The sequence below is a fragment of the Schistosoma mansoni genome (genome assembly GCF_000237925.1).
Source record: "Schistosoma mansoni, WGS project CABG00000000 data, supercontig 0150, strain Puerto Rico, whole genome shotgun sequence".
Taxonomy (NCBI): Eukaryota; Metazoa; Platyhelminthes; class Trematoda; order Strigeidida; family Schistosomatidae; genus Schistosoma; species Schistosoma mansoni.
The window spans coordinates 595,913-668,001 of record NW_017386047.1 but is presented as its reverse complement, the minus strand read 5'-3'; the positions used below and the strand labels follow the sequence as shown (position 1 = coordinate 668,001).

Here is a 72,089-nt window from a genome sequence, read left to right as displayed (position 1 = left end):
AACGGAAACAATTATTATTATTGTAACCAATTGTACCGGAGATTGTTTTACTGTATTTGTTTAACTGTATCAGTTTCACTTCTGCTTCCGCTCTCCGCCTTGTTTGGTTCGAACTTGCTCACGCACTTGATCTGGATTAATAAAGCCTCATGATTTACGAGCTATCAAAGGAACCGAGTCATTTCTGGGCGCGTAAACGAATTGTAGTGGTGATCATAGTCCGTCCTCGACTCGACATCCACTACAAACTGGTGAACCCTATTTGGAACACGCACAATATCTGGTGAACCAAAACTAGTAACGCAATTCATCGAACACAATACAAACTTGGCCATTTTTCCAACCCAGATCAATTCGGTGAATCTGTGTATCTATCCACTTCTGTTGCATATATTCGTATTGATATTTTCAATATATAATATCTTGGCAACTTACTATGGTGGATAACGATAAGAGTAGTTTAAATATAATAGACTCCGAGGTACAGGCTATTAATTTTCGACCGGTTCCTTTCATCCCTCATGATCCAGAAGTCTGGTTCGCGCCACTGGAATCTCAATTTGAGATCCGCCGCATAACCAATCAAAGGCAGAAGTACGCCTACGCTTTGGAATCATTGCCCGGGGATCACCTAACCGCTGTCCGTGAGGTTGTCCTCAATCCAAACGTTCCGAACGTTTATGACCGTCTTAAGGATGCCATCCTTCGACATTTCCTCCCATCAAGAGAGGAACGATTGAGGACACTATTAGCACGTCACCCTATGGGTGATGCTAAGTCGAGCCACCACCTCACGCGCCTGCAATCCCTTGCAGGAAACATGACAGCTGACTCTGAGATAGTCAAAGAGTTGTGGCTCGAAGCCTTACCAGCTAGTATCCAACCAACTCTTACGGCCCTGCTCGAAGACACCCCACTGAACAAGGTAGCCCTCATAGCAGACAAAATTCTAGCACGCGCTAGCGCCAAAGACAACTATATTGTTGCCTCTACTTCTCGTACAAACATGGATTTCGATGCTAGACGACCTTCGGCTCATGGGGATATGGACAGATGTATCCATACTCGTCTCAGTTTCCGAGACCGCTCTAATGTGCCAGCCCCCTACGTCCCCCGACCCAGGTCACGATCTCGAAAAGCCATAACGACTCGCCCCAAGCGGGCATCTTCCAAGCCACGCCAGAAGGCGGTTTCGGAAGCGAGTTCGAGCTGGTGCTGGTTCCACCGTGTTTTCGGGGCCGGTGCCCGTCATTGTCGAGCTCCCTGCTCATACAAGGCGGGAACTTCCCGAGCCGGTGAGTAAATACGGCCGTACTCACCGTCCCTTAACCTCAGTTTGACCGTTTATTTTACGTGAACGATTATCGCACTAACGCTAGGTACCTAGTGGATACAGGTGCCCAAGTTTCTGTCGTACCTATCAGTAACAGTAAGTCTCAAGCTACGATGCTTCGACTACGCGCTGCGGATGACTCAGTCATTCCTAACTATGGTACACGACAATTTACGGCCAATCTGAGCAAACAGCCTTACGAAGGCCCTTTTCACGTGATTTCCCGTCACGAAAAGACCTTCAAGGTTGATCGACATGGCCGCGTCAAAGTAGTCAGCATTGATCGTCTCATGCCAGCACACGTCGATGACAGTGCCCTACCTGATAAGCCAAGACCCAATGCTAAACCCATCAAAGCTTCTAGCGGGATCTCTACATCTACTTCGGATCCCACGCTAGATGCACCTGAGACCTCATTCTCACGTCCCAGTCAACAGCACGTGTCATCTGCCCCGTCTACGGACGAGACTTCCGTCTCACGTCCAGACCTGCAGACCACACCGCCCTTGACTGCGGATGAGATTGCAGGCTCACGAGGTTCGAACGAGACTACCGTCTCACGTTCCGGTCGTCGAGTACGCTTACCCGTACGCTTTCGCGACTAACCTCATAACCAACTACGGATACAGTATAGGACCCTAACCCTATACTTCACGAATGCTTCACTTTTCTCTTTTTCTCTCATTTTTTTTTGTTTACCCCGAGCCTACGCCTCCGACCATCGCTGTTACGGTATCGTCGACTTCAGTCAACTCTGGCGAAAGCTGGCCTGATCACCCACGCTCTAGTCAACGCACTCAGTCGACCTCTCTGGCTCCAAATACGTATGGTATACATTTGGTCCCGGACATGGTTTCGTCCTATTGTGAGACTTCTCATCAGTTATCATCCAACATCTTGACTCGAAAGATTCCAGCTCTCAATTTCGTGAATTAGTTGAATTTGGACATCATTACCATTGGATGCCGGCTCAGCGTTCGCGAGCGAGACCAACAGGTCCTGGGTTCGAATCTAGCGAAGCGTGATCGTGTATTCGCACTGCTCAGGAATCCCATTATAAGTCGAAACATCAATCAAGTGCTTCCATGTTTCCGTGGTGGTCTGGCTTCAATTGGCTTATGATCTAAACCACTAAAATTACAATGGTATCCACAAGACCCCTTCCGACGTGAATATGTGAAAACGAACTGATTCTGGATAACCAAAGTAATGAAATACTGTGTGTGCTACTTAAATGACATTTGAATATTTCAACAGATGTAGAAGAGGGAGAAGCTTAATTCGATTGGCGAAAGTCCTAATTTAGATAACTTGACGTTGGAAGGGTTGTTTTCAAAACATGTCTCGCTTCAATGCACACTTTGCTTTTAAACAATTTCGACATTCATCAATTGACAGCACTATTCTATGGGAGCAGAAGTTATTGTTGTCCCTTCCTTTGAAATTAATCAGATTCACTTAGTGATGCAGCCTGTCTATTCCAAACTATACTTCAAACTGAAGACAAATATTCAGAACCTAAGTTTATTCAGTATGTTCTTGGCCCATTTATGAAACTTTATTGGACACCCTTCCATATGGCCACACGAATATCGCTACTCAGGATTGTCTAGTACTGATCGACGTTTTTTATTACCCCGAAGACTTAAAGCATGTTAAATTCTGTCTTCAGTTAGGTTAGAATGTCAGACCTCAGCAAAGTATAGGGTCTTTTAGTACTATACAAGTACTAGCTCTAGCGAAGCTGATGGCAGCTCTACCGGTGTCAGTCAATGTCTCCTTCTCTTGGAAACTTTCCAATGTCACTTGAAACTATTATCATTTATTGACTTATAATCATTCTAACAAAATAATTCTGCTACATACCCAGCTACTTTTCCATATTGTCTGCATTTATGGCGAAGTGCTTAGGAAAGGACAAGACAATCCTGATGGGAGATCTAAACGCCGAAATTGGAATGGAAAACACCGGATATGGAGATATCATTGGACGACATGTACTAGGAGAAAAGAACGAAAACGGCTAGGGATTCGCGAATTTGCATGCATTGAGAAAATGCTTATGAGTGGCTCAGTATTCTCATACAAACGCATGCACAAAGCTAAATGGGTTTCACGGAATCACACTACAAAGAATTAGATCGATTATATCTGTCACTAAATAAATGGAAGGTGAATTGGAGAGTTGAGAAAAAAGGTAGAGGCCGACGTCGTTTGAAATCACCACCTTGTGGTTGCCAAGATGAACCTGAAGCTAGAGAAGCAGTGGACAACGGCAGAAGCATCATTACAAAAATTCAATGCAGTCTCCATCCGAAATACCGACAAACTCAATCATTTCTAGATAACTCTCGACCTCTGAGGGGAAGTGTCGAATATAATAGACATCTCATAATCAGTAAGACGATTTGAGCACCGCAGATGACCTAGCCCTCCTATCCCATACACACAAACAAATGCAGAGTAAGACAACCAGGGTAGCAGCAGTCTCTGCAACAATAGGTTTCAATATACACGAAGAAAAAAGCAAGATCAACACATTCAACATAGAGATGACCAACTCAATCACACTTGATGGAGAAACCTCAGAAGAGGCTGGATGCTTCACGTCCCTGGGAAGCATCGTTGATGAACAAGGAGGATTGGGTGCAGATGTAAAGGTAAGGATTGGCAAAGCAAGGGCAGCATTTCTACAAATGAAGAATATATGGAACTCAAAACAACTCTCAACTAAAGTCAAAGTGAGAATCTTCAATACGAACGTCAAGATAGTCAGTTCTACTGTACAGAGCTGAAACGTGGAGAACTACCAAAACCATCGTCAAGAAGGTACAAGTATTTATGAACAGTTGTCTACGCAAAATACTCAACATCCATTGGCCGAATAATATTAGCAACAGCCTACTGTGGAAGTGAACAAACCAACTTTCAGATGTAAAGGAAATTGAGAGAATACGTTTGAAGTGGATAGTACACATTACGGAAATCACCAAAATGTATCACGAGCATTCTCTAACTTGGAATCCTGAGGGGAAGAGGAAATAAAGAAGGCCAAGTGACACGGTGAGTAGAGAACCGGAAGCAGACATCAAAAGGATGAATAGCAACAGGAAAAAACCGGAAATGATTGCTCAGATGTGATATTTAGATGTATTTGACTTACTATGCGAACTAGGAACCGTCGATATAACTCAATTAAGACCAAATAGGACTATTATATTTGGAATTGGAAAGAAGACAGACATCAAGCACGAAAGTATCATCAGTTCATACAACCACTACAGTTGTCACAGCTAGAATGAGAATCAAAGTTTTTGCTGTCGATTTATCGTCCTCACTTTAGGTTAATTGTATATCTGTCAGACTGTGGTGTAGATACCGAATATGCGTGATCTGGGTCCCAGATTTTCGCATTATTGGCATGTCACTTGTGCGCTGAAATCACCGATACCCAGAATTTGAAACATAGATTTTCCAACACTATCCTCCTAATCTAAATAATGTTGAACCCTTACGTCACAATTTTATGACCAAGTTGACTAGCATTTATAGTTTCTACGCTTACCATCGTAGCTTTCGTTTGCAATACTTTCGATTTTTAAACAAAGAAATCGTCAGTGTTTGCAGAATACGTTGAATCATGTTTTATTTCATTGCATCCTTCTTCATTTATTCAAAACTAATATACGTAATTATTTTCAATTGTCGTCATGATCTCGAGTCTTAATAACATGGAACTAGATTGTTTGTTGATAAATTTTGTCTGAATACATTGAATACACATTATCCCCCTTGTCTGCTAGGTGAAGTTATATTGACTTGCTAAAGTAGCTTTCCACTTGAAAACGTGGATGTCATCGAATATGCTCATTAAAATACATGGAAGTCTGTCTTCCTGTCCTTCCACATTACTTACGTTTTGGTATAAATGTAAACTGATACATGCGATTGGCGGTAACATACCACGGACATTATATTACACAGCATAAAGTTGTGGTTGACGAGATCATCTTCACAACGAGGAATGCGCATGATAAATTTGCTTTTCGTTTACGAACACTTATATCAATGTATATTTGCATGCGAAAGCTTTCAGGTTATTTTCTGTCATATTACTGTTCATCGAGGCAGAATTGAACATTCTCGTTTTATTCACGTGATCAGATGTTCGCATTATGGGTTTTCATAATTTTGGTAAAATAAGTATTTCAATCGGCATGGCTTGTTGTTGTAAGGATTTATGCGAAGAGTTGCCATTAGCTAGACTGTACGAGATGGAACTGAGACTAAGTAAATGGTATATCTAGAGTTTTAGTTTCATAATTTGTAAACTCAGATGAACATCACTAAAAATCACATCAACAGAACTATGTAACTTCTGGAAATCTAATACACATACACGATTTGCTACGTGCTAACTTCTCTCCCAACTGACTCCTTTAGCGAAAACGCAAGAGTGAGAGAGAAGGTTTTATCACACCAATGAACAAAGTGCAAAAATACTTATTTATAGGCATACAACGCTAACTCTCAGAAATTCAATCCATTTATCACCCACTAAAATGCGCTTGTCTTCTAGGTCACTTCTGATTACTATCGATTGACTTTCTTATTAGGTTACTTCTGACTGGCTCACCATATCACTTCCGTCATCGCATAGTGTGTGACTGACTCATTTTTCATTTTGGTGGAGTAAATCTTGTTCAGAAATGGGTTGACGTAAGCTCATCAGTCCTGTTTTTAATAACAATGAAACATCAAAGTAAGTTAATAATATGACAAGTGATTGTAAAAACACAATGTTCTAATTTGCAAGTACAAAGATCAAAACATAATCAGTTTTATCATGAATAAACAAGTTCTTTGTCTGGTGTGAATCTGAATTTAACTAACAAATCGCAATAACTAGATTTATACTCACATGTAAAATAGCTGCAAAACGCATCAACCAATCATTGTTCTCATTCTCTTTTCCTTGACCTGGTGCGGATGCATTACCGGGCTTCTTTAGCTAGGTGATTCCATTAAAACTAATGTGGCCATCATCCATTGTCGAAGACTGACATAGCTATTGATTTTGGGGATTAATTTACGGTTACAGCATCTTGATAAGGAGATGTATTAAATTCGCTTGGTATTGTTTGTTTGAATCTTATCATTGGTATTTAGGACTGCAATTGATTGGTCTCTTATTGGCATATGTGCATACTGTTCCTATTGCCTCGATATTGTCCTAATTCGCAAGCATTGTAAGCGAAGATGGATGGTGGCTAGCAGTGGAATCCGGGACCAGTCCTGTTCGGGACTCGTCAGCTGGATGTTCCTGCATCTCAGGCTTGTTGATGTTCACGCTGGGACTCAAACCCAGTACCTTTCGCTTCAAGTGCAATCTCGTTATCCACTTAGTTACTGATTTCTGATAGCCAACCGCTTGTGCAACGGAGTGAACATCAAATCTGGGATGCAAGTACATCCATCTGACGAGTTCCTAATAGGACGAAACGCGCGTCCAGGATTCTACTGCTAATCACTACCCATCTTTACTTAAAAAGATTCATAGTTTTACAGATTTGTTGGATATAAAGTACACACTTTTGGTATTTAATATCAGTTTGTACTTTCATTATACTATTCGATGTTCATCAATGGAATGTAATCATGCATACAATATATAAAATATGAATAATGTGATCATTATATTAATCATGTATAAAATTCTCAAAACATCAGTTTTAAGAGGTTTAACTTAATCATCAGCTAAACATTTTTGATAATAATGACTGAATAAAATATCGACTATATTTTAATCAAACTGTACAGTTGGGTGAATAGACATTATCAAATGATTCTTTTCAGAATCATATTCCATCTATTATAGTCAGGTTATAAGAATACTAAAGGTTAGTTAAAATAAAGCATATTTGGTGAACATGTTAACTTTTACCTCACTTTGGGTGATAGATACAAGTGGCTTTTAGCGCCAATCAGAAACAGAAAGTCTCGAAGCAAAAGATTGAAATGAAAGGAACAGGAAGAAAATCGGAGAATAGTTGAAATAACCACAGAATTAGAGGAATAACGAATAACGCCCTACGACATCTGCATCTCAGAGTTAATGTTCATTCCAGAACTCTAAATTGGTGCCGTTCGCTTTAATTTGAGCTGGACGACCACTGAAATTTTGGAATCACTGGATGGCCGTTTTGTTCGAGTATGGGGCTCCTCATCAGTATGCAACTGCGATCTTGCACGTGGCACTCGAACCCAGCCATTTCGGTCTCAGGCGAGAACGTTCAACCTATAGAGCACTGAGCCTAACTTCAATCGATCCATGACCTTGAGAAAGATCTAGGTTTTCATTGATGGTCTAGCTTATATCGACTGGTGAATTTAACTGTTAAATAATACAATCTCCACAAATCTCCATACTAAAAATATTAAACAGTTGATTACTTGACTGTAACAATTTGGCATTGCTATGCAATGCCAGATTTTTCAGGTGCCACACATGCTTTAAATTGTGTGAGGAGATTTCGATTAATTTTATGAAAGTCTTGGAGAATACACATAATCATTATTATTAAGGTAATCATAGTTACTAAAACAATGTAATAACATCTCAGCTGTTAACATATAAATATATAGTGGTCGGGAACTCAGGTGGTGAATATCAGTTTATTATTTAGTCCATAATTACAGAAACTTTTTATAAAATGTTAAAAAAAATCAAATGTTAAATACTTCATTTACAAATCCTCAATCGTTTGTCTGAAACTTCATCATTCTTTGATTGTTATGACAATTATTTTCTATTAATATCGCCATTTTCTTCAATTCAATCTTCTCGACCGTCTTCTGCTAGACATTTCACTTCTGGATGGTGTTACATACTACTTATATCTGTCGACATAAGTAACATATAATGTGTCTATGATTTTAGCATAATTGGTGAAAATGTCACACCATCACGCCTCCGATGATGTGATATGAATTTAATGGACTTAATATGATCAAATTATTTCGGTAAATCTATTTTCACAAAGGTTACTTTTAGTATTCTTGGAAAGTGGTTGTTTATATCGCATAAACTGAAATACGATTGTGAAAAGGTTAATTTAAAAATGCATGTGTTTCAGCTGACATAAATTTGGAATGAATAGTAGCCATTTATTATTCAATTATCTCTTTGTAATCTGTCGCTTTACAAACTTCATTAACAATATGTCATCATAACTTATCTTGTAAATCTGGTCAGCTCTAATGGGTTGCTGTCCGACGAAATCTCAAAAACCTCGTTTGGCTCTTTCCAACTTACGTCACCTACGGCGAAGGCGAAATATCCGTCTATCAATAAAAGAATGAGTATACGGTGCGGCAGTTCGTTCTGTTCTACTTTATGTTTGCGAAACATGGCCATTGAGAGTGGAAGATACTCGTAAGTTACTACTGTTTTAACACTGATGTCTTAGAAATACTGTCAGCATCTGCTGAGATCACTGAGTATGTAATGATGATGTTAGACTCATTGTATTAGCGAATGATGGTAAATCAATTGATGAGGTTGTAAATATTCATCAACTGAGATGGTTGGGCTACGTGATAAGTATGCCTGAAAACCGATTACAATGAAGCGAAATGTTGACCAGTGTTAGAGACGTATGGAAAAAAAAGTAAGGGGCGACCAAACCGAAACATGGCATCACCCCTGAAAGTCACTAAATTCTAGTCTGGGCCGTGTTCGTAGATGCAGACTACTTTGTTGGGGTCCATTGGACTATCTTAACCAATGGTTGGAGACTCTGTGTGACATAGCTCAGAATTGACCACAATGGTGTAGGTGTATACACAGTCTCTATTTTCTTAAATCGTGAGATTAAAATTACTACTATTGAATTAACTACTTCTATGAATTTGGTGTTTAGTTTGTTATTCTAATGAGATGTAGTGACTTGGACCAATGCACATATGTGTATGGTCCCACATTTCAGATGGCTGAATGAATGACTTACAAGAAAAATCGTTGGATGCCAGCCGGCTTAGTGGTCTAGAGGTTAAGTGTTTGTGAGTGAGACCGGTAGGTCCTCGGTTCAGTATCCGAAAACTAACAGTTACTAAAAATAGTATAAGTAATAATTTAGTGAACGAGAACAAAAGTGGTAACAAATTACAGAACATCTCAGTAAAATCTGAAAATTATACAGTAAATACTTAGTTTGCAAAATGTAAAACGATTGTCCCAAACTTGACTATTCTTTTTATAATTATCAATTAATCGTATCACACTTCATTGTTCCTGTGTTTCCATAGCGATTACTTCCTGTTACCGTTCCTTCCTCCTCGATCTTCATGAACTTCCGTTACCAGACATTCTATTCCTGACAATAGTTATATACTACTCATGCTTATTTAAATAGCACACATCACAACAATACTAAGTCATACTAATAAGTTTTTATTAGGTACTATATTTGCATAGTTACAACTAACCTGATATACTCATACACATAAGTTTCAATCGGTCTGAATAATATTACAATGATAAAGTGTTTTCGGTGTAGTTTTTTTCTACATCTATATTTTTACAACATAATAAATCACTATGTAGATAATCAATCCTGATGATCTCGGTCAAATGGTTGGAGGCTTATTTTAATTAGAAGGAAATGGTGTGATGATGAACTAGTTAACTTTGAAGTCACTCCACCATGTTAACCTGTTCATCTAAACTGAATTAATTTCTTTGGTCATGTTTAAATTTAGATTTATCTCATTAACTTATACAGAAAAAGTGTGTGTGTGTGTGTTGGGGGGGGGTATTTGAATCATTCACCTTATGTAAATATTTCTTCATAATGAACAAATCATGGTTTCTTTTACTTGTTCATTCCTCCTTAACCAACCATAATTACGTAATAACGATATAAAAAGAGATAAATAACAAGAGAAATTCAAGAATTAAGATGTGGTATTCATCAATAGTTTATGTTATTATAATTTTTTCAATTATCCATCCATCTATAGAAGATTGTAAGTTTAAATGTATTAACAAGTAGTACAGTTTTCTATTTTTACATATTTTATCCCATTACACTTATTAAAAGATTAAGTTTGCATGTAGATGATGATTCAACTTTTGGTTAGTTTTTCAAAGATGTATATTATTTGTAAGTAATAGTGAGATTAGACGCAAGGTTGTAAATCTTCATCAACTAAGGTGGTTCAGCTACGTGTTATGTGTACCTGATTAGTGTTGAGTGATGATTGGAAGACAATTAGGTGTGACTAAACGAAAACGTGACATCACTCCTTGAAGTCACTAACGTCTAGTCTGAGCCATGTTTTTAGATGTAGACTATCGTAACCGATGGTTGGAGACTCTGTGTGACATGGCTCAGAATCGATCACAATGGCGTGGGTGTATACACCCTCTGTATTCTCTTAAACCGTGAGATAAAAATTACTACCACTGAATTAACTACTTCTATGAATTTTTTGTTTATATTGTTGTTTTAATGAGATATTGCAACTTGGGCTGATGTATATGTGTGCCTGGTCCTATGTTGTAACTGGCTGACTGACTACGAAATATTTCTTTATTAAAAATTATTTAATTTCAATAGTTGAGATCATGACTCAATAAAAGCCAGACCATTATGGAAAACCTGAAAAAACACTGGACTGCCGTTTCGTTCTAGTATAGGAATCCTCATCAGTGCGCATCCACGATCCCGCCTGGCGAGATTCGAACCTAGGACCTATAGGTTTCGCTTGCGAACGTTTAACCTTATTTAATTGTTAGCAAAATTCAAATGTAATCATTTAAGGATAGTTTGTTGTATTTAGTACATAATAAATGTGTAATATATGTGAAGTAAATAAGTAGTCCGTATATGATTTTATTCAGTAAATATACTATTTTTCCTTAATACATTTGTGAATATATGTATGTCTGGTGTTGAACGGGCGACAAACTCAAGAGAATTATTCACCTTATCTTTAAATTTATGCAGAAGTAACAGATTAGACTTATAATCTGAAATGAACTTGAACAGTCTAGTGATTTTAATCCACTTAGTATTACTTGTTTGAATCTTCCTATTGACGTTTAGGACTGAAACTGGTCAGTCTCTTATTAATATATATGTGTATACTGTGCTTATCGCCTCGATATAACCTTATTTCACAAGCACTCTAAGAAAAGATGGATAGTGGCTAGCAGTGCAATCCAGTTTGACATGCCTTTCGTCCTATTTATGACTCGTCAGCTGGATGTGCCTTCATCTCAGAGTTGATGTTCACGCTGGGACTCGAACCCAGTACTGTTCGCAGCAAATGCCATCACGTTATCCACTCACCTACTGAGTCCTGATAGCGCGATGGCGTTTGAATCCAAGGATACTGGGTTCGAGTCTCAGCGTGAACATCAACTCTGAGATGCAAGCGCATCCATCTGACGAGTCTCAAATAAGACGAAACGCTCGTCAAACTGGATTCCACTGCTAGCCACTATTCATTCTAGTGATTTGTCTGTTTCAAAACTGTCATATCAACTTCTATCTAAAGTCAGCTATATATAAATCTGTAATGAAATAGAAGTTTTGTTGTTTATTCGTATAGACACACCAGTATTCATGTAACCTCTTTGATATATATATCTATGATATATATGATATACTCAGTTGATTACTTATTTTTCAGTATATGATTGGGCAAAATTGTTGACATTGGAGTTTCACAGAGATCAAACAAAACGTAAGTACCCATTTTATAACCATTTTGAAATGATACAAAACAATTTCAAACCTGAAATGGATACCTTTAAGAGTTTTATTTCTAAGTCAAAAAGAAATGATTTAATGGTGAGACTTTAATTTATGGACGACCTTCGAGCGATGCTAAAATGAGCTCGAGAATATTCGTCTTCTTACTAGAGATAAATAAAGATTATGAAACAGTTTGAAGAATAAGGATTATCATTCCCAATTGATGGTTTTCATCACAAACTGACATCAGGTAAAATCCTAAAATCTTCTTTACCCAAATAGATGAATAAATTTCGCGCCAAATTCCAAGACCTTTTATCTCAAATGTGATTGGTTCATCTATAAATTATAGTCTCACCGATTACATTTCAAAATGTTCATTATCAATCTTCAAAATATTAAAAACAGAAGGGGTTTTATACAGATTTCAGTAATTTTAAAGTTAAAATCATCAGTTAATTGAAGTCAGACCAGCATGGAAAACCTGAAAGCAATGGACGGCCGTTCGGTTATATTGTTGGATTCCACAGCAGTGCGCATCCACTATCCCTCCTCTCGAATGGTTAAGCGCTTGCAAGCAAGACTGATATGTCCTGGGTTCAAATCTCTCGGGGCGGGATTGTGGATGCGCACTACTGTGGACTCTCATACTAGGGTGAAACGGCTGTCCAGTTCTTCCAGGTTATCCATGATGTTCTAACTTTCATTGACTCATGATTTCAACTATAATATTAAAAACACTTAATTTATGTATATTTTAATTTAGTTTTGTTTAATATCAATAAAACTATGTTTACCTCATTTAATAATCATTAATTTCTTTGTCTTGTATTTATGAACTGAGATCATTTGACCCCATTAGTACTTATAATTTCATTAAGATCATTCGGGTATACCGTATATTAGTAATGACAAAGAAATAACAAAAGAATTCAAAAGATCTTATTATTACTACTACTACTACAAAGAAGTGTTAACAAGCATGTTAGAAACAAACACTTTTAATAAGTAGTAACTGATCGATCGAAGTTAGTCATTAACACGCTTGGATGTCAACTCAGTGCTCTAAAGGTTAAGTGGTAGCATGCGAAATCGAAGTTCCTAAGTTTAAATCCTATGTACAGAATCACAGATGTATATTGCTGAAGAGTCCCATACTAAAATGAAACATTCCTTTAATGATTCTACATTCTCATTGATGATTTTGCGGAATCACAGATGCATATTGCTGAAGAGTCCCATACTAAAATGAAACATCCCTTTAATGATTCTACATTTTCATTGATGATCTATCTTAGATTGATTTGTTAATTCAATCACATTTAATGATTACAATCTTCACAAATCTTCATATTGATCATATTTTTGTTATAGGTCAATCAAATTATGCAATATTACAAATGAAGAAATCTATAAAAGAAATGAATGATATAAAATGTAAATTCATTATTCAATGGATTGAATATTTACTATCTATTTCTATAATAGAGAGAGAAGTCCTTCTTTTTCTTCAGCAGACTTCACTTAGTAATAATAATAATGATGTAGTGTTGTCTACTTATATCCATATAAGTAGTATATGGTGATGGTCAGACATAGAATATATTTTTGATAGAAGACCGATAAGGAAAGAATTGAAATGGAGCGCAGTTGGTAGGAAAATGCATGAAAATGAAATTAGAGAAGATGAACTGATATTTACAGAAGGAACAGTGAAGATTGAGACAATTGATTATTTTGCAAATTAGCTGTTTACTGTATGGTTATCAGCAACAGCGTTTTATGGGAGAGGACAAACCAGCTTCCAGCTGAAGAGGAAATTAGGAAAAGACGTTGGAAGTGGATAGGACATACATTAAAGAAATCACCAATGTGCATTACAAGGCAATCCCTAACTTGGAATCCGGAAGGGAAGCGGAAAAGAGGAAGTTAAAAGAACACATTATGCCGAGAAATAGAAGCAGATATGAAAAGGATGAATGGCAACTGAAAAGAACTGGAAAGGAAGGCTCAGGACAGAGTTGGATGGAGAATGCTAGTGAGCGGCCTACGATCCTCGACGAGGGATAACAGGCGTAAATAAGTAAGTATCGGAATTTAGTGAGATAGTCTGTGATGTTGTGCTCAAATACCTTTGATTTTCCCTACTCGTGTTCTTGTTCATTACAATGATAATAATAATAATATAGTCACCATCATTATTTATAATAATCTCTATTTCACTTAATATTCAGATCGAATAATCGAGGAATACCCAACTGAATTTGAATCACTTACCAAATGCATGTAGAAATCTCTTCTATTTATATAATTATACTACTAATAATGATAATGATAATTCTAGATGTGAGCTGTACACTTAAACGTATGAACATTGAAAGTTTATTGAAACTTATTCAAAGTTAGTTTAAAGAAAATTTTTAAATAATTTGATTTTTAAGCAAAGATGGCTAGTGGCTAACAGTGGAATCCAGTTTAACGGGCGTTTCGTCCTATTTGGGACTCGTCAGCTGGATACAACTGCATCTTAGAGTTGATGTTCACTCTGAGACTCGAACGCAGTATCATTCGCTTCCAGTGCTTCCAGGTTTCCCATGGTGGTCTAGTTTTAATTGACTAATGAATTCAACTATAAAATCACTAAAATTTCCACAAAATCCCTTTCTGATTATAAATAGCTTTATTTACTCTAAAGAAGTGGATTATATCAAGCCATTAAACATCAGGAATTTATAATTCTTCCTATTGAATATTACAAATATTTTCATAGTTGAAAACATGAGTCAACTGAAGCTAGACCACCATGGAAAACCTGGAAGTGCTGGACCGCCGTTTCGTCCTATTATGGGACTCCTCAGCGGTGCGCACCCACGATCCCGCCTTGTGAGCGAGATTCGAACCCATGACCTATCAGTCTCGAACCAGAGCCCTCAACCGATAGATCACTGAGCTGACCGGCATTCAAGGGTGTTAATGTCTGACTTCATCCAAACCAGGAGTGCAAGTGCGGGATCGTGGATGCGCATTGCTGAGGAGTCCCATGATAGGACGAAACGGCGGTCCAGCACTTCCAGGTTTTCCTTGGTGGTCTAGCTTCAATTGACTCATGATTTCAACTACGAAAATACTAAATTCTCCACAAAACCCCATCTGATCTATTACAAATATATCTTTAATTTGATTCAAATCAGTTAGTCCCTTTGTTAGTATAATAAGAAGATAAAGAGTACCCGGACTGTGTTATATAATGACGTAATACATATCAAAAAATATTCTGATCACGCACATACTTGTTAAGAATATTTGTATATAAGAACAAAAGTTCAACTAGACAAATGGAGAATAGGAGGAAATGTAGATGATACAGAAAACAAAAATATGAAAAACAATGTAAAACTCATTACTCTGGATAAGAAACTAATATTACCAGGGTAGATTTAAGATTAGAACAAACTGTTTTTGAATACATAAAAGGAATTTGAACTTTCGTATATCCAAAGGCTTCGATAAACCTAAGTATACAACACTGTCCGGTGCTTTAACCGGGTCGGTAAGACACGATGGGTCCGCTTAGGGGAGTTAGAAAACCCTGATTCTAAGTCAATGGTGCATCTAGGCTCCAGTATCCTGAAGGAACAAATGGCGTATGAATCAATCGTTGGTCACCGGATACCATGGGACTGCATCTCCTCACGATGCTCCACTGCCTTGTGGGTTAGACCATTAGGTCGATGGTTCCGGGTGTGGCCCCCCCCACCTGCTTCAGTTTGGGCACCTGGGCAGTATCACAGCCCTCACACAAATCAAATGAGATTTGTGTGGCACATATATATCCGGTGCCTCTTTGTACCAATATTTATGTGTTTAAATAAATAAGTAATAAACTGTAAAAACCGTGTTAACATCAGTGTTATGATCTCTTTCAACAATATGTTTGGCAGTAGAAGATGATGGATGTTTATCATCTAATCTTGTTAGCTTATTTGATTTGATATGTTTTTGTTACCATTTAAGTACATGTTCAGACATCCTAATTTGGTAATCATCATTACTTCTTCATATGTATGTATGACCATACTCACAATTAATGGAGCAGGCCTATTCACAAGTTCTTCCAAGAGTTCTGCTCTTCCTAAATCTTAGTGATTGATTCGCCTTTTTTGTTCTTGACTAGTCGCCTTGGTTTATTATAGTTTCTAGCTAGCTTCCTCGTTGTATCAAATAGTTGTCTCATATTTCCTTTCCTTGTCTCTACCTTTGCTGGTGTCACTAGGTCGTCTACATAATTCCACTTATCAGCTCTAATGCTTCACTACCTGTTTCGATCTGGGCGCCCGGGCAGTATCTCAGCCCTCACACAAATTGAGTTATTTTGGTGGCACATATATATGTTTAGTGCCTCCTTGTACCAATGTTTATGTGTCTAAATAGATAAATGAATAAATCCTTTCCATTAGCTTATTTGCTTTCGGCTTGTGTCTTTGCTTTCTCCGTTCCTGTTTGTCCCTCATTGTTCGCTGTCTTCGTGTTTTTCCTTTATTGAATCGTGCTCACAGTACTAACTAAAAGATGTTTTACTATACTACCTAGTAACTAATGGACTGTAAAGAATTTGGAATAAAGTGACAATAACTACTCAATCATTAGTAGTACATTACATTTACACAATTACATTTTTTGTTTGAATATTCCTTTAAACATCATAGATCTGAAGGATTTAATGAATAATACACAAACGTTATATCGTAAGTGAACTGTAATATTCCCCATACGAAGCATAATTTCACTTTCACTGTATAAGAAATACATTGCCTGATTTTACATAATCCTGTCAAATGAGAATTATTATTATTTCTGGTTAGCGTTTTTTTTAACGAATTAGTTTTTCTACTGGATAGGGTCACTAAACCCATGCCCAATCCTCCTCCTTTACCCGTTCTTGGGACCGGCAGTAACTCTAGAAGAGCTACAGACGGAGTTTGAAAGCTGAAACGTGTAGAATCACTACATCCATCGTCAAGAAGATACAAGTATTTATAAACAGTTGTTTACGCAAAATATTCAACATTCACTGGCCGCATACTATCAGTAAAAGCGTTTTATGGAAGTGGACAAATCAGCTTCCAGCTGATGAGGAAATTAGGAAAAGACATTGTAAGTGGATAGGGCATATAATAAGGAAATCACCAATGTACATTACAAGGCAAGCCCTAACTTGGAATCCAGAGAAGAATCGGAAAAAAATAAGGCCAAAGAATATGTTACGCCTGGAAATAGAAACAGATATGAAAAGGATGAATGTTAACTGGAAAGAACTGGAAAGCATTTCTCAGGACAGAGTTGGATGGAGAATGCTGGTGTGCAGTCTATGCTTCTCGAAGAGGGGTAACAGGCGTAAGTAAGTAAGTAAGTGTCAAATGAGAGCTACAAGTATGAATTATAATAAGAATTGTTGGTAAACTTTGTTATTGTTTCCTAGAGATATATCTCATGGAATCGTCAACATTGAAAACTTGTTTAAACATAGATGAATCAGTTAATCAAAGTAAGTTAAACTATTCCAATGTTTCTGTTATGACTTGATCAAGGCCGTCGCCAATTTGTTATGACTTTACAAAATAAACAAAGGACGTATGACAAATCGTTCTTGATTTTTATATCTGATTTTATTCACGTGAATTATCTACCAATGGAAATACGACTTTTCCAACCTTAACATCGTGACAAATCAATGACGTTTGATCAGTATGATTAATCTAGCGTCCTTATTGGTCCTTTGTCTGCCTAGCCTTTCCACTTGAGTCCAGAACACCAATGACTGCTCCTGCTATACGAATCTATGCCAATCATTTATTTCAAGCATACTCGGTTTATATACCAGACAGACAGACTGCATCACACCATCAAACAGAAAATAATATTTGTACAAGATCAAGCCGAATGTGGATGTGAACGTGGGAGACGTTAATCAGTAAACTGAATATAATTTGGGGACAGTAAATCGTACAGTTATAAGTCATAGGTCAAAATGAAGCTTATAATAAGGTGAATGTAGATATACACAATCTAGTTACTCAATAGTTAGACAATAGGAATATATATAGAATAATCGTCCATTAATAGGTCCTAAGAATTACCCGTACTTATGTCTTCGCTAGGATATAATAGTTTCCAAATGAATTCTTCCTTCATCTGTCACACTATATAAATACACATATTTTTAGAAAGGCATTTTGTAGATATTATAGTAATTTTATTGATTGAATTCATGAATCAATTAAAGCTCGATCACTATGGAAAACTGAAAAGAACTGGACATCCGTTTCGTCCTAGTATGGAAATCATCAGCAGTTCACATACACATATTTTCACACAGAGTATACCACTTTCCAAATTAGTGATATTTTCACTTCATTACCTTTGTAACTATGTCATCACAAAGTAGTCATTTCATCCTGTTAAAACGAAGATGAGTCTTTATAAACATGTATCTTCTTATAATCGATAAAATACAGCATACTATTCATAAACGGAAAAGTGTTATCATAGAAATTATGGATCTTGAGAATTCTAAGAATGACTGAGAGTTTCTGAAAATGTATCATTCAAGCCAATCAGCAATCAACAAACATTTCGATGTAAACCTTGTCAATCAACCAACTCATTTTCAAAAAGATCAAATAATAAACCAGCAAAAGATAAACAGGACAAAATGGTAGACTTAAACAATAAGACAAATGAACACGATGAAACGTGTAAGGATAACTAATTATAAGCAAGGTCATAAGTAAAAACTGGTTTAATATTCATAGACTAACTAAAAACCTCACTTCTACTTGAATTAACCTCTTATGATGTTGTCTAGAACAACAAAGTGTGAACCTCAGTTAAACCTTTTACCTCACAGACATCAACAACAAGATATAACTTTCATTGTGAACTCTTGTAAGTAGTATGTTATGTTGAATCAAATTCAACAACACAATTGATAGTCATATAAAGTTAGGTGGATCAATCAAACTATGTCAAATACCATTCAGATTCTCTACGAGGTATATGAAACGTTAAGGACACAAATAAGAATGATTTATGCACCATATTCAAAGGTATCATGGGAATCAATGAATCTCATTACTTATGATTTTGTAATTTTATGTAGAAACAGAAATGTCAACGGGCTATTCTGAAAGAGCTTGTCATAAATATTTTACAACCTACAAACCAGGTAAGTTGATATTTTGATAACTATATATCTATATATACGTAAACGGATGGTAACTAGCAGTGGAATCTAAAACGAGCGTTTCACCCTTATTCGGGACTCGTCAGCTATATGTACCTGCATCCCAGATTTGATATTCAGTCTGGGACATGAAATCACTACCGTTCGTTTCAAAAGCCAGAGCGTTATCAATTTAGATATTGAGTCCTGTCAATAAGAGACTGATCAATTACAGTCTTAAACATCAGTGGGAAGATTCAAACAAACAAATTGTGTTGTTAGTCTATATTGACGTCATGAAAGTACGCAGACTTCATTGGATGAAATTAATACATTTTATTATGAAAGCATTTAATCCTGTAGTATGTGCTACTGATGTCGACGACAGATATAAGTAGTATGTATCATCATTCGAAGGTGAAATGCCTGGTGGCACAAAATCAAGGAAAAGAGAATGAGAACAATAAATGGTTGATGTGGAAACGGAAGAACAACTAAGTCCGACACGATTGATTGACAGTTTTCAAATGAAGTATTTACAGTATGGTTCTCAGATTTTACTAAGATGTTTTGTAATTTCGTGTTTATATCCACTCGATTGTCCCCACTTGTGTGTTCCCGTTCACTACAAAATCAATTTAAAGTAAATCTGGTTATCATTGTTCAACATGTAGATAAATGTATTAGTAATGAGACTATAATTTATAGACTGTCATTAGGCGACGCTAAAAGACCTTAAGAATGGTGGAGAAGATTTGTAGCTCAGGTGGATGATATTGATGGAGACCTTAAGAATGTTCACCTACATACTACGGCCAAATGAGACTTATAAACCAGTGTGTGAAGTTATAATTACGATTTACAGTTGATGGTTAAGGTTACAAATTAGATTTAGGGTTTTTAACATGAACTGACATCAGCTATAATGCCAAAACTCTCTTTAACCAAAATGATGAGTGAATTCCGCAACAAAATTCGATACCTTTTATCTTATATCTAAATGGTTTATTCATGAATTATAATCTCGCTTTCGTTATGTTAACTTTATATAGTAACCTATACTTAATTGTTTCTTTGCAAGGTGCTACTTTTCAGTCAGAATATGTTCGTTTTAGACATTCAATTGAGAAGGTTAACATCGATATTTACTTCTTTAATTATTATTTGAGTGAGTAACATTCTTTTTTTCTTGAATAGTTGAGATCATCAGTCCATTGAAGCTAGATCACCATGGAAAAGCTAAAAAAGCACTGCTGACGAGTTACACAATAGGACGAAACGGATGCCCAGTGCTTCCAGGTTTTCCATGATGGTCTATCTTCAATTGACTCATGATCTCAACTATTAACATTACTATAATATCCACCATAACCCTTCTGATATTCTTTTTTTTCTTAAAAATCTAGTTAAATAGTTGTTAAAGAGGGAGGTATATAGATCTCTCGTTCACTGTATACTAAATAGGTCATCCAAATAATTGTCATTCATTTATTTTAACACAAATTTTGGTACAAAAGGGCACCAGATATATATGCGCCACACAAATCTCATTTGATTTGTGTGAGGGCTGTGATACTACTCAGGTGCCCAAACTGAAGCAGGTGATTTCCTTAGGAGGCCACACCCGAAACCTTCGACATGAAGGTTTGATCCACAAGTCAGTGGAGCATCGTGAGTAGATGCAGCCACATGGTAGCCGGTGACCAGCAATTGATTTATACGCTGTTTGTTCCTTCAGGATACTGGGGGCCATGTGCACCATTGGTTTGGAATGAGAGTTTTGCAACTCTCCTAGGTGGCTTCTCTGTATTCACCAACCCGGTTAAAGCGCCGGACATACGCTTTTCTTCCCTTCAATTTCGTAAACAACAGTAGTGCCACGAGAAGGCAGTGAGTAGGACTTCCGTGGGAGAGGCTACATACGCGTGGTCATATGAGAGCATTTCGAGAGGGAGATCGAACTCTTCCGATTCTCGGCCGTACCAGGGCATTTGGAGGCGAATAAATGTTAACAATGTTTAAAGTAGGTATTTGTTTTAATGTATCAGAGACTTGTGATGTAAAACAAAGAAATATATTAAAATTACAGATTGTTTGTATATGTGAATGATGTGAGAAGAAATTTCACTCATTATATATTGTCACTGAAAAGTATATGAATTTTCTTCATACACGTTGATTGTATAAACTATTTAGTATACAGTGAATCAGAGACTTACCGACTTATTTACGCCTGTTACCCGTCATGAAGAAGCATAAGCCGCACACCAGTATTCTCCATCCAACTCTGTCCTGGGTATTCCTTTCCAATTCTTTCCAGTTAACATTCATCCTTTTCATATCTGTTTCTATTTCCCGGCATAATGTGTTCTTTGGCCTTACTCTTTTCTGCTTCCCTTCCGGATTCCAAGTTAGGGCTAGCCTCATGATGCACATTGGTGATTTCCTTAATGTATGTCTGATCTACTTCCAACGTCTTTTCCTAATTTCCTCATCAGCTGGAAGCTGGTTTGTCCTCTTCCATAAAACTCAGTTACTGATAGTATGCGGCCAGTGAATGTTGAGTATTTTGCGTAAACAACTGTTTATAAATACTCATACCTTCTTGACGATGAATGTAGTAGTTCTCCACGTTTCAGCTCCGTACAGTAGGACTGACTGTCTTGACGTTCGTATTGAAGATTCTCACTTTGAAGTCAGTTGAGAGTTGTTTTGAGTTCCATATATTCTTCAATTAAAGAATCAGAGAATCATATACCCATTTTTATATTCGATAATTTTGATGTTTGATCATATTTCCGTAGAAAGGATCAAACCAGATTGCTAGAAGAAACTCTAGATTTAGTTCAGATTCATGCACTGAGACCTTTACAAATTATTCTTCATGTGTGATTGTTTAAGTCAAAGTGCAGATAACCTAACATAATTGATGTGTGTTTTTTACGAAATTGAGAGAATGAAAAATGAATGTTCACCGCTATAACTGTGTTGGTGGATATGGCGGATTCAGTTATGGAAGTCGGAAAACCTCCATTCCAAACCAATGGTACGCATGGGCTCCAGTATCCTGAAGGGACTAATGGTATATGAACCGATTGTTGGTCACGGGCTACTATGGGACTGCATCTCTTGACGTTGCTCTACTGCCTTGTGGAACAGACCTTTATTTCGAAGGCTCCGGATGCAGCTCCCCAAGAAAACCACCTTCTTCGGTCCGGGCACCCAGGTAGTATCATAGCTTACACATAAATCGAGTGATTTGTGTAGCGCATATGTATTCGGTGCCTCTTTGTACCAATATTTCTGTGTTCAAAGCAATAAATAATAAAAAAATAAAATTGATGTGTAATTATGGTAATGGACATTTAATAAGTAGTATCTAAAACGAAACATATAGCTATTACAACAATGTTGGCATCTAAGATGGTAGGGAAGGTTTATAGGTCTGGTGGATGATTTTGATGGAGTTTTGTTCTCTGAGCTGGATAGTTTGGTCATGAAGATTTCATCATTCTTCTGAATGACATCAGCAGCACAAACTTGAGGTAGATGTCTGAAGTTCAGAGAACAAAACCTCGTCAGAATGATAGTATTGGTAAATTAGTAAATTCTATCATTATATGGTTTGATCAAATAGTTTTTGATATAAAAGAAACTTTCATAACTTTCTTTTATAAAACTTGTATATTCTGTATTTTTTTAGTAAAATATAAATTTCTATCAGAAATAGTTAATCAATTCAAGATTCAAATAAAAGAAGGTAAGTGACCAGATAAATAAGCATCATTCAATGTGTCAAAACAATCCATAAAGAAGTCATGTGTTTTTAAAGAGTATTCAAAATGAGTCAATCAGTGCTAGACGACAATGAAAAACTTGAAATTACAGGAAGACCGTTTCATCCTCATCAGTGTCCATTCACGATCCTAAATGCCGGATTTGGACTCAGCACCTTTGGTCACGCACATGAACGCTTAACCTATAGACCAGTGAGTTAGACAGCATCTAATAGTGTTATTGTTTAACTTCAATCAATCCACAAAATTGCACCATGGACCACCATTGTCTTCAGTGATATTATAAACATGAATAGCTTCACAAAGATCTACTACTGTTTATACGTAATCTATTCAGTAAAAATAATAAAAAGAATTGATGCCTTTTAAAACATCTCTATCTCTCCGCATATGAATACATAAGATTCAAGTTCACTTAGTATTGTTTGTTTGAATCTTCCCATTGATGTTTTAGGATTGCAACTGGTCAGTCTCTAATTGGCATATGTGCATTAGGTGCGAATGGCCTCGATATAGCCTCGATATAGCCTCGATATATAGAGACTGACCGCTTTCAGTCCTAAAACATCAATGAGAAGATTCAAACAAACAATACCAAGTGAATTTAAATTCCCCCCCATCGCACAAGCAAGTGGCTATCAGGACTCAGCGGCCGAGTGAATAACGTGATAGCATTTGAAGAGAGTTCGAGTCCTAGAGTGAACATCAACAAGTCTGAGATACAGGTATATCCAGCTGACGAGTCCCAAATAGGAATTGACGCGCGTCAGACTAGATTCCACTGCTAACCACTATCCATCTTTGCTTACCATAAGATTCAAGGTTTTATCGAACAATTAATGATAATTCTCTTTATGTTATAGGTAAAACATGATATCAAAGAAAATGAAATGTGTAAATAATCATCTACCAAAGTATAATATGTTCAAATGTTCAACAGTGTACAGACATTCATTGTTGATATTATGTTCTTTGAGCTGAATGGTTCATCTGAAGAAGAAAACGAAACGTTTATCTTTTGTTGTTCACATCATCATTTTGGATGATAACTTCATGTAAAACTTGTCACTTTGAAGTTAAAATTCAATAAGCTCAATTTATTTCATGTAATTGATTCCACTTATGAAACTAAATAAATTCAGAACGAACATACTTACTTACTTACGCTTGTTACTCCAAATGGAGCATAAGCCGCCGACCAGCATTCTCCAACCCACCCTGTCCTGGGCCTTCTTTTCTAGTTCTATCCAATTTTTGTTCATTCTTCTCATGTCTGTCTCTATTTCTCGGCGTAATGTGTTCTTTGGTCTTCCTCTTCTCATTTGGCCTTCAGGATTCCATGTGAGGGCTTGTCATGTGCCACAGTTGGGTGATTTCCTCAATGTGTGTCCTATCCTTTTTCAGCGCTTCTTCCTGATTTATTCCTCCTGATTTGTTATCTCTCATAGTAGCTTGTTGCTGATAGTGTCTAGTCAACGGATCCAAAGTATCTTGAGTAGACAACTGTTAATAAACACATGTATCTTCTGGATGATGGCTTTCGTAGTTTTCCTCGTCTCCGCCCCATGCAGTACAACTGTCTTGAGATTCGTATTGAAAATTCTGATCTTGGTGTTGGTTGACAATTGTTTTGAGTTCCAGATGTTCTTTAGTTGTAAATATGCTGCTCTTGCTTTGCCGATCCTCACCCTCACATCCGCATCAGATCCACCGTGTTCATCAAACAAACATGGTTGTATAATAATATGAATTCATTATATGTCATGGTTTCACATTAGCTGTTTACAAGCAATATTAATATTGAAAGTTAATATTAAGGTAAGATATAGTGTGAAACAACTAACATAGATGAATGAAACGAATTGAAACTACAATGTTTATCAATAATAACTGTATGTAAATATGTACAGGAACAGGTCAGAATTCATTTTGTGTTGGGATCTCGATCAAACGTAATGGGAGGATGCATTTGTAGATGGGTGTCGAGTGACGATTGACTATGATCATCACTACAGTAAAATTATGTGCCAGATAACGACTGGGATTCCTCGGTAGGCCAAAAACCAGAAGGATATTAGTGGTCCAGTTAAGGTATATTCGTTGGCGAGCTCGTGGTACCGAAAGAATACCGAGACGTGTCCAAGATTACAGATAAAACGGTGGAGCGTAAGTGAGTCCGTGCAAGCAAGATGGACAATGGAAACAAAAAGTGTGTTTGATACAGTTAGACGAATAAGTACAGTAAAACAATCACTGGTATAACTGGTTATTATAATAATTGTTTCCATTATGCCAATCGCGTTCTCGTCATAAAAAAGTAGGTCACTACAGATTTATGAATGACTTGAAACAACTAATTAGCTGACTAATCCAATTTACTATCAGAGATTCTTTCAAATTATGAGTAACTAGTAAAGGTAACTCCATTGTCATTTCAACTAAATTAGTCTTATCTAAAATGTGATAAACTTTAACTTCCATTCAAAGTTAAAAGGTAGGAATGTATGTGAATTTTAACAGTCACATTCATAGTCGTTCGATTAAATCGGGTGTCATTAATATTGTGGTTTTTATAATAATCCAATTAGCAACATCCATAAACGTATAGTCAATGAAATAGGCATACTTCAGTGTGAAATTGATTGAGTATGAAGTCAAGATCTTCAATGGGTCAAGTTTACCATCTTCAGTCTAGATTTTATGTGACTTATGATAAAAGTGTATCAGCAAATCAAATGGTGTTGTACTGGGCCTCGTGAAGACTTAAGCGAAATACAAATAAATCTCACAAAATCGTTGTCTTTTTTGCCTCTTTCTAGTCATCATTGTTGTTCTCTTCGGCAGGGTCATTAAATATTTGGAGAGGTTTATGAAAAGGAATTTGGCGTGGTGACATTGTTTTTCGTAAACCCATTTAAACCAGATAGAATTATGTCAATTATATGAAACTATCATTATTATTGTAACTACTAGTAAACCCAGGTTTATAATTAGCCATAAGTTTAACCCACCTACATATGTAACTGCTAAAGTTCAAAAACTACAGAAAGAAAAAGAAAAGACTTTGTAAAAGTTGCACATTTTGGCATAAAGAACTTCCAAGTTTGTGCCTTAGAAACTTCAATTGACGTACAGGCTTCACTCGTTAATGATAAAATTACATTGACTTTAAATTTCACAGTATACTTGATGTTGCAGTAATCAATATATGCGGTGAGAAGTGGTAAGTGGTTTTCGAATATTCATCCTCTCATTTCCCTAAAAGGGATCATGACACAAGGACAGATCATTTATATACAAGTGTGTCCGTTTGGTAGTTCACTAAAATATTTTAATTATAAACTCTCTATTAGAATAAAATTGAGATTGCTGAATCTAAAGTCTTATATCACGAAATGAAACTGGCCAGATAGACAGTGGTACAAGAATATGTTTTGTACTTCGACAGAACTTCTCAAAAAATATCATTGTGTTATTGAACAGTCTCTTGTTGTGTGAGAATACTTTGGTGTCTTAAAAGAAGTAATACGAGCTAAATTTTATAACAGCAGTGGCTAGGTATCTATCTACGTGCCTGAGAAATGAGTAGGGTGGATCAACTAGCCGGGGTTCCCAAACATTTTGGAACGTGTTCAGGTCTTATTTTTAAGTGAGTTACTAAGCCAATTTATGGTGACATTTCAAAATAATGGGGAATCCTAACGAAGAAGTTGCTTTCTTTATATAAAGGTGGTGTTTGAATAAAACAATGATTTTCTTGTTTTGATGACTGTTTTGATTTTGAATTCCAAATATGGTACATTCGTTCGTGTTCATCTAATACTTCTTGACTAAATTGCGTTCTCTCTGAGATTACTTGTTTATACTGTAATTTAAATGCTTAAAATTATCACACTGGCATTGAGATGGAGCCTGTGATGGAACGGTCGGACATACATTCAGATTTTAATGCTTTTAAGGTTTACGTGGAAGGGTTTGACATCTGGGCTATGATCAAGCAATATGCTGAGGATTTTAATATTGTGGCCATTTCCTTACGCTCATCGGAAAATAAGCATACAGCTTAATAAAGACTTTGACATTTCCAGACAAACCGATTTCACTCTCTTAAGCAACTCTCAAGCAATTACTGCTGGACCCTGTAAAGCATACAAATTTCGAACGTGGTAAAGGAGAAAAATTCAACGGAATGATTCCCCAGGACATCATGAATTGTACTACTTCCCTACGTCGTTTCAGTCAGATACGTAATCAAGGTTATTCAGATAACAATTCATTACGTTGTAAAACTTCGCGAAGATGAGCACAAGTTTGGTAAATGCTTGTTCTGTGGCAAGTTTCACCTACGTAATTCATGTGTATTTCACAATTCTAAATGCTTTAAATGTGGTAAAACTGGACATATTCAGTCAGTTTGTAACACCATGGTTCATTTCAATGAAACTAATGCTAAGTTGGATGTTTCTAATGATCTAGTGGTTCGCCATAATAATTCACATATTTCTGATGAAATTTCTTACAACTCTGAGAATAAAATATTGAATGAGTCAAATCATGATCAAACACTTGATCCAGTTTCGTTAGATGCTGATTTTTCTAATGATCCATTATTCTCTAATGAAACTCCTAATAAATTTAAGGTAAATATTTCGGAAAAATCAAATTCTGATGTCATATCAAATGCTATTTGTCGTCAAAATGGATTTATCTCTAGAGATATCCTTAATGAATGTGACAAATATGTTCTGGATGAGTCGAAATCTAGGCACATTTCTGATGTTATTGTATCAGATGTTGGATATTCTCCAAACCAATGTGTGCCGAGTAGAATCCGTATTCAGTGGTATGATAATTCAGAGGGAATAGCAAATTTTCCCAAAGCAATCAGAGAACTAGTTTGCCCAGATATAAAGTTTCTACATGCAGAAAATCCAAACCAAGTTCAAGATTACTCTGTAGATGGCGTCGAGTCGCGATTGACTATGATCACCTCTACAATAAGATTACGTGCCAGATAACGACTGGGATCCCTCGACAGGACAAAAACCAGAAGGCTGTTATTGATCCAGATGAGATATATTTGTTGCAATTTTGTGATATTGAAAGAATACGAAGACGTGCCGAACGGTACTGGCAAAATGGCAGAGCATAAAAGAGTTAGCACGAACGATATAGCTAACGGAAGGAAAAGCGTTTTTGGTGCAGTTAAACAAACATGTACAGCAAAACAACCACTGATACAATTAAGTATAATAATTGTTTACATTATATCAATCGCGTTCTCGTTATGAAAAGTAGATTACTACGGGATCCATCCGCTAGAAATAGTTTGCACTTTTTACACGCAGCGGTTTTGTTCATAGGACCAATCGTCAAACGTACGAATGTAGGACGAAGACGTTGGCAGAAGAGGAAGCGATCGTTGACCCTCGAATCACCACAAAAGGTCTTTTATGTAGAACTGTAGCACGAGAAACTTACTGTATTTATTGCTTGAGTTATCGTGACACATCAGAATGGTTTGTATCCAGAATCTAAAGATTGCGTTCATAGGCGTCAGGACCAGAAAACGCTGCGGACTTACGACGGAGAGCGACCTGTCGATGTTGTACACGAGTTGATCCCGGAGGCAGTGTCCGCATAAATTCTGACAATCGTTTGACGGAGCCTGATTCGCCGAACTTAATGCTGCTCTGTGGTGTGAAAAATTCCCCAGGCAGGCGCAATATCGTGCCTAATACAAGTTCAGCGGCAGAACATTGAATATCTGCCTTTAAGCTAGTTCAGATACCTAAATGGATGAGTGGTAAGGTTGCGCACCAATTGTCGTCTTCGTGTTCTCGAAGAGCACTTGTAAGTTGTTGATGAAACCGTTCAACTAAACTATTTGATGCTTGTTGGTGGGCGGAGTTCCGTACAGAGCAGTCGAATTAGCAAGGAGAATAATTCGGACTCAAATTGTTGTCTCCGGTCAGTCGAGGGACAACCGTACAGAGCTATCCATCATTCCACGAAGCGGTGAGCAACTGTCTTCGCCGTGATAGACGTGATGAGAGTAGCTTCGGGCCATCTTGTGAAACGGTCGATGCACGTGAGTATGTGATCATACCTGTGGGATGGTGGCAATGGTCCTACATTGTCTATATGAACATGATCGAAGCGAGCATCAGGCGTAGTGAAAGTGCCGATGTGGACAGCGATGTGCTTGTGCACCTTTGATCGTTGACTTTGTAAGCATTGCTTCATCCACATACGGACATCTTCATTCATGGACGGCCAGATGTATCGTGCTGCGATGAGGCGTAGTGTGGCTGTGATACCTGGATGAGATGGACCATGAAGGGCATTGAAGACGGGACGACGGTAAGCGGAGGGTAGGATGGGTCGGGAAAGACCGTTAGAAGTATCACATAGGATAGTACCTGAGCAAGTTGCCAACCTCCGGAGATGTTCTGTTGCATAACAGCTCTTATAACGCAATCCGATGCATCCACCACTATACTGGGCGTGCCTGATGGGTCAGGATGAGCGAGAAGTGTGGCTTTAGCTAGGGCCGTTTCGATCTCTGAAATGCGGTGCGCGCTGCATCGTTCAATTACAGTTTGCGTGTATCACCAGCAAGGAAATCGGTTAATGGTTGTAACCGTTCTGCCGCGTGTAGGGTGAAACGTCGGTAGAAGTTGACCAAACCGAATAATGCCTTCAGTTCCTCGAGTGTGGACGGTACAGTGTACTCCATTATTTCACGTACTTCGTCCCCACAAGGTAGACTACCCTCTTGCTTAATAATGTGATCTAAGAATTTTGTTTCCAGTTTGCCAAATTCACACATAACGGGGTTGAATATTATTTCATTATCTGAAAGGCGCCGGAATAATAATGTCAGGTGCTGATAATTTTCATCAACCTATGATGATCTGATTAGCAGGTCATCAATATAGACGTGAACAAAAACTAAGTCTCGTACTATGCTGTCAATAAACCTTTGGAAGAATTGAGCAACATTCCTCAATCCAAATGGCATTCGTAGGAACTCAAAAAGACCGAAAGGAGTCGTTATAGCAGTTTTCTCGGTGTCTTCAAGAGCGACTGGGATCTGAAGATATGCTCGTACTAGATCGATCTTAGAAAAAATAGTCGTGCACTTGAGTGATGCCATGATGTCATGTGTATGGGGGATGGGGTAGCTATCGAAACGCGTAACTGCGTTCGACGGTCGGTCGTCTCCACATGGACTTAAACTAGCTACATCCTTTTTGCATACCATGTGGAGAGGTGAAGCCCAGGGACTAAGAGAAGGACGAGTAATACGAGTAGCCAGTAAACTGTCAAAATTGCGACTAGCATAATCTAATTCGACCGGTGCTAGTCGGCGAAGTTTTGCAGTGAGTGGAAGACTGTGGGTGACTATGTAGTGTACCACACGACTGGTTACCAATGGTATCTCCTCGAGAGGTTTAGTAAATTGGGGGAATTTTCAGAATAAATGGTGGAATAAACCGTCACATGAACGAAATACACCTGTGATTCGGTAAGCGTTTGTGTGAGCTTCAAAGCCCATGAATTCGCTGTTCGACGAATTATCGATTAGCTGAAGCCTACCTGAATCGACTAGCAATTCATAGTGATGTAGGCAATCGATATCGAGTATGTCCATGAAAACATCGGCAATGACGGACGTCCACAGATACTATCGTCGGTTCCTTCTATATAACTGTCGTTCACGAGCACGAGTCAGCTCAATTCAGACCTAACGTCTGGAAAGCAAACATACAGGAAATCATGTACTCAGCATCATCACTAGATTGGAAAATAGACTCAGAGTCATCAATCGAAACGGCTTGGAACGTATTCCGGAATGCCCTAAACGCTTGTATTCGTGTACAAACCAAAGAACGAAAAGAAGAAGAAATGACCCTTCATTATGGGTAGACAGTACTGCCTCATCATTAGTGGGGGACGACTTTGGCAAAGCTCAAGTATTTTCAAAACAATTTAGCAATGTATATATCATAGAAACACCCTTCCTACCAGCCCAAGAAAATCCCTCACACAAACACTGGACAGCGTGACTACTAAAAAACTCGATGTCTTTGGTTTGCCAATGAAGCCTCATATGGGCGAATCAACTGAACCCGATGAACTGCATCCTAGATTACTAAAGGAACTAGCGAAATTTCTTGCGAACCCTAAAGTATATGTTTTAACCTATCTATAACCTAGGATCGTCTACCGAAAGGCTGGAAGAACGCCATAGTAAGTCCTGTCTTCAAAACAGGTATAAAACGTAAGCCTGAGAATTACCGACTCACTAGCCTTGCTAGTGTGGTTGTTAAAATCTTGGAAAAGATTATCTGGAAGGAGCTGCTTAAGTACTTCGATTAAAATCAGATCCTTTCGGAGAAGCAGCATGGTTTTAGAACGGGTTATTCTTGTCTCACTTACTTATTAGTCGCTCGTGAAAGCTGGTGCGCTCTTATGGACCAAAAGTTACCTATAGACGTAGCCTACATCGATTTCGGCAAAGCTTTTGACGAAGGTCCTTACAACCAGCTGTTGTATGAGTTAAGAAATGTCGGGTTTTGGGGCAATCTAATAATATGGTTGATGGCGTACCTAGTATTCACCGGCCAACTAAGAGTACGGGTGAATCCCAAGTTGTCTTTCTGGTAAACTTTGTTTGGTGGAGTGACTTAAGGTGCAGTTTTGGGGTCAGTGTTATTCCTCCTGTACGTAAATGACCTCCCTCGTCTACTATCGTCATCAGTCTTGCTATATGCTGACGATGTCAAGATATGGAGAGCGATACAAAGTAAGGGTGATAGCATAGAACTCCAAAATGACCTGGAGAAATTATCTGCATGGTCCCAAATCTGGCAATTGCCGATAAATACTTTCAAGTGCATTATGATCAAGGTACATACGTAGAACTTTTAGGCATATAGACGTTAAAACGTTTTTGATTTTGTATACAGTGTTCGTGCACTCTAAACTTCATTACTGCATACAAGCAGCTAGCCTCTGTTAAAGAAAAGACAGTGAGCTCTTGGAAACGGTTCAGGGAACAGTACCTAGGCTGATTCCCGGATTAGCGAAGCTCCCGGATGATACTAGACTGACCAAGTAAAACCTATTCCTGCTGTCATATCGAAGAATCAGAGGCGACTTGGTTACAGTTTTAAAACTGCTTAGTGATAAATTTGCACCTGATATGCCCTCATTTTTCTTGTCTTCCAAAACAGAAAATTTACGAGAACGCTCCAAAAATGTTGACAAGCCCAGAACGAATTACTTGTCAGCTGACTATCGACTTTCCCATCGATTCATCAACGAGTGGAATTCATTACCTCAGCACGTGGTTGAGGCTCCATCCGTTGACTCTTTCAAAAGAAAAATAGATCAACTGAGAGACCATCATTGCCAGAACTAACACAGGCCATCAAGCTTCCTGTCGTTTCCAAAGTGAGACTGAAACTGATCTTCATCATAATAGCACAGATATGCAAGATACTTAACATTAAACATCTTTCGCCCCTCAACTTTCAACTGATGATATTCTGATCCAATAACTTGGAAGCCTGTTCCTGCAAGGCAGAAGCTGGCTTCCCCGAGCACGGTTAGATTTATCTATCTTGAGGATTTATTACGTTTCACAGTTTGTTGGAAAAGTTTAAGAAGATGACAATCAAGTTGATTCGCGAAATCACAATGCTGTCGTGTGACGAAAGACTGGAAGAAATAAATCTGTCCACCTTATGGTGTAGAAAAATTATAGGTGAGCCGATGACGGTATTATAATAACCTAGTGATAAATTCGCTTCTGACATATACATGTATTTGTTGTCTGTCAAAAAGGAGAATTTACTAGGACACTAATGAAGTTCATTAGCCAAAAAAGCCGAAATCCGGTCATTGGCGCAGTGGCTAAAAAAAAGACTAACAAACCTTCTATCTCTTACAAACTGAAACAAACTAATCTGAGTCGATTGCACACACCTGTGCGTATAATATATGAAAACTTACAGATGACTTTTGAATTCATTGAGAATTGTCTAGTTTAATTGCCGAAGTACCTCACTGGATGTTATCATAGACGTAGATTTGCTCAATGACATCATTGTGTGAGGGTTAGGAAGACAGCTATTTTATATCAGCTTCTTGGAAAAAATATTGGAAATTAGACATCGTACCGGTTTTCAACTTGTGCGGTACTGAGTCTCAATATTACTATGTGCGATGAATTTCTTATTGTAAGTTGCACATAGATTGACAATAGCATCCGCTATGATATGGATCTTTAGTGTACAGATTTTGGTTATACATCCCCATCGGTTTAGATAAAATATGAGAGTGACTGTTTCATGTATAAAATAAGTGCTAGTTTTGGAAACATGCCTGATACATATCTAACTCTTATAAGTGTTGCACCAAATCCATTCAGCTTAATCAAGTCAATGTCACTTCATACACATTAAAGAACAATTCTCAATGTTCATCAGTTACTACAGTCAAATTAATAGTTATTAAATTCTGTCATAAAGCTATCAGGTTTATTGGATAAAGTCCGTCATCATCAACATAGGATAAAGTTCAATTTGCCGCAAGCTCATACCACAGAATTATGAAACCAACTTAGTGCGCAGCAAAAAAATTGAAGTAGTAATATTATAGAAGTCTCGACATTTAGGAAATGATTAAAGACGCAATATTAGTAGTATGGAGCGGTTATTAATGTAAAAATCAGACCACGACAATCGGTAGACCGAAGCGATGCGGCGACCAGTTTTCATTCATATCCGGTAGGGTCTCCAGTCTAAGATCCCAGACAGATTTGTGCTTTGTAGATAGGCGATAGGGAGTTTGTCAGTCCTTTTCTTTCTTCTTCACTTATCTAACCTCTTAAACGAGTTGAATAAAAGTTTGGATAGTCTCCCTTATGGTACTAAATTTCAAGCATTCATTACGCAACGAAAAAAAATCTACACGCCTTGCAGATCCTGTCCATTCTTGGCTCTCAAACGCCAGGATGTTTGGGATGCGTTTCTCCCCATCCAAATGTAAATTGTTACTCCAGGACTGGCCTGGCCTGCATCAACACCTGAACTAAGGATAGGGAGTGAAGTAGTCGAACGCGTGGACAACTTCACTTATCTTGGAAGTCTGATCAACCCTAATGGGTTGGTGTCTGACGAAATCTCAGCACGGATTCAAAAAGCTCGTTTGGCTTTTGCCAACTTACGTCACCTATGGCGAAGACGAGATATCCGTCTATCAATTAAGGGACGAGTATACTGCGCAGCAGTTCGTTCTGTTCTACTTTACGGCTGTGAAACATGGCCATTAAGAGTAGAAGATACTCGTAGGTTACTAGTATTTGACCACAGATGCCTTAGAAATATTGCTCGCATCTGCTGGGATAACCGGGTAAGTAATAGTGAGGTTAGACGCAGGGTATTAGGGAATGATGGTAAATCAGTTGATGAGTTGATGAATCTTCATCGACTGAGATGGTTGGGTCACGTGTTACGTATGCCTGAACACCGATTACCACGACGCGCAATGCTGACTAGTGTAGGGGTTGGTTGGAAGAGAGTTAGGGGCGGCCAAACCAAAACATGGCATCAGTGCTTGAAGTCACTAACTTCTAGTCTGAGTCATGTTGGCAGATGCAGACTACCTGGTTGGGGTCCGCGTGACTATCGTAATAAGTGGTTGGAGACTTTGGGTGACATGGCTCAGAATCGATCACAATGGCGTAGGTGTATACACTCTTTATCTTCCCTTAAACCTTAAGATTAAAATTGCTTCATAACTTTTTTCCTTCCTATACTATATCCTTATATACAACCTTTCTTTATATACTACCACCACTAAATTAATTACTTGTATGAATCCGGTGTTCATCTTATTGTGCTAACGAGGTATGGCAACTTGGACCGATGCATATATGTGCCTGATCCTACGTTGTTGCTGACTGACTGACTGACTCTCAAACGCTTTGCCCATGCCCTCCGAGTTGTCCTGGCCTAGATGGAAAACAGAAAGAGAATTTATTAGCTCCAAGTCCATTATTTGCATCATAAATAACTCCCCTTTTAGTTCTGTGTCGCCTTTTGAGTAAGGACCTGGAAGCAGTACATGTTTACCTTTTAATTTGTGCAGTCTACCCTTTTTTTCTCATATTAAATATCTTAACAAGTATATGTGTGATCAAACTGTTCGAAATGTAGTGCACAAATATATCACATAACTCTGACAACCTTCGTCTTCTCGTCTCATTGTCCAAGCATTCCTTTGGGATACTTTCTCGTACCACGCACAGTGGTTTTGGAATTGTTAGACTATATTTCCAAGATGCAAAAATTCTTCAAAATTAGATATTTTATTGTTTTCGATCGTGTTCATTTATTTAGATTTCCATTTATCACTTTTTAATATGATCAACGAAACTAAGTTCAGAGTGGACATATATTTCAAATCCACATAGTTTGCTGAAGTTTTATGATAGTAAGCTTCACTTCTCAGTGGAAACAAGATTCTCTGCCGGAAAATAAATTAGTTATAGACACTCAGAATCCATTTTCTTCCCTATTCCGCAAGGCATCTGGAAGTTGACTCCTGCTTCTGTTTCTGAGAGTAGCTTGGATATTAGCAACTTGTGTTGTGTTCAAACGTAGACTTTTAGTCATCATCAGGAGAACCAATGTGCATAAAAATGAGTGATCTCTGTAAGAGATTTGGTTTGATGAGCTCCGAGATTATTTTGCCGTTTTCCACTATATAATTTACCTTTCTTTTCGTTGCTGATAGGTTAGGGAATAGGTATCTGGGCTTCATATTTGCTCTCCCTAGCTGCTCTTCTAGAAACCACTTTGAATTACTCATTGACTTTATTGTGTTTGAATTGCTACTTTAAAGTCTTCCACTTCTTCTAGGTCTGACTTTGCATAGAATCCCGTTCGTTGTAGTGAGGTCACAAAGATATCTGGCTGATCTTACTTTCCAGAACCCCCAATATAGGGATGCAACGCTAAACTTTAGACTACAGAGCCTCACTCAACCATTTCTCGTTATCACACCAAGTCATCACATAACGTAACTACTCTTCTACTGCTCCACTTACAATTTATTTTGCCATAGTTAATTTATCTAAGGAGGCGGTAATTTCTTTATAATCTTGAGTGTATCTGGTAATTGAAGACATCAATGTTTTAATTTTAATGATAAGCTCTCATGATATTTTTTTCAGCGATTGATAATATCTTCAAATAACACTGACTATCATATTCGTGTTCTCATGCGTGATACAAAATATCTACTGTGTTGCAGTTCGCCCCGTTCTACTTTGACTGTGAAATGTCTTTAAAAATAGAGTATATTCATTGGTTACTAGTATTTGACCTTACGTGTCTTCGAATAATTTCTTTGAACCATCGAGCTAGAAATTCCAAAGCTAAACGCATAGTACTACGTTCGTATAGCCAACCGACTGACGAAGTATTGGACCATTATCGACTGAAACGCCTAAGACATGTATCACATTTGGTTATCCACCGACTACCTCGGCGGCCGATGATGACTGGTGTAGAAGTAGGTTGGAAGGAAGATAGGGGTGGCCAAACCAATATATGGCATCAGTCTATGAAGACACTGACTGTCGGACTGAGTCATGTAGGTATGTGCGGATCAGCTGACTGGAGTCTGTGTGATTATCGTAGCCTATGCTTAGAGACTAAATGACATGGCTCAGAGTCGTTCACTGTGACTTAGGCGCGTTCGCACTTTTTGTTCCCTTAAATCCTAAGTTTTAAATTTCTTGGGGGCCCTACCCCGAGCCTTTGACCTAGAGGTCTAGTCCACATGGTGGTGAAACAATGTCGGGAAATGCAGTCACGTGGCAGCCAAGGACCAAAAATAAATTCAAATGCATCTGCTCCTTCAGGATCCTGTAGCCCATTTACACCATTGGTTTGGAATAAAGATTTTCCAGCTCTTCTAGGTGGCTTCTCTGTATCCACTAACCCGATTAAAGAGCCACGCAATCGCTTTTCGTCTTCTCAATTTTGTAAACAACACCCCCGTCTCTAGAAGTTAGTAAGTAGGACTTCCCTCTCAGTGGATGTATACACGTGGTCATGTGAGAGCATTTCGAGAGGAGGGGCTGATTCTTCCCACCCTCAGCTTTACCAGGACATTTGGGGAGACCAAAATGGTTGGTGACCAGCAGTTGAATCCAGGACGCGCGCTTCGTCCTATTTGGGACTCGTTTAATGGATGTAACTGCATCCTAGAGTTAATGTTCACTCTGGAACTCGATCCCAATACTGTTCGCTTTAAAAGCCATCGCGTATTCCATTTAGCTACTAAGTATGAACAGTTACACACATGCGCTTAGTTCTACGTTGCGCTTAACTGGTGGTCTATGGTATTCGCTAAACGCTAACTAAATCTTTCGTTGTTGCCAAATTCGTATTATCCATAAATTATCCAACAATAAAAGTTCAATCAACCTATTTTGTAATATATGTGCTACAAAATAAATGATTTAATTTTAATATATATTTGTTTGTTGAAAATAACAACCTACTTACCTCATATTAACGTACGATTATTGATAATTGTCAAAGTACGGCACAAAAATAGTGCAATATATATATATATATATATATATATATATATATATATAGTTATGTATATTGATCTATTCACGTGATGGCTTCTTTATTATAAAAAACAACAAGATATGCATAATATGCGTTATGCTGTTAAACTATTTAATTAACTTGATTGAATCATTAGAAAAAGAGCCAATAAATATACAACTTAATAGCGGCTTATATCTATCTATCTATCTACTTTGATTGTCATCATAATGTACAAAGTCACAAGATGGATACATTGATCATATAAAAAAGGATTATTATTATAGAAAAGCAAATTGAAACTCTTTTATATTCTTTCATAATTATACTTAAGTTTCTCCTTATTGTATCCTGGTTTTTATTTTCTTTTCTTTGTAACTAACTACTCAATCCCCCTTTATTTTCTATTTATGTATAATATACAATTGTATTGATAAGACCATCAATTAGTAGTAGTATCATTATCACCATCTATTTAAATTCACTTGTTATATATTGAAATATTCATTCAAAAACGTGCTCAATTCAGTGTTTTATGTGCATGTAGGTTATTATTATTACTATTATGTATATTATCTGCTATATATATGTATAACTTCCGTACAATAAACTAATGGTTATATAGGGTTATATATATGATGTAATAGTACAAAGAGATTTGTTTTATTCAATGACAATGGATTATATCCTTAATATTAAATTATTCTCACAACTTTTTAGCGGTAATCGATTATGCAGCAAAACATTCAAACCACGTAAAAATATCTCTGATACTAATAATAATACTACTAATAACAATACAAATAATCATCATACTACTATTGGTAATAATAATAATAATAATAATGATGTTATTGGTAAACAAAATGATTTATTACCAGAAACTGCTGCAACATTGGGTAGTGGAGATTTACGTTTAGCAGTTCGTTTACCTGAAGGTGAAGATTTACATGAATGGATTGCAATAAATAGTAAGTTCAATATAGTTTATTCTATTGAATATATTTACTTGAAAAAAATATTACTGGTCTGTTAGATGTTTCATTGATGATATGTACAAAAAGGGTTATATTATTCCATTTTATTAATCCATAGGATTGACCGGCTATTTGGTTTGTGTTAATAGAATAAGGATAACTTACGCCTGTTACCCCTCGTCGAGGAGCATAGACCGCTCACCAGCATTCTCCATCCAACTCTGTCTTGGACCTTTCTTTCCAGTTCTTTCCAGTTACTATTCATCTTTTTCATATCTGCTTCTATTTCCCGGCGTAATGTATTCTTTGGCCTTCATCTCTTCCGCTTCCCTTTCGGATTACAAGTTAGAGATTGCCTTGTAATGCACACTGGTGATTTCCTTAATGTATGTCTGATCCACTTCCAACGTCTTTTCCTAATTTCCTCTTCAGCTGGAAGCTGGTCTGACCTCTTCCATAAAACGCTGTTGCTGATAGTATCCGGCCAATGGATGCTGAGTATTTTGCGTAAACAACTGTTTATAAATACTTGTACCTTCCTGATGATGGTCGTAGTAGTTCTCCACGTTTCAGCTCCATACAGTAGGACTGTCTTGACGTTCGTATTGAAGATTCTCACTTTGAAATTAGTTGACAGTTGTTTTAAGTTCCATATGTTCTTCAATTGTAGAAATGCTGCCCTTGCTTTGCCAATCCTCGCCTTTACATCTGCATCCGATCCTGCTTGTTTATCAACGATGCTCCCCAGATACTTGAATGTTTCCACCTCTTCCAGAGTTTCGCCATCAAGTGTGATTGGGTTGGTGTTCTCCAAAGGATAGCTAGATCGAGAAATATTATCCGTTTAGTCCATGAATCCTTTAACTGTTAGTCTAAGCCATGATCTTAGACGCAAACTATTTAGTTATAGTTTATCCGATAACCACAACTAATGGTTGGTGAATTTGGGTGATATGGCTCACAATCATTTATGATGGGACTGATATATTCACTCTTTTTCTTCCTCTTCGAATTCCAATTCTTTTTGAAAAATACCTTTCCATTTAATTTTGTCGAATCCTATCCTCAATATTTAATCTTTCTCGTTATGATTACTACTATATTATATCATTATTGTTTACTACCCATCTTGTCAATTTCCTCTTGTGCTAATATGTCGTGAGGACTTGGGTCAACTCACATTCCTTCTAGGCTCTACGTTGATGATGTTTGTATAACGTCTGGGTTTATGTTAATGTGTCGTGGGTAATAATAGGTAAAGTAATGAATTATGTTAACCAGTTCATTTAACTTGGATATTTTATAGTCTTTTTTTTGAATTGTCGTTATTGACGAAATCCCTGCATGATTGTGTTACTTTATCTTCACTATGACTACATTTACTAAATAACTACCGTAAACTACGTAGAATTTAGTTTGTTAGACTGTAATGTGCAGTATGTGTGATAACTGACTCTTTGCAATTTCGGAACATAGGAGTTAAAGCTGTTGAATCAATTGTTAACTGTAAAGATTGTACTGAATTATTTTAAATATCAGTCATAAACAACGTATAACCTGGCATATCGGTTGAAGTTGCTACACCACATTAGTACAGCGAGATGAATATCTAAGTATTAGAAGTAGCAGTACTATGGTGTATACTCTTATGTTAATAGGTATAAGTATCATGTAACACCAGTCAGAAGTGGAATGTCTGTGAGCAGAAGGTTAACAAGATTGAAACGAAGAGAACGAAGAAAGAAACTGAAAGCAATGTAGATATCAACAAAAATGAAGCTTGTATGAGACAATTCAAAGAAGATGTGCAAATGATGTGTTTGATGTATGATTTTCACATTTTACTAAACCATTGTTTGATTGTACATTGAACAATAAATTTAAGCCAAATTGTTTGTAATATAAAAGTTAGTGGTACTAGTCTAACAAGAATGAGTGGGACGGGTTTCAAACTTAAGGAATAGCAATTAAAAAACCCAAAATATCTTGACAACCTCTGTGAATGCTCTATGATTAAAAATAATATCAAATTTCTTATGAATGTAAATCCGAATCGTTTTCTAAACATATTTTTCAAGTAGTTTAAATATGGTTACATTGTAGCATAGATAATATAGCAATTCATCAATATAACATTCTTTAACTTTGGAATGAAATAGATTTCATCAATTAGAAACTGAAAACTTTACAACAAAGGAACTGGCCATTGAATCTCAAGTTCAAGTCTTCCTAAGAATTTATGTACTAAAATGAAGATTTCTTTTTGATTATATCAATAACTACTTAATAGTAGTGAGACAGGGTCAGAGCAGGACATATCACCAGTTCATGAAAATACTGTATATTAGACTGAGACGTGTTATAGTAGCTATAGATCATCTTGACCACTCACTGTGGAAATTGGATGACATACCCCACAATCGGCGGCAACAGTCCAGACCCATTTACTCTATCCTTAGATTTTAAGTTTTAAAATTATCTTCTATAGTTTATTCCTAGGATTCATACTCTATCCCCTTATCATATTGCCCCCAAATGCCCTGGTACGGCCGAGAGTGGGGAGAGTCTACTCTCCCTCTCGAAATGCTCGCACATGGCCAGCGAATATATAGCCTCTGCCAGGGAAGTCCTACTCACTGCCTTCTCGTGGCGGGGGTGTTGTTTACGAAAGTGAGAGGACGAAAAGCGAATGTCCGGCGCTTTAACCGGGTTGGTGGACACGGAGGGTCCACCTAGGGGAGTTGGAAAACCCTGATTCCAAACCAATGGTGCACATGGGCTCCAGTATCCTGATGGAACGAATGGCGGACGAACCTGTCATTGGTCAACGGCTACCATGGGACTGCATCTCCTCACGATGCTCCATTGCCTTGTGGATCAGACCTTTTGGTCAAAGGCTCGGGGTGTGGCCCCCTAAGAAAACCACCTGCTTCGGTTTGGGCACCCGGGCAGTATCACAGCCCACACACACAAATAGTGTGGCGCATATGTACCTGGTGCCCTTTTGTACCAATACATATGTGTTTAAATAAATAAATAAAATATCATATTGTCTATGTCTAATATTTCCTATTACCACTTGTACTGTTACTAATATTATATATATACTTTCCAAGTGTAATGTAGTTATCCAATTAATCGCTAAACTTACTGAAAATATTAAACCGACTTTGAATGGATTGTTATAACCATTTCCAACCAAGAAGTCATAATCACTACCGGTTGAACTTAAACATTCCAAGTCCACAATCCTTTGTACGTAGGCTTGAAAAAATGCTGCAAAGGGCTGGCTTCTGTTGGTCCTTCACGACTCTCTGGCTGGGGTCCAAGAGATGGTGCAACACAGTGGCTAGAGACTTTATCAGTCATAGCTCAGAATAGAAAACAGTGGCGATCCTGCTGTATGTATTTAAATAAATAAACGTAGGGTTGTCGGTCAATATACACTACTAAAATGGTTTGATTGATTTTAAATATCAAGTTTTGTTCAAAAAAATCTCAAATCATGATCCCATCTCTTCAATTATTGTGTGTTTTAATAACTAAATACTGGTAGGTTTTACTTAACTTCTTACAAAACACATGCTATTCATCATGGCGTTTTAATCCTCACACAGAAATTTAACGCTTGCTCTATTAAATTTGAATAATTCGTCAGTGTGGTGTAATTTTACTGTTTCCCGAAAACCCACTCATAATTTACTGAACAGTAAAATAACAATTGTATTTGTATGGGTTTGAATCCCCTCGTTGTTGATGTTCAGGACTACAGTTAATCAATTTCTTTTGATATATATGTATGTTGATTGGAAGTGCCTCGATATTACCACATATTCACAAGTATTTAAGTAAAGTTGCATAGTAACTATTAGTAGAATCCAGGAAGCGCTTTTCTTTTTATTTGGGACTTGCATCCCAGTGTTGTTGTTCACACTGAAACTCTAACGCGTCGCTTTTCGCTTCAAACGCTTACCGCGTCTTTACAGAATTATTAAGTCCAATTGTATTGAATTACTTGCGACTTAATGAGAGTATCAAGGCAGTCAGTTTAAGATTATATACATCCCAAAGGATACTGATCATTCTCAGTCCTCAACATTAACAATCGAAAATTCAAACGCTTTTAAATAAATTAAAATACATCCCTGTTCCATAAACTAACGTTTATTTAGATCGAATAATATTTTGGTTGTTCGACACTGGGTATGAGTCTCAGTTTGAACATCAACACTGAGATCCAGGTACATCCACTTAATGAGTCTCGAATAGTTTATTTATTTATTTATTTAAATACATAAATATTGGTACAAAGAGGCACCAGATAGATATGCGCCTCACAAATCTCATTTGATTTGTGTTAGGGCTGTGATACTGCTCAGATGCCCAAACTGAAGCAGGTGGTTTTCTTAGGGGGCCACACCCCAAGCCTTTGACCAAAAGGTCTGATCCACAAGGCAGTGAAGCATCGTAAGGAGATGTAGTCCCATGGTATCCGGTGATCAACGATTGATTCATACGCCATTTGTTCCCTCAACATACTGGAGCTCATGTGCACTAGTGGTTTAGAAACAGGGTTTTCCACCTCCTTTAGGTGAATTTTCTGTGTCCAGCAACCTGGTAAAGCGCCGGACGCTCGCTTTTCGTCCTCTCAATTTCGTAAACAACAGTAATGTCACGAGAAGGCAGTGAGTAGGACTTCGCTAGCAGAGGCTACATACCCGTGGCCATGTGAAAGCATCTCGAGAGGGAGAGCGGACTCTCCCCACTCTCGGCCGTACCAGGGAATTTGGGGGCATAGTATGAAATGCTAGTCTTAATTTCTTATGCTAGTTACTATCTAACTTTACTTAAGTAATGTTAAAAGTTTACTATTATTGATAGCGTTGCTATCAACTGTTGTTTTTTGTTTGACAAAACAATTACATATTCTACTTTGAAGTATACATTGTTGAATTACTCACACACACACACGTACATGTATATCAACAAAAGATGATGATATGCGGTTTTTTCTGTGAAAAAAACACATCAATCATTCATAGATCAATGATAAGTGTTCTCTAAACTCATCTATATCAATGATTCTTCTTTTTTATAGATTCAAATTACATGTTCTTCTTATAGTTGTACATTTGTGATCATTTGAGTTCTATAACTTATTCAGTTAAAAAAAAAATTGATTTTTCTTTTTTTTCAATGTCGTAAATTATTCGTTCTTCATGATCATAGCAACAATAAAATGCGTACATAATTAGTCGACTTAATCTTCCCTCTCCTTATCTTTCTCTTTCACTCCTCCTTCTCCTCCTCCTCCACCCTACATGTATACATTTCTAAAAGAGTGAGTTACAATGTTACTACGACTACTACTATTTATGTCTTATGTGTTAGCTTGTCAAAACAACAAACAACAACCACCTCAACAACAAACAAACAAGAATTCAGTTATTTTTTGGTGTCACATGATTTGAAAAGAATCAATTAATGAGAGCTGTAACGTTAGATTTATAAAAAAAACTGTCATTGTAATAGAGTTTGTATTCATTTTATGAACTACAGTTGATTAGTTTATTTTTTAGTATTTTGATGAATAGATTACTTCAATATTGTTATTTAGTAAAATTGATTAGTATCAGTCAGTTACTACGTAGAACTTCGTACGTACGTACGTACATCAGTTCGAGTTGCCATACCACATAAGCACAGAGATGTAGTTGTCGATTCAAATCCCATTGTGGTAAAAGTAGTTAAGAGTATAAGCAGTTAACCGAAATATTAGGGTTTGAAGATGTTATTGATTAGTGACACTGTTATGCCCCGATAGCAATAGTGCATGGTAACTTTGGGATCCGTTTATGGACCAATATTATGCATATAATTTTTTATCGTATATTTGCTAAATGATTAAACTACTCATATTCATGTTCCTTTCATGGTGAGCTGTATTTTGACCCTTGGACTATTATTGTACGATTTACCATTCCTGAGTTATACGCAGTCTATTAATTACTGCTCCCCTTATTCACAGCCACATTTAGCTAACTCTTGTACAAATGTTATTTTCTATTTTATTGGTACGATTTGGTCAGTCTGTTTGGTTTATAAACTTTGAAATACAATGATTCATACCATAGAGGCTGTTATTGGTGTTCTGGACTTAACTGGCTGGGCTAGGCAGAAAGCAGGATCGATAAGCACTCTAGACTGCTCGTAAGGTTTTCGTTTGTCACTGTTCCAATCGATAAAAAGCAAATGTCGTACACTTTAACCGGGTTGGTGATGGACACAGAGGGTCAACCTAAAGGAGTTAGAAAACCCCGATTCTAGACCTAAATTTTACATGGGATCCAGTATCCTGAAGGAACAAATGGCGTATGAACTTATCGTTGGTCACCGACTACCATGTGACTGCATCTCCTCACTTTGCTCCACTGCCTTGTGGATCAGACCTTTTGCTCGAAGGTCCCGGCTGTGGCCCCCTAAGAAGACTACCTAGTTCGGTTTGGGCACCCGGGCAGTATCCCAGCCATCACATAAACTGAATAATTTGTGTGGCGCATATGTATTCGGTGCCCGTTCGTACCAATGTTTATGTGTTTGCATAAATAAATAAGTGAATGGCATTAAATCCGGTCTCATATTAATAATAATACCATACTATTATGCAGAATTAATATTTAACCAAACACTACTATTCTATCTTCTTATAGCTGTAGATTTTTTCAATCAAATTAATATGCTTTATGGTACATTACTTGAATTTTGTACGGATGATACATGTCCAATTATGTCAGCTGGTCCAAAATATGAATATCATTGGGCTGATGGACAAACAGTGAAAAAACCATTAAAATGTTCTGCACCACATTATATTGATTGTTTAATGATATGGATTCAAAAACAATTAGAGAATGAATCTATATTTCCATCGAAAATTGGTAAGTTTTTTTAGTTTATGAATTATTACTGTTAGATTGATTTATTATTACTGTTAAGTAGAGCGACGTCGGTAGTTCTCATCGGCCCGATGAGAAATGCTCTGCGGTGATATTCGTGACGCATATCCAAGCTATCGAAGCTAGTATTTCAAGGCGGTAACACTAATTGAATGACCATCACAGGGTCATGACGTCATTATAACTAACATGATATTACCACTGGATATGAGCAAACCTTACAATTTAGAAAATAATCAATCATAAGACTGATCAACTACAGTTAAATGTAAAGATTAAGACTTATGTCAATAATTTCATAGCGAAAGTGGGACCCATTAATTGGAAGTGGGAAAAATAGGATAAGAATAACAAGTAATATAGATGATGTTTCAGCCTTTAAATCAATGTGTTTACAATGTGATGGTGGATATCGCAGATCTGATATTGATACACAGCGTGCTATGCGCTAATCTTTCAAACTGACTACGTGAACGAGAAGACAAGAGTGAAACAGAAAGTCTATTGGGCTACCGAATAACATTTATATAAATACATCTCTACCCCTTAGAAACTTAATCCATTTCTTAGACAATAAAATGCGCTTGCCTATCAAGTCACTTCTGATTCCTATCAAGTGATCTCATTTGGCTATTTCTGATTGAGTCATCATATCATTATACACAAATTTAAGCAAATACGTAATTGTCCAGAGCATACTCAGCAGTATCAGTTCAGGAAATCGTAAATACCGTTGATCTAAGCCGGTTTATCTTCAAATATGGAATGTGATATCATTATCTTGATTTTGTGAGGCGTTGTAACTTGGGCCATTGCAAGTTATCTACACTCCAGATCTAAAACTATCCATAGCCTAATAGTGTTATCATTATTAATTATTCTTCGCGCAGTATGCTTTGTTGTATCCAACATTATCACTAACCCATTGCTAGTGTATATGTGTTTGTCTGTACGGGAGTTTTTTAATTTATGTAGGTTGCCAAACATTGGAACACCAACTACGGAGAGTTAAGTGCTTGTAAAGACACGAAACTATCATAAATCAGTGACTACAGCATTAGACTGACTGATCACTGGTCAGTAAACAGTGTCATATTTGATTAGTTATTCGTGTTAATCTTATTCTATCGATCAGTTTGAAATCTAACTACTAACCTCGGTCAACGGAAAATATATACACTGTTGCTACTACGTTCGGCAGTAATACTGGGCAACGTATGCTTGAAAAAACGTAAGATGGTATTCGTCCGATCAAGATTCCAAATGCGCCTTGTCGACGATTCCTGTCAACTAGCTAGAAATCTACATCCTGGTGCCTCCTGACTGTAGCTGCTAGCTTGACGTGGTGGTCCAGAATCTCTGTCGTGATGAACCATTCGAGCTATATCTGCTAAAATATTTATTCATTTATGTCCTACCATACAAGACAGGTTGGGTTAAGATCGGTACTACTAAGAGCAGTAAACTCATAACCTGAAGGTCTGTGGTATGTGACAACAGTAAGGTATTTCCACCAAATAACGAGCATTTCAAATGATGTTACCTTCTCACAACGAGAAAAAACCGACCTTAAAAAGAGCATATCTCACTTTTACCTACTAATTTCTGTCATCACTGGTTAGAGCCTCATACGTACTGAACTAACTTATCTGAAGCTACTCACGCAAAGGCTTTGCGCGGCAGGCCTCAGATAGCTGTCTCTTGGGACTATACTGTCACTTTCCCTGGGTCGTCGAAACCACTATTAATCATCTGACTTCTTTTCAGTTATCTTGATAATTACCCTTCTACGATATGGGTGACCAGAAGATGATGACCACCCACACACACATGACATTCGACACTATGTTGTCCTCCAGCTACCTTACATCCGTACAGGTCATTGTTTACATTCATATTTTTATTTTTAACTCAGTCAGTCAGTCACAACGTAGAACTTCGTACGTACGTACGTACATCAGTTCGAGTTGCCATACCACATTAGCACAGAGATGCAGTTGTCGATTCAAATCCCATAGTGGTAGAAGTAGTAAGAGTATAAGCATTATCTGAAAGATAACGGTTGAAGATGTTATTGAGGGAGTATAATACAGTAAAATAAATTTGGAAAGAGAAAAAAGATAGAGACATGAGGAATTCAGAAGATTAGAATTTGGTAGAACACAAAGAGTGGATGCACCTTCGCCATTGCAAACGATTTTAAGCCATGTCATTCAAGGTATCTAACCATCGATTGCTATCATCTTGTGAATCCCAACCAGGTAGTCTACACCTACCGGCATGACTCAGTCCAATTGTCAGTGACTTCATGGATTTATGCCACGTTTAGGTCTGGCCGCCCCTAGCTTTCTTCCAATCTACTCCTACACCAATAAGCACGTCGGGGCAGTCGATGGTTGGGCATACGTAACACTTGTCCCAGCCATCTCAACTGATGAAGTTTCACTACTTCATCAATCGATTTTGCATCCTTACCTAGTACCCGTTTCCTAACAACTGCATTACTTTTAACTGAAACATTTCATCCAAAATATTTATTTTTTAATTGTCTATATGTAATACAATGTGATCCATGTCTATCTAACTACATTTCATGTTATGTTAAAATCATCCGATCACATGTTTGTTTTTTTCGATGGAAGTAACATACAAGAAATAAACATTTCTAATGGTGTCAGACCATATGGGCAGCTTCTTTATGTTACTATGTCCTTCTCAAGGTCACTTATTTTTATGGTTGTTAGTAAAACAAACTAAACACTTAAAATTCAAACAAAGCATAGGTACCTAGATCGTACTAAAATGTTTGTAATCGATCGGAAAAAAATCAATGATACACAGTTTTTTTTGTTTGTTTGATGTTGAATCGGAACCATGTGGACAGATTAAATGCTGCGTATTTGTGTGTTCAACTTTGAGTCATACACTTGTGTGTGTATCAGTCATATAGTTTAGAGCGTGGTTTCAGGAGACCAGGCACAACGTTCCGCGTACTCGAATCGTTTAGCCTAGCGGTGCGAGGTGATAAAAGGACGTGAGAAGGGTTAGTCGTGGAGATAAAAGAGTTATTAGCAGGCGTAGGAAGAATTTAAATGTGACCAACTTGGTCTCGTGTGCAGTTACGGTCGCCTACACTGTGGAAGGGTATTTTTTGAGGGACCTGAAAAGTAAGTTGGATTACTGTTGGTCTTAACGACCTGGGAGCGTGACCGCAGTGCCCAAGGAACAACTGCTCAAGGCCGATCACGCACGGCCTTTTTGTAGGAGGTTTTTGACGTGCTAGCTCCGTTCTTCAAAGGACCTTACCGCCGGAGACGGAAATCCGTGGAATAAGGCGAGGTGTGCATTTTTAGGGTCGACCTTTTCTAACCCCACCCCTCCTTATGGGGAGGCAGTATCGCTGTTATGCTGGTTATCTGAAGGAAACACCTTACTGTCATCACACCCCTGTACAGTCGGCAGTACGACTTCGCCTTCGGACCTTGGGTTTGCTGCTTTTAGTCCTACCGCTCTTCAACCGACCTGTCTGGCATGGTGGGACCTTGAGGAACGATTGTTCCAGCCAGCATAGCTCGATTGGTTCATCACGATAGGCAAGCCCGACCACCACGTCAAGGTAGCAGCAACAGTCGGGTGTGTATAGAGTCCCCTTGTACTATATTTTGACTGCAAAAGCCGAAATTGTTAAAACTGTGCTCGAATCTACAATAGACGAGTGTTCTAACCATCATTTCTTTGGTCAGTTTCTTATATGTCTATGTATAGTTAATTTATAGTTTCACTAGTTTTCAAATCGATTAAGTAATGTTCACTTTCTTTTTAACTTAAATGACATACTATCACTCCATGAAATAATTACACCAAAATCAATAATCTTAGTTTACATAGTTCCTGGAGTTACGGTGAAAAGCCGTGACCACTGGGCCTCAACTGTGTTGGGTTTGATGTAGTAACCCATTGAAGATAATAGGAGATGGCTAAGCGATATCGCAGATTGATTGAATTTAGACTTATATACTACTGGATGCAGGCTCGGTGGTTTAGAGGCTAAGCGTTCACGCGCGTGATCGTAGGTCTTAAATCTGACTTCCGGTAGTGGAGCCATGGACATGCAGTGCTTAGAATCCCCATATGGGTATGAAACAGCCGTTTACTCTTTTCAGATTTTCAAAGGTTGTCAAACTAAAGTCGGTTCGTAATAATAATTAAATTTAACAGTCTCCATAACCCTATACCGATAGTATCAGAAGTTGATTTAATCTATGCTAAAGCGCCATCCTTGTTAAATAATCCCCAACCACCTCCTACTTCACGTTTGTTGGTGAAGACTTGATTGGAAGAAAGCTGGGGAATTTCAGATCAAAATGTGGCATCAGTCTGTGAAGTTTTTAATCTTTAGTCTGAGTCGCGTAGGTTTGAAGTCTGTGCGACTATCCTAACCAGTGGTTGGAGACGTTGTGTGACAAGACTCAGAATCGGTCATAATATGCAGATATATTCACTCTTTGTTCGCCTTAGACCTTGAGTTTTAAAATTAGGTTACACCTTTTTTTTTATTCTGTGAACTCATTCCTGCTTGAGACGTATTCTTTATATCGAATCTTCTCTACTGTTACCGATAACATTACCACTTTTACTTCCCCGGACTTGTCTCACATTATAATCTGTACGTTTTTTGTTTTCATATTTTACGTCAAAGACTAATCTTAGTTAGATCACCAATGAAAGCCGGGAAGCAATAGACAGCTGTTTCTTCCTACTGCAACACCTTTCAGTAGTGCTGACCCACGACCCTACTGGGAGTCAAACGTAAGACTTTTAGTTTGTGCGCTGACACTTAGCTTACAGATCACTGAGCTGCATTCTCTGACCGAATTTATCAGATAGATCACTGGTTCTTTTTATCTTATAGCAAACTTAAGCTGGCTATTATGTAAACAATTAACGCTTATTTCTCCCTGTAAAAGACAAGTTGAATTTGTCTACCTACTTACTGGTTAGGATTTTGTAAAATAAATCTATACTTCCAACCATTTAAGTAACAATGAATCAAATCAGATATTAGTTGTCGTTGTAAGGGTTCATCTAAGGGAGTTGGGAAACCATAATTCCAAACCATTGGTGCACATGAGCTCCAGTACCCTGAGGGGACTAATGGCGTATGAACCAACTGGCTAGCATGTGACTGCATCCTCTCACAATGCTCCACTGCCTTGTGGGTTAGATTTTTAGGTTAAAGGCTAGGGATAGGACCCCTAAGAATATCACCTGCTTCAATTTGTGTGCCCGAGGAATATCTCAGCCCCCATATAAATTGAATGATTTGTGTGACTCATATATATTCGGTGCCCTTTTGTACCAATATTCATGTGCTCTAATAATAAATAATCAGAGCTGGAATTTAAACTCCTTTAGAAATCGTGTTTATCATTATACATGCAATGTTTTGTGGTGTAGGAGTAGGTTGGAAGAAAGCTAGGGGGCGGCCGGACCAAAACATGGCACAAATCCATGAAGTCACTGACAATTGGACTGAGCCATGCCGGTAGGTGTAGACTACCTGGTTGGGATTCACAAGATGATAGCAATCGATGGTTAGATACCTTGAATGACATGGCTTAAAATCGTTTGCAATGGCGAAGGTGCATCCACTCTTTGTGTTCTACCAAATTTCTAATCTTCTGATTTCTTATACTGCTTCAATAACATCTTCAACCGTTATCTTTCAGATAATGCTTATACTCTTACTACTTTTACCACTATGGGATTTGAATCGACAATTGTATCTCTGTGCTAATGTGGTATGGCAACTCGAACTGATGTACGTACGTACGTACGAAGTTCTACGTTGTGACTGACTGACTGACTTATCAATTATACAGAAATCGTTCATCAGAATGATTATGAAATCATAAAAATGCTATCGCTATTATCTTATTGAATAAAATAATCTGTATATTAAATATTTCTAATAAGGTGCTCCATTTCCTCGTGATTTTATCAATGTGGTCAAAGTGATATTAAAACGTTTATTTCGAGTTTATGCCCATATTTATTATCAACATTTTTCTGAAGTTCGAGATCTACAAGAAGAAGCTCATTTAAATACAAGTTTTAAACATTTTATATATTTTGTATTGGTAAGTGTATTATTGCCTTTTCCGTTTGTATATATATATGTATATTTGTCGGTCTTTGAAGTACTCTTTATGTACAAGGGGGACATTGAGTGAGCATGTTATGGGGTTTAGTCTCTTGTATCCTGAATAAATTGTTATAACTTCAGATTATATGACTGAAAGTCCTAATTCCTATTGATTCACACAGCTCCTCCTATCCCCAGTTATTATTATTATTTGAACACATAAATATTAGTACAAAGGGTACCGAATATATATGCGCCACATAAATCTTATTTGATTTGTATGAGGGCTGTGATACTGCTCGGGTTCCCAAACCGAAGCAGGTGTTTTTCTTAGGGGTTCACTTCCGGGGCCTTTGACCGAAAGATCTGATCCACAAGGCAGTGGAGCATCTTAAGGAAATGCAGTCCCAATGTAACCGGTGACCAGCGATTGGTTAGTACGCTATTTGTTCCCTCAGGATGCTGGAGCCCATGTTCGCCATTGGTTTGGAATCAGGATTTTCCAACTTCCCTAGGTGAACTCGCCCGGTTAAAGCACCGGACATTCGCTTTCCGTCTTGTGAAATTTCGTAAACAACACCCCACTAGCGAGAAGGCAGTGAGTGGGACTTCCCTGGCAGAGGCTATATACACGTGGCCATGTGAAAGCATTTCGAGAGGAAGGGCGAACTCTCCCCACTCTCGGCCGTACCAGGGCATTTGTGGCTTATCACAAAGCAAATATAGCAAGCAGAATTACTTATTATTATGATATTGTGTTATCCTTATTCAAAAATCTAAAGGGTTATACAAATAGATTACATGACCACAAAAGGTAACAAATGAATATAAATTTGTTTTAAATGTCTCATCATCATTAGTCGCACAATAGTTAGCCATTATCTACCCTTATATCTTGTATCTGATACTAGAATATTAAATTGAAGTGAAAATTAAAGGTTGAGAGGCCAATTAACCTATGAAATAGTTCCATAAAGTCATAGAATGGGGATTTGAACCCTATCAGAAGGTGTTAACTTTCTGATAGGGTTCCTAACATATCATTCTAATCTAATATTAGAAACCTTTAGCGATAAGATTCAAAACTGGTTACAGCTCGTCCATTCTCTGGTCATTTTTATTTCATTGCTCTGCTGCTTGACTTATCAGTTTAATACACAAAACAGTAGAGCAGCATCAGAAGATCCAGTTCTAGTTCTGTAACCAAAATCGGTAAATACTCCATTCGTTTCCTGAGGATGTGAGAGCCCGTGTACATCATTGGTTTGGAATCTGGGTTTTCCAACTCCGTTAGGTAGATTCATCTAATAAATATGTGTGAGACATTCACTAGTATGTCGTTAGTGGATAAGCAACGTGATGGTCGATGCTACGAGTGGGTTTTTTGACAAAGAGTGTCAAACACAACCATCTTATGACAAACACACAGACATTAGTTATACTATACAGTGATCAATCCCTGTGCATATCTCAGTGCAAAAGGAGATAAGTTGTAGTCTGAATAGTCCATTAATAACGTCTCAAACTGTAAAGCTGGATGATGCACATCCTATCCCCATGTGAAGTATCAATTCGTTCAACATCGTTAGATATAGATTGTCGGTGAGTTCCAACTAGCACAAAAAAAACCTAAATCGACCAGGGTTTCCTACCAACTGACTCCAACTGCTTTTATCTTAAAAACTGTTCTTTCAATGTTTCATATTTACTTTTGTTTTTAACTTGTAGGAATTTAATTTAGTTCAAAAACGTGAACTTGTTCCATTACAACATTTGATTGACTTATTAACAACAAATGAATCTACTACAAATGATGAACATAATAATAATGGTTCTACATCACATAATTATTCATTACGTATAACTACTAATGATAACAATATCAGTAGTACAATCAATGATAATTAAATATTACAATACATATCTCTATTTAGATGGTATAATATGAATCTATACCTTTCATAATAATCGTTATCATTGATAACGACAATGATCATAATCATGATTTATGCCTTAATCTATATTCTTGTAATGACTTCTTTCTTTGATATATATATATATATATATATATATATATATATATATATATCCTATTTGGTACTTTAGCGTTTGCATGGAAACTAATATGTTTTTCATTTGTTCTATATGGATAACTTAGACTGTTGGTATACCAAAAACAAAACATAATGTATATGTATATATAAAAAATAAATACATAATAGACAGGTGATTTCATTGTGTTGTTAAAGGTATAAGGAAGGAAATTTGTCGCTTCCTGATTTCCCATATGATAAAAAGATATACCTTCTTGTGGGGGGGGGTAGGTTGAAAACGCAACAGGGTCAATGGTATTATTAGCGACCTGGGAATGTGATTGCAAAGCCGAAGGAAAAACTGCTTGAGGATAAACATACACATTTTTGGGAAGTTTTTAACCTATTCGCTTCATACTTCAAAAAGGCTTTACTGTCATAGATGGAAATTCACGGGGTAAAGTAATGTGTGACATTTTTGGGCCTGAACTTTTTTAACCACTTCATCCTGTTGCAAGAAGGCAGCATCTTTATGGATGCCAGTAATCTGATAAAAAAATCGTACTGCTATTATACCCCTGTACAGTTGTCAGTTCGACTTAACCCTCGGCTTTAGTTTTACCGTCCTCCAGCAGACCTGCCATCCACGACACCTAAAAGAAGAGGTGTCCCAGTTACTACATCTCTATTGAGTTATTGCAATATAAACTCCTAACCTACCACTTTAAGGTAGTAGCTAAAGTCGGGAAATACATTACTTTGAAAGTGGATATCCTTACTGTGGTGATAAGCATTGGTTCAAACTAAACTCCAGTGTTTTATGCCAATCGGAAGGACAACCACATTATTTATAAGCGTTTGAAGTAAAAGGTACTGGGCTTGAGTCCCGATGGAGCACCAAAACTTTGATACAGGCACATTCGGTTGACGAGTCTCAATTGGAATGAAATGCACCTGGATTACACTGCTAGTCAAGCTATGGTGTGGGCTACTTATATCCACATAAGTAGTATTTAACGATAGTCAGGAATAGAATGTCTTTCAGTAGAAGATCGAGAAGGAAAGAACGGGAACAGGAAGCAATTGTTATGAAAATGCAGGAACAATGAAATCTAAGACGATTGACTGATAATTGCAAAAGGAACAGTCAAGAATGAGAAAAATAATTGACATTTTGCAAATGAAGTATTTACTGTATGATTCTCAGATTTTGCTAAGATGTTCTATAATTTTTTGTACTGAAATACGTTCGGTTGTTCCCACTGATGTTCTTGTTCACAACAAAATTACCACCAATTCTATGGAAATTGGTTACCTCAATAAAGTTTAATTATAGAATCATATGAATTGTAAAGTTATTCCTTAAAGAATACAACCCAACCTTTTGGATTCTTCATGTCTCTATCCTTTTTCTCTTTCCAAATTTATTTCACTGTATTATACTCCAGGGCCCCCAAATGCTCTGGTACGGCCGAGAGTGGGGGGAGTCCGCTCTCCCTCTCGAAATGCTCTCACATGACCAGCGAATATATAGCCTCTGCCAGGGAAGTCCTACTCACTGCCTTCTCGTGGCGGGGGTGTTGTTTACAAAATTGAGAGGACGAAAAGCGAATGTCCGGCGCTTTAACCGGGTTGGTGGACAAGGCGAGTCCACCTAGGGGAGTTGGAAAACCCTGATTCCAAACCAATGGTGCACATGGGCTGGCTCCAGTATCCTGAGGGAACAAATGGCGTACGAATCAGTCGTTGATCACCGGCTGCCATGGGACTGCATCTCCTCACGATGCTCCACTGCCTTGTGGATCAGATCTTTCGGTCAAAGGCTCCGGGTGTGGGCCCCTAAGAAAACCACCTGCTTCAGTTCGGGCACCTGGGCAGTATCACGGCCCTCACACAAATCAAATGAGATTTGTATGGCGCATATGTATCTGGTACTTCCTTGTATCAATATTTGTGTTTAAATAAATAAATAATACTCCTTGAATAACATCTTCAAACCCTAATCATTCACATAATGCTTATACTCTTACTACTTCTATCACTATAGGATTTGAATCGACAACTTCATCTCTGTGCTAAAGTGGTATGGCAACTCGAACTGATGTACGTACGTACGAAGTTCTACGTTGTGACTGACTGACTGAAAGAATACAAATCTTTACTCAATAAAATTGTATGAATAATATACTTATCAGCTAAACTCCGAATGAATCATTTATGTTAAGTCGTTCAAAATAGTAAGAATGTAAAACACTACTAATTCAAATCTGTACGGAAAGTTATCACCACTTGCATGAATCAGTGTCATTCATAAACTTGACTGTAAACAAGTATGCAGTATGATGCAAAATAGTAGACCACTTGAAGTACAAGGATTTTGATGTGAACAGAGAAACAAGAAGCCTTGACAAACTACGAGGATGTTATTTCATTTCATTCAAAGACTGTATAATAGTAACATTTACTTTTGTCCATAATCTACTCTACAGGTCATGAGCTTTCGATTGATGTGTAATTCACTGCCAAAGCCTTTTTTGTTCCAAAGCTATTGTAATTTAGACGAAACCTTTCGTACTCGAATCCCCCAGTTTTGGACATAATTGTATTTTCCTAATTATTGTACTTCGTGGTCAGGTTAGTCATCTATTTATTCGTGTATCTTTTTACATTAATCTGAAATCGGGTACCAGATCGGATTTGGGAATAAATTGAGTAGTGTTCCAGTTGTCTTATCTTTTCTCTTTCGTGAGCTTGTCAGGGATAGAATAGTTCTCGTCTCTCTACCCCCACTACGAACTCACGCGTACTAGCCAATCGCGTCAAGTTCTTAATCTACCTTAGATAAGTTATCCTCGGCACGAAAGTGGGTAGACAGATCAAGGACGTAATAGATTTAAATTTTCCAACCCTAACCAACTAAATATATACTGCAAGATGGATTCAACGTTTATCTATAATTTATTGTACCACTAGTGATTCGCTAGATTTGATAAGTCATCATTCCTTTCTAAAACTTCAGGGAATCCATCTCGAAGCTAATCATTAATGCGAAGATTTGTATTACTTACAGAGGTAGTATCGGGTCAAAGGTCTTCATTTCTTGTAGAAAACAATACTTTTGAATTTCTGATCCAAACGCCAATATTCCCCATCTTATAGTTTACATTCTTAACTTTCTACCATTCATGACCAAACTCAATAGTTTTACATATCAGCAAATTGTGGATAAGTATTTACATATCGACTATAGTTAATTCAGAATATGAAACTCTCATTCCTAAACGGTTTCGATGTATGTTCGTACTTCTAAATTGCCTGACACCAAACTGTTATGTGATCTTAAGTTCCTTAACCAAAATTACTTTTTACTGGATAAAATCATCAAAGACTTGGTAGTTATATCATCCTAGTATGATTTTCATTAAACATACAATGTATTCAGGTTTTGAAGGTCTGTTTGCTAGCATAATACTGTCAAATAACTTAGTTACGATCGAATGACCTATATTATGAGTCATACTTAATTTGTGATAATTTCTGTTAGCCTTTTTTCAATACGGTCAGTTGATTACCGTCTAACTTCTGACTTGGTTGACTTTACAAGCTCCAGTTGTGGATACTATGCCAGTATCCTCTTGCATTTTACTTACTTACGCCTGTTACTCCTAATGGAGCATAGACGCCGGCCAGCATTCACCAACCCACTCCGTACTGGGCCTTCTTTTCTAGTTCTATCCAATTTTTGTTCATTCTTTTCATGTCTGTCTCCATTTCTCGGCGTAATGTGTTCTTTGGTCTTCCTCTTCTCATTTAGCTTTGGAGGGTTCCAGGTGAGAGTTCGCCTTATGACGCGGTTAGGTGCTTTCCTCAATGTGTGTCCTATCCCCTTCCAGCGCTTCTTCCTCCTCTGGAATCTGGTTTTTTCTCTCCCGCAGTAGTTTGTTGCTGACAGTGTCTGACTAACATGCAAAATATTCTTTGCAGACAAGTGTTAATAAACACTTGCATCTTCTGGATGATGACTTTCGTAGTTCTCCAGGTTTCCGCCTCACAAAGTAGAGCTGTTTTGTCATTTGCATTGAAGATTCTGACTTAGGTGTTGGTTGAAAGTTGTTTTGAGTTCCAGATGTTTATCAACAATAGATATGCTGCTCTTGTTTTGCCAATCTACGCCTTCACATCTGTATCAGATCCACCGTGCTCATCAATGATGCTCCCCAGGTATGTAAAGGTTTCTACACCTTCCAAAGCTTCTCCGTCAAGTGTGATTCGATTGATGCATGTTTTGTTGCATCAGAGAATTTCACTTTCCCATTTGTTTATGTTGAGACCTACTGATGCTGAGGTTGCCGCTACACTGGTCATCTTCTCCGGCATCTTTTGTCCTTGAATTTCTAATATTTAACTAAATAATATCACAGCGGGAATTTGTGTAGATTGTAGTATTTTAACAGTTGAATTCACGAGTCGACCTCAGCTACACCACCATTGAAAACCTGGAACGACCGTCCAATACTTTAAAGTTTAGCCTAGATCCACTTATGAATTCAACTGTTAAATGATATCACCTTAAGAATGAGAATTCCTCATAAAGTCACTAAAAATTTCTACATATCCACCTAATTTGATATGAATTCAAAGCTACTTCTTCAACTTTTCTAATATTTTGATCACTGTACATAATATATGCTAATAACTCTGATAAAATTTGGGATAGAAATCATGTCAGAGATTATGATTCGAAGAAAAACTTATCAAATGATTATAGTTAACTGATAAGATGATTGAAGAAAATCTATCCATTCGAATATTTCCCCTTTCTGTAGAATAGAAAAGGTTCACCCTATTTCTAATCGAGCTAAAAAAAAATGTTCTATCTTCTAATTTATTCAAGAATAGTTTGTTTTTCTTTAATGATCAATTCATTTGATTATTTTTAGTCTTTTCAAATTGAGCTTATCTAAGATTAGAATGTACATTATAGAAAGGAAATGTTATTTGTCTTTACAATTGCTTGACTATTCAATGAAATAATTCAACAAACATACATACTTCACATTGTATTTGGATTATGGTTGACGTTTAAACTAAACAAACTTGCTTTTCTGTTGAAAACATTGGTGGAGTTCAACCAAGTCTGTTGTAGAGATATCAACTCACTGAAGATAATTGGTGAACAGTTGCTCAAAAACATCGTGGATTGATTGAAATTAGACATTAACACCGTTGGATGCCGGCCGACTCAGTGGTCTATCGGTTAAGTGTTCCGGCTCGAGACTGGTAGGTCCTAGGTTCAAATCTCGCTCGCGAGGCGGGATCGTGGATGCGCACTGCTGAGGAGTCCCATAATAGGATGAAACGGCCGTCCAGTGCTTTCACGTTTCCCATGGTGGTCTAGCTTCAATTGACTCATAATTTCAACTATGAAAATACTGAAATCTCCACAAAACCCATTCTGATCTATTTCCCTTTTGTAGAATAGAAAAACGTTCACCCTATTTCTAATCGAGCTAGTTTTTTTCTTAATGATCAATTCATTTGATTATTTTATTCTTTTCAGATTGAATTTATCTGAGATTAGAATGTCATTATAAAAAGGAAATGTTTGTTTGTTTGTTTGATTATACAAACTTGCTTTCCTGTTAAACACATTGGTGGAGTTCAAACAAGTCTGTTGTAGAGATATCAACTCATTGAAGACAATTGGTGAACGGTTGCTCAAAAACATCGTGGATTGGTTGAAATTAGACATTAACACCGTTTGATGATGTCTCAGTGCCCTGGCGCGAGACTGGTAGGTCATGGGTTCGAATCTCGCGAGTGCGGGATCGTGGATGCGTACTACTGAGGAGTCCCATAATAGGATGAAACGGCCGTCCATTGCTTCCAGATTTTCCATGGTGGTCTAGCTTCAATTGATTCATGATTCCAACTATGAAAATACTGAAATCTCCACAAAACCCATTCTGATTTATTTCCCTTTTGTAGAAAAGTTCATCCCATTTCTAATTGAGCTAGAAATGTTCTGTTTTCTAATTTATTCAAGAATAATCTTTCTTAACGATCAACTCATTTGATTATTTTTAGTCTTTTCAAATTGAGCTTATCTAAGATTAGAATGTCATTATAGAAAGGAAATGTTTGTTTGTTTGTCTGTTTGATTATTCAATGAAATCATTCAACAAACATACACATTTCCCATTGTATTTGGATTATGGTTGACGCTTAAACTATACAAACTTGCTTTTCTGTTGATAACATATTGGTTGTAACATTTTGATAATCCATTTATTAACTATCAGATAGCATGAATACTATGGGAAAAGACAAAGCAGCTTACATCTGAAGAGGAAATTAGGAAAAGACATTGGAAGTTGATTTGAACAGAGAAATAGGAAGCCTTGAAAAACTACGGAAGATATTTTTGCGGACGTTATTTCATTTAATTCAAAGCTTGTATAACAGTAACATTTACTTTTGTCCCTAATCTACTTTACAGATCATTAGCTTTCGTTTGGTGTATGATTCACTGCCATAGCCTTTTCCGTTCGTTCCAAAGCTATTGTAATTAAGATGTAGCCTTCTGTACTCTATTTTCTAATCTCATCCCCCAGTTTTGAAGATAATTTTATTTTCCTAATTGTTGTACGTTGTGATCGGGTTAGTCGTCTATTTATTCATGTATTTTTTACACTTATCTGAAATCGGGTACCAGATCGGATTTGGGAATAAATCGAGTAGTGTTCCAGTTGTCTTGTCTTCTCTCTTTTGCGCGCTTTTCAGCCAATCGGGTGGTAGAATAGTTTTCGTCTCTCTACCCCACTTCGAACTCACGTATACTAGCCTCAAGGTTAAGCCAGTCAGTCAATCGCTTCAAGGTCTTAATCTACCTTAGACAAGTTATCCTCGGCACGAAAGTAAGTAGACAGATCAAGGACGTAACAGAAGTGGAGAGGACATACATTACGGAAGTCATCAAACTGCATTACGAGGTAAGCGCTATCTTGGAATTCTGAAAGGAAACGGAAAAGAGGAAGGCCAAAGAACACACTGCTTCGGTAAATGGAAGCAAACATGAAAAGGATGAATAGCAACTGGAAAGAATTGCCCAGGACAGTTTTGGATGAAGAATGCTGGTGTGTAGCCTATGCTCGTCAACGAGGGGTAAAAGACGTAAGTAAGATAGCATGGATCCAACACAGGCAAGAACTGATCTAAACTAAATTGATGGTTCGAGGCATCTGATGATGACTAATCAACTCATGTTCTATTTCCTTGTAATATTAAGTAAAATTAAACATTTCCAGGCATTTTACATTTCTCTGTAATATTTTAAGACAATCTTTGCTAACTTTTACTATATGTCTAATGGTATGAATTAGGTTGAACAAGTATATAAATCACATTTTTATTCTGTAATCAACTCTCCGTTCAACTTTATCGTGAAAAGTAGCAAGCGAGACCAATATACTCTTGAACTATATGTGATGCGATTGATTAGCAACCAAGACTGTCAGCTTTAAACCAGTACGCTTTAGGTTCAAAGTCCGTCTGAACTATATTTCAATCTCAGGAGTTGACTAGCAGTTACCTTATTCTTCATATAAGAAGTGTACTTCAGAATTGATTAGAAAAACCAAAACTTCAATGACTGATTACAGTGTTTGTAATAACTCATAAATGCTACTACTCAATTTCTCTACATTAAGCAAATTATATTAATGGATGTTTTCACCTTTTAACGTTGGTGTTCATTCCTACCTACTATAATGAGTTTTAGATAAATCTGAGAATTTCTAATTTTTTTGTTGAGCAAAAGCAATAAAAATAATCATTCGATCTACTTACTTACGCCTGTTACTTCCAATGGAGCATGGGCCGCCGACCAGCATTCTCCAACCCACTCTGTCCTGGGAAATCTGGTTGTCAAAAGGTGCATCGACCTCATGACTTCCGAAGGAACTCGGCTTTCATCATGAGACGTCATAATTATTCCTTCTACTCCCAGGGCAGAGTTTAAATGGTTTGAGTAATTTTTTCTGGTTAGCGTTTTTTAGCGAGTTGGTTTTCTACGGGATGGGGTCGCTAACCCCATGCCTAACCCTCCTCCTTTACCTGGGCTTGGGACCGGCAGAAACCTCCAGAGGAACTACAGGCGGAGTTCCAGTATAGTAATAAATTACGATATTATACAATTGAATATACATCCAAGCAATGATAGGTTTGAAAGATACATCAAGTGTTTTGTAAGCTTCCAAAAAGGTGGAGATAGAATAAAATCGATTCTAAACATTCTTAATTTATGAAAAAGAGAAAAAAAAGCGAGCTACATTTTAGATCGCTAACTTTTTTATTAGAGATATATTGAAATATAAGTATAACATAAGAATTCATACACACATCAAGCTTAAACGGCAATAATGAAAGAGATAGATGACAAAAGAATAAATACTGGTTACGAAGTTATTAGTTTTGTGATAGTGAATAGTTAACACTTACATGAATATACTATTCATATCTGTTGTAGTGCTGTGTGCTTCGCTAATCGTTCACTTCGATAATCGTTATAATACAAATCTTAACGGTGCATCAAATCAGAAGGTAAAGAGAAGCGGTAGCTACAGTTTATTTTCAAATGACGCAGATCAGAAAATGAACTCATATGAGAAGTTCTCTATTGACAATCTATCTGATGGTCTACTTTCTTTTTTTTCTAAACTTTACCAACAGCATCATAATAATCTAAACGTAAACCTAACCATACATTTAGATAATCTTTATCATGTATTGAACAATGTATTAATCGAGGTATAGAATTTATGATAGATGGTTCTATTGGAATTTGTCGTTTAAGCCATCCTATACAAACACGTGCTGATTCATTTGGTTCAATTATTTTACCATTCATTTTCATTTCGCTGAATTCATTTCGAGTTTGTAGATTCCCATGATTTTCTATTAGTTCTTTCAACATATTTGTATTTAACGGTCCTGGAGAATAATTTAATACAGCTAATGATGGATTATCTATAGGTAAACATTTAAAATACATTTGTCTAGCTGCTTTACTAATACAATAATCTGACATACATGGAAATGGTTGATCCGCTGCTAAACTAGATATATTCACAATTGTAATAGGTTGATGATAAGATGTAAAATAGTCTACAAATAAACTAGTTAATAAGATTGGTATAGTTAAATTAGTATGATAATAAGTATCTAACGCATCAATATTAAAACGTTCATATGATTTTGAATGGATATTACCTAATGTAGCTGCATTATGTACAAGCATATTCCATTGACATTGAATATTCGATTTAATAGGATATGATGAAGCTAATTGAAATAAGGGGTTTAAATCATTGAGTAAATTTTCTTTATTAGCATTGGACATATCAAGTGATGATGTTGAAACTAGGATAGTTAATTTCATTTCAGAATTAGTTGACAATGAAGCATACATCTATACAAGAAGAAAGAAGAAAGGCATTGAATTATTTACATAAATTTAAACAATTTGTTTATTTATACTTGAAATCATGAGTCAATTGAAGCTAGACCACTGTAGAAAAACTGGAAGCACTGGACGGTTGTTTTGTCCTATTGTGAAACTCCTCAGTGGCAGTGCGCATCCACGATCCCGCACTCGCGAGATTCGAACCCAGGACCGACCAGTCCCGCGTCAGAACACTTGTTTATTTATGAGACACTATATTGTTTTTCTGGTCAGCGTTTTTTTAGCGATTTATTCTTTATACGGGATGGGGTCGCTAACCCCATGCCTAACCCTCATCCTTTGCCCGGGCTTGGAACCGGCAGTAACTCTAGAAGAGCTACAGGCGGAGAATGCTGGTGGGTGGCCTGTGCTCCTCCACGAGGGGTAACAGGCGTAAGTAAGTAATAAGACATTATAATGAATAATAAGTAATATAAATAAATAGCTTTAAAGTAGTTATTGTTTTAACAAACATTACTAATTAAAGATGACTACAGAAATATTATAATTATATCTCGACACTTTTTACCTACTTACTTACGTCTGTTACTCACAATGGAGCATAAGCCGCCGACCAGCATTCTCCAACCCACTCCGTACTGGGCCTTCTTTTCTAGTTCTATCCAGTTCTTGTTCATTCTTCTCATGTCTGTCTCTATTTCTCGGCGTAATGTGTTCTTTGGTCTTCCTCTTCTCCTTTGACCTTCAGGATTCCATGTGAGGGCTTGTCTTGTGACGCAATTAGGTGATTTCCTCAAGGTGTGCCCAATCCACTTCCAGCGCTTCTTCCTGATTTTTTCCTCCTCTGGAATCTGGTTTGTTGTCTCCCACAGTAATTTGTTGCTGATAGTGTCTGGCCAGCGGATCCGAAGTATCTTGCGTAGACAGCCGTTAATAAACACATGTATCTTCTGGATGATGGCTTTCGTAGTTCTCCACGTCTCCGTTCCATACAGTAGAACTGTCTTGACATTTGTATTGAAAATTCTGATCTTGGTGTTGGTTGACAATTGTTTTGAGTTCCAGATGTTCTTTGGTTGTAAATATGCTGCTCTTGCTTTGCGGGTCCTCGCCCTCACATCTGCATCAGATCCACCATGTTCATCAATCATGTTGCCCAGATATGTGAAGGTTTTCATATCCTCCAAAGCTTCTCCGTCAAGTGTAATTCGATTGGTGCATGTTGCATTGTATCGGAGAGTCTTGCTTTTCCCTTTGTTTATATTGAGACCTACTGCTGCTACACTGGTCGTCTTCTCCTGCATTTTTTGTTGCGTGTGTGATAGAAGAGCCAGATTATCTTTGAAGTCTAAATCATCCAGCTGCAATATCTCAGCACAGTCTATATGAAAAATAAAATCCATGAAATAATTGATTGTTGAACTGAATCGTACAGATAGATCCAAATAACTTGGTTGAAATTTGTATAGTTTTGGTAAATAGTAATCGGAGATAATGGGTAACATGGCTTAAAATCTGTCGTAATAGTGCAGATGTATTCGTTCTTTATTTTGCCCTAGATCTTGAGTTTTAAAATCATCTTATGCATATTATCCAGTGAACTTTTTCTTTTACCTAGGTTTACTGTATTTATGCCTAATCTTCTCCCCTACCATTGATACTGTTACTGCTTTCACTACTCTGAAATTTCTTTTAATAACCCTATTTAGCTGTATTGGTAAGGTGTGACAATTTGAACTGATGTACATATATTTCAGTTTATACGTTGCATATGACTGACCACCTAAGTGCAACACTTCTACTTTTGTTTCTACCAACCATTATCATCTATTCTGTTTGTCTTTTGAGTATTACATTTGAAAGATGTTGACAATAACATCGGCCATTTAGGTTGTATTAAAAACTACTTTAACATAAAGTTTTCAGTACAACAGAGTATCAGAATGAAGAATGCACGATCCACATAGTGTAATAACAATATTTCACATAAATAGAAAGAACGAAAAGGTAAAATTATGGGATAAATGGCCAGGAGTAGGATATTTTTGAAAGATACATTTTAATAATCAAAACAATTAACTAGATCGGGAAACCCATAATTGATGGGAAGAGTTCCTAAATAAAGATCTGTAGAATGTTAGCAAATATGCATGGATGAAGATCATAAGTTAACAAGACACAGATATGATAACAAGAATATAGACATAACTACGTAATAACTTCGTACGAAATATGAAACATAAAGAAAAATAATTTCGTTTCGTGGAGCATTGTAAGGAGATGCAGTCCCATGGTAACCGATGATCAACGATTGATTCATACGCCATTTGTCTCTTCAGAATACTGGAGCCCATATACACCATTGGTTTGGAATCAGGGTTTTCCAACTCCCCCAGGTGAACTCGCCGTGTCCAGCAACCCGGTTAAAGCGGCGGACATTCGCTTTCCGTCTTGTGAAGTTTCGTAAACAACACCCCCGCCACGAGAAGGCAGTGAGTAGGACTTCCCTGGCAGATGTTATATACGCGTGGCCATATGAGAGCATTTCGAGAGGGAGAGCGGACTCTCCTCACTCTCGGCCGTACCAGGGCATATGGGGGCATATACGCACTACAAAAAAATATTATTGGCTGTATTTTGTTATAAACCATATAAGGCGTACATAGCTAGGAAAATTGCCAAATAATTGATATAGATATAGTTTCAATTATTGAGCTTTTATTGCATTCACTCTTTACCTTCTTCGCTTGAGATTTTTAGTTCCAATATACTTTCAAACATCCCCTTCATCCGTTCTTTTTCGAACAACATTCTTTATATTTATTCATTCTCTTTAACAGATACTGATACTATTAACGTCGTTACTTGTTTGTTAATTCTGTCTTTCTGTACTGATGTGGTATGGTAACTTTGTGCAATTTAATTTTTTTCCGGGATCTAAATTTTATCAGTCAGTCAGTCACAACGTAGAACTTCGTACGTACGTACATCACTTCGAGTTGCCATACCACATTAGCACAGAGATGCAGTTGTCGATTCAAATCCCATAGTGGTAGAAGTAGTAGAAGTATAATCAGAAATCCAAAAGATTAGGGTTTGAAGAAATTATTGAAGGAGTATAGTACAGTGAAAAAAATTTGGAAAGAGAAAAAGATAAGGACATGAGGAATTCAGAAGATTAGAATTTGGTAGAACACAAAGAGTGGATGCACCTTCGCCATTGCAAACGATTTTGAGCCATGTCATTCAAGGTCTCTAACCATCGGTTGCTATCATCTCGCGAATCCCAACCAGGTAGTCTACACCTACCAACATGGCCCAGTCCACTTGTCAGTGACTTCATTGATTTGTGCCACGTTTTGGTCTGGCCACCCCTAGCTTTCTTCCAACCTACTCCTACACCATGAAACATTGCACATCGGGGCAGTCGGTGGTCGGGCATACGTAACACATGTCCCAGCCATCTCAACTGATGAAGTTTCACTACTTCATCAATCGATTTGCCATCCTTACCTAGTACCCGTTTCCTAACAACTGCATTACTTACCCGGTGGTCCCAGGATATACGAGCAATGCTTCGAAGACACCTATGATCGAACACTAGTAGCCTACGAATATCCTCTACTCTTATTGGCCATGTTTCACTGCCATAAAGTAGGACGGAGCGAACTGCTGCACAGTAAACCCGTCCTTTGGTTGCTAGACGGATATCTCGCCTACGCCATAAATGACGCGAGTTGGCGAAAGCTAGACGAGCCTTCTGTATCCGTGCTGAGATTTCGTCACATACCAGACCACAAGGGCTGATGAGACTCCCAAGATAAGTGAAGTGGTCTACACGCTCAACTACTTCACTCCCTATCATTAGTTCAGGTGTCGATGCAACCCAATCCTGAAGTAACATTTTGCACTTCGAGAGAGAGAATCGCATCCCCAACATGCCTGCATAGTTGCTTATAGTGGTCAGAAGACTCTGCATGTTGTCAGCGTCTTCACCGAGTAAAACTATGTCGTCGGCGTATTCTAAGTCAACAAGTGAGCCTCCTGGTAAAAGTTCAACTCCTGGAGGTTAAGCTGATGAAAGTGCTATCTCTAAAAGTATGTCAATGACAAAGTTAAACAAGAATGGGGAGAGTGGACAGCCCTGACGAACGCCACTTGAGGTAATCAGTTCTGATGACAGTTCACCATAGGCTCTAACTCGACCAGTTGTGTTCGAGTAGAGAGCCTTTATGAGGTTAATGTACTTCTTTGGTACTCCTTTCAGTGACAAACACTGCCATAGAACCTCACAATCAACGGAGTCAAATGCTGCCTTAAGGTCAAGAAATACTACGATTGTAGGACGTCTGAATTTGTGTCTATGTTCTAGGACCTGACGTAGAGTGAATATCTGGTCTATGCAACCACGTCCAGGTCGAAAACCAGCCTGGTTTTCTCTAGTCTGCTCTTCACGAGCTTTGGTTAGGCGACCTAGTATTATTGAAGCTAATATTTTAGACACTATATTAGTCAAACTGATCCCTCTGTGATTGTCACAGGAGGACTTTTGTCCTTTCTTATAGACTGGCACAATCAGTGATTGGGACCAGTCAGATGGAATTACGTCCAGTTCCCAGATTCTACCTAAGACCTCAGTCAATCTCACTGCTAGTACTGGACCACCACCCTTAAAAATCTCAGGGGTCAACCTGTCAGGGCCTGCTGCTCCCCCTCGCTTCAGATCTCCTATAGCTTTTTCAACCTCGCAGAGGGTTGGAGGACTTACATCAATTCGCCATTCAGGACGACTGGGGATCGTGGGTAATTGAAGTGTGGCTGAAGACCAGTTGAACTGATCCCTAAAGTGTTCTGCCCATCGATCCAATCTCCTGGATTGAGAATGAATAATATGCCCATCTTTATCTGAGATGGTTTCACTGATATTCGGGTTCCTAATACCGGTTTCTTTAACGAGTCTGAATAGCTGCCTACTGTTACCTATTGCCGCTGCCTTTTCCATCTCTCTTGCTTTCGCTACCCACCACTGCTCACGATCATTACGTAGGCTTCTTATAAGCCTGCGCTTAAGTTGACTCCGCTCTTCGTTATGTTCAGAGCCAGGTGGGATGAGTTTACGAGCATCTATCAGTGCGGTAGATGCTGCCGAGATCCATTGTTTCTCCCTAACGTTATGGTTTACCTTACTAGCGGATATCACTGCTGTTTCCACAGCTTTTCGGATGTCATTCCACGCTGCCTCGGGGTGGACACAACTTACATGGCTGCCTAACTGTTTTTCTAGTTGTTCCTGAAATATATTCTTAGCTTGCCTATCATTAAGTAGAACCCTTAGAGGCTTCCCTGCAGTGTCTTTCCTACGACCAGTAAGACGCAGACAGATACGTGCTCGCACTAGAGCATGATCTGAATCTGAACATGTGCCCCAGAATGAGCGACAGTCTTTTATCGAGCCCCTCCATCGGTGGCTGATAGCGATGTGATCTAATTGGGTCCAACGTTGGGACGAATTCGAGGGTCGCCATGTCAAAAGATGTTTTTCCTTATGCTTAAAGTTAGTATTTGCAAGAAATAGGCGGTTATCTGAGCATAGCTGCAACAGACGGTCACCATTATCTGTTCTTTTCGCCATGACACCATAAGATCCACCCAGGTGTCTTTCCCTTTCACTTAGTTTACCTACTTGAGCATTAAAGTCACCTGCTACTATTACTACATCAGAACGCCTAGCTTTTCGGAGAAGGTCAGAAAGTTTCCTGTAGAACTCATCTTTTATATCGTCTGGGCTGCAATCAGTGGGAGAGTAGGCAGAGACGACGAAGAGGCAACGACGAGTTTCCCTGTCTTTCCGAGTCCTTACTGATCCGTTTAGTCGGACAGCGCATAGATGACTGTCTACTGGGATCAAGTCTAAAAGAGCTAGTTCTGCCCTAGGACTTAATGCTATATCTACTTCAGCGAGGCCACGGGAAGCAGCATCAGGGCTTCCAGATAAACGAAGCGTGTATCGAGATGGTTCTTTATTTTGATTAGGTGCGGTCAAATGAATGACACTACTCGGATCTTGTATGCGCGTTTCGGAGACGCAGCACACATCGATGGTGTAAGATTCTAGAGTCCTAGCTAAGGAAGCCTGTTGTCCTATTTGGCACAATGTTCGGACATTAAAAGTCCCTATATGTAGTTTAGAGCGTGGTTTCAGGAGACCAGGAATAACGTTCTGTGTACTCGAATCGTTTGCCCTAGCGGTGCGAGGTGATAAAAGGACGTGGGAAGGGTTAGTCGTGGAGATAACAGAGTTATTAGGTGTAGGAAGGATTTAAAAGCGACCAACTTGGTCTCGTGTGCAGTTAAGGTTATGAGGGCAAGTATCACTTCCCGGCTGCCCACACCGTGGAAGGGTATTTTTTGAGGGACCTGAAAAAGAAGTTGGATTAGTGTTGGTCTTAACGACCTGGAAGCGTGACCGCAGTGCCCAAGGGACAACTGCTTGAGGCCGGTCACGCACGGCCTTTTTGTGGGGGATTTTTGACGTGTTAGCTCCGTTCTTCAAAAGTCCTTACCGCCGGAGACGGAAATCCGTTGGATAAGGCGAGGTGTGCGTTTTAGGGTCGAACTTTTCCGACCCCACCCCTCCTTATGGGAAGGAAGCATCGCTGTTATGCTGGTTGTCTGAAGGAAACACCTTACTGCTTTCACACCTCTGTACAGTCAGCAGTACGACTTCGCCTTCGGACCTTGGGATTGCTGCTTTTAGTCTCACCGCTCTTCAATCGATCTGTCTGGCATGGTAGGACCTTGAGGAACGATTGTCCCAGCCAGCATAGCTCAATTGGATCATCACGATAGGCAAGCCCGACCACCACGTCAAGGTAGCAGCAACGGTCGGGTCTAAATTTTATCACGGCTAAATGGTTAAAATTTCTGCTTCAGTCAAGATTGTTTTCTTATGGTGTCTAACGTGAACCGGCATACATTTGTGACAGGTTCTACAATGATAATGGCTAATTGATATGTCTGTGATAAAAGCAATAAATCTTGGTTACATTTTGATACAAGTATACAACAGCTCTTTTGTCTTCTAACCTGGGGTACTACAAGAGACAAATCGTGTACTGAAGATTTATTACGTCAGGACCAAAACAGATCAATAAACTTTTGAATTTATTCCATTGTTTACAGATTAAACTCAGTGATTACTACTTTTTGTCAAACTGTAACATACAATTAAATATCATATTGAATAAAAGATGGATGATAGAGAAATTGCGTCAAATCAATACATGATCTTACACTTCATTTCTTCATAATAATTGTATTTAACGATTTAAAATACCCAACAATGATTGATTTATTAATACAGCATGTTAATTTATAAGATATAAAAGTATTTATACATACTTTGTATCGTTTAATACATCAAATGACATTCTTTTGCTAAGCCTGTATCTTTATGATCAACCCGTTGATTTTAATAATATTAGCTACATGGGATAACAAACTTCTATAGATAAACTCACCTCGGACTCTGTTACACGAAGAGCATTAACATCGCGAGCCATTAATAAAACATTCAAAGAAGCAGCATGGTCTTTTCCGGATGACATTGACTTTACTAGTTCCACAGCAAACGCACGACCGAATCCACGACTTGCACCAGTAATTACAACAAAACAGTCAGCATTACACCATGGACTTTTGAAAGAGTTTAACTTGTTACATGCACACTCCTCCACAGAAGACATCTGAAGACAAAAAAATCATATGTATTTAATGCAAATGCATTATTGCTTTACATAAAACCCTAACGATTAGCATAACCAATTGCTTGACGGACTACAGGAATCGACAATTATTATTCTTGATGAGCCTCTAATACATGTGGTTTTTATCAGCGTTGGTAAATTCAAGATGAAAATGGATGGCTTAAACAGCTTGTTAGAAGAAAAATTGAAAACCAAAATATCTACTGAAATCCAGGAAACAATATATGAATCTAAAATAAATCTAAGGCAAGACAAGCGAAGTTCTAGAATAATCTATTAGTCTAGTGTGCCAAATAAACGTAAAATGTGTTCACACTACAAACGTTCAACTAGTCACACGTTAGTGAGCTTACGAACGATTAAGAGGGTAGTGCTAATCCTTCCTAGATCTATGCAATGCACAAAAAAACACCGATATTCACAAATACAACTTAAAATCTAATGATCACAAATTTCAATACATGTCCAGTAGTTAACATATTGGTAAGATCATAATGTAATTTTAGTGGTGAGCACAATGTAAGAGCTGGTATCAATAACTGAAGAGAAATATTTCCCAGTCCTATGACAATTAAATATCAGTTAAATGTTCATCACTTAGGACATTTTATTAAGTCAGGATTTTCGAACATACGTATCATGGACAAAAGTGTGAAAACCGGAATAGGCAGAGACTTAAACTTGTTGATAACTTGTAAACTCTTTAAAACTTAAGATTCCAACCTACCAATACGTTCGACAATAGTGGCTTGAAAGAGGTAATATGAGCAATAACGTTAATGAAAACTGGGTTTTTGGGTACTGGGGACTTGGAAGACAATGCTTTTTGAGACGTGCATGAATATGATAAGCGGTTTTTCGGAAATTCCAAGTTTTATATTAGAGCTGTCTAAAGGAGGGAGGATCGATTCCTCACTATCACGGAATAACTATAGTTTGGCGTACTTCAGGTCTACAATACACAATATTGTCTGACCGTTCTCTCGTCTGAA

General features: G+C 37.7%; 2 protein-coding genes across 3 annotated transcripts; one reads left to right on the top strand and one right to left on the bottom strand.

Moving 5' to 3' along the window:
• Nucleotides 1-33,319: 33,319 nt before the first annotated feature.
• Nucleotides 33,320-54,065, top strand: Smp_070610.1 (mps one binder kinase activator-like 1 (mob1 homolog 1) (mob1); the record flags this gene model as incomplete). Of its 2 annotated transcripts, none has more annotated exons than XM_018798897.1 (5): nt 33,320-33,365; nt 38,478-38,728; nt 45,445-45,672; nt 51,667-51,830; nt 53,564-53,743. In XM_018798897.1, the coding sequence occupies exons 1-5, from the start codon at nt 33,352-33,354 to the stop codon at nt 53,741-53,743; spliced, it is 837 nt and encodes a 278-aa protein (XP_018646667.1). In that variant the 5' UTR covers nt 33,320-33,351. The 2 variants fall into 2 exon arrangements, with proteins under 2 accessions (XP_018646667.1, XP_018646666.1); XM_018798908.1 differs by lacking the exon at nt 33,320-33,365 and adding an exon at nt 38,086-38,300 and having other exon boundaries at nt 53,564-54,065.
• Nucleotides 54,066-62,581: 8,516 nt separating this feature from the next.
• On the bottom strand, nt 62,582-71,076 carry Smp_212250 (ankyrin repeat-containing, putative; the record flags this gene model as incomplete). Its single annotated transcript, XM_018798886.1, has 2 exons — nt 62,582-63,337; nt 70,852-71,076. 2 exons carry the CDS (start codon nt 71,074-71,076, stop codon nt 62,582-62,584), a joined length of 981 nt encoding a protein of 326 aa, XP_018646665.1.
• Between the last annotated feature and the right edge of the window lie 1,013 nt (nt 71,077-72,089).